The sequence below is a fragment of the Chlorocebus sabaeus genome, chromosome 24 (assembly GCF_047675955.1).
Source record: "Chlorocebus sabaeus isolate Y175 chromosome 24, mChlSab1.0.hap1, whole genome shotgun sequence".
Classification (NCBI taxonomy): Eukaryota; Metazoa; Chordata; class Mammalia; order Primates; family Cercopithecidae; genus Chlorocebus; species Chlorocebus sabaeus.
In genome coordinates this window covers 60,510,456-60,582,544 of record NC_132927.1, presented here as the reverse complement: position 1 = coordinate 60,582,544, position 72,089 = coordinate 60,510,456, and positions in this window count along the sequence as shown.

The following is a 72,089-nucleotide window of genomic DNA, read 5'->3' as shown; positions in this document are numbered from 1 at the left end:
TACCTAGTGTTCCCTAGAGTGCCAAAATGGGTAAACACCTTGCTTCAGGTCAATATCTCCAAACATGACTCTGCTGTAGACATGAGAAAGACTTGTCTAGCAAGTTTCATTTTCCTAAATTCCATATGATTATTATGCTCTTCCGTTCATATCTATTTCTACTGTCTTTGTTCGTTTCAACACAGAGTACTATTGATGATACAGCAGTAGGAGAAGTATGAACATAGATTCTGAGTTCAAGCTGAGTTTGAATCCCAGCTCCATTACTGACTGGCTCTACAGTTTGGGGCAAGTTACTTATTCTCACTGTTCCCAATTTCCCGCTCTGTAAAAGGAGTTAACAGCATCCCATGTCATAGTAGCACTGTGAGGATAAATCAGTTCAAATGTCTTAAAGACCTAGCACAGTGCTTTGTATTTTACACTTACCAAGTCCTCATTTTTTGCTAAGTGCATTTGGTAAATGGAACATGTTTGGCGATATTGTCATTGTTTATTTATTTAAAAATGTATATTGCTTTACTTCTCAGAAGTGTTTTTTCAATGACCAATCTCATTTACAAAGCATGGATTCTTGATTTTTATTATTTTTATTTGCTTGCTTAAAGGGTACCATGCTATGCACATTATATACAGCCACATTTATTTTTCATAACATGACTATGGAAAACATGATTCATTACTTACTAGATATTATTTCTCTCTATCTCCTTTCTTCTTTCTACTATAGAGTCTTGATCTGCTCACAGTACCAGTGTGGACAGCCCCAGAAGATGCACTGATGAATAAAGTATTTTCTAAGCCTGTCATAATCTTCCCATATGTTGTTGCTTGGCAATTTCTTCTCCAGACTGCCTTGCAACGAGAGAAGGCCATGAGACTGATTTTAGGCAATGAGATTTTAGGGCAAGTCAACAGAGACTTTTTGAAGTATTTTCTTATGCTGATAAAAGGAGAAGGTAACTTAGAGTAGAAGTTCTACATCTTTGCCTTGACTCTACTTTTTTTTTTTTATTATTTACATGTTGTTGGCAAGCTTGGAACTGGGGCCGTTAACCTGCTATGAAGATGTGACAAATGTAAGATCAAATAGCTCATTGTGCTTAGGTCTCAAACTCTTGCACTCCATCAATCCTCCCGCCTCAGTCTCCCAAAGTGGGAGTACATGTGTGAGCCACCATGCCCAGCTGGAAGATCATTTTTTAAATATAGTTCCCTGTACCCCTAGCTCACAAATTCCAATTCAGCTTTTTTTTGGGTAAATTTTGAAGTAACTTTTTAGCTTTTTGAGCTTCTAATACAAAGTAAGATCAGGACAATTTAAAGCTGTAGTTTACCATTGTACAATTAGTATTTGACGGACATTTTGCTATATATTTTATATAGGTAATATTTCAGAATATTTCATAAGTAGATATTATTACTCTCCACATTTTACAGGTGAGGAAACTGATGTTAGGGAGGAAATCAATATGCATAATTTTAAATGACTAACAAAAGACAGAAGAAAGATTTGAAAGTACACTATTAACCTTTTTGCTACATTACTTTATCAGGCCATCATGCTTTTTCCCAAATTTATATGCCCTTTTGGAGCAGATACATGTGAATTACCTTTTTTCCCTTGGTGGTGAGTAAATGCATAATCATAATCCTAGTAGAAAACTGTTGACACACTAGAATTGAGTAATTTGAGGATACTTTAATAAGTCAATTAAAAGGAAACAGACTAACACCATATGCACGGCTATTTCTATTCACAGGGCTGAAGAAGTTAAGTGGGCCATGGGGTTATTGGAAATTATAAAAGATGTGTGAAAGGGATGGTCTGTCCACCCCTGTAGCCTCTGGCAGAGAAAAGCACCAGAACCAGTGGCCTGCAGAGAGGGTGTGGGAAAACAGGTAAAGTTCTTATTTTTATCTCTTCTTCTAATGAACTGAACCCAACAGGCAACCAGAAGATGAAAGACCCCATAGGTGTAAATCCACAGAGTCAGGACAGAGAGGAGGTTAGAAAAGGGTAGAGACAGAATCAAGAGAAGAAATGGGAGACATGAGAGGAAGGCAATTTTTCATGTTCTGTTTTTCCTTGGAGACAAAGTCCCTACCTGTCACCCAGACTGTAGAACAATGGTGCAATCTCAGCAAACTGCAATCTCCACCCCTCGGGTTCAAGTGATTCTCCTGCCTCAGCCCCCTGAGAAGCTGGGATTACAGGTGCACACCACTACATCTGGTTAATTTTTTTTTTTTTTTTTGTATCTTTAATAGAGATGGGGTTTCACCATGTTGGCCAAGCTGGTCTTGAACTCCTGATCTCATTATCCACCTACCTCGGCCTCCCAAAGTGTTGGGATTACAGGCATGAACCACCACGCCCGGCCAGATGGCAACTTTTCCATAAAAAGCTCGCCAGTAGTTAAGGAGATGGAGAAGAAAACAGTTGGAATCAAAGCATCCAAAAGAAGATAACCATAAACATCAGCCAGTCAGGAAATTTCATTTTTACCCAGTGGAAGGAAGGCTTAGGCTGCGTATCCCAAAAAGAGGCTCACACAAGTGTCAAAAAGCACATAGATTCGGTTAGCTGTGTTCTCATGCCTAGCCAAGCTGATTAGTGTGTCCAGAATTGGTGGGTTCTTGGTCTCACTGACTTCAAGAATGAAGCCGCAGACCCTCACGGTGAGTGTTACACTTCTTAAAGATGATGTGTCCGGAGTTTGCTCCTTCAGAGGTTCAGATGTGTCTGGAGCTTCTTTCTTCTGATGGGTTCGTGGTCTCGCTGTCAGGAGTGAAGCTGCAGACCTTCCTGGCTAGTGTTACAGCTCTTAAAGGCAGCGCCTCTGGAGTTGCTTGTTCTTCCGGGTGGGTTCGTGGTCTCGTTGGCTTCAGTAGTGAAGCTGCAGACCTTCGCCGTGACTATTACAGCTCATAAAGGCAACGTGGACCCAAACAGTGAGCTGCAGCAAGATTTATTGCAAAGAGCAAAACAACCACGCTTCCACACTACAGAAGTGGACCCAAGCGGGTTGCCGCTGGCTGGGGCAGCCTGCTTTTATACCTTATCTGACCCCACCCACATCCTGCTGATTGGTCTATTTTACAGAGAGCTGACCGGTACATTTTACAGAGAACTGATTGGTCCATTTTGACAGAGTGCTGATTGGTGCATTTACAATCCTTGAGCTAGACAGAGTCACAAAATGCTAGTTAGCTAGACACAGAGTTAGCTAGATACAGAGTACATATTGGTGTATTTACAAACCCAGAACTAGACACAGAGTGCTGATTGGTGCATTTACAATCCTTGAGCTAGACACAGAGTCACAGAGTGCTAGTCCTCCAAGTGTCCACTAGGTGAGCTAGATACAGAGTACTCACTGGTGTATTCACAAATCCTGAGCTAGACACAGAGTGCTGATTGGTGTATTTACAAACCCTGAGCTAGACACAGAGTGCTGATAGGTGCACATACAATCCTCTGGCTAGATATAAAAGTTCTCCAAGTCCCCATCCGCCTCAGTAGCCCAGCTGGCTTCACCCAGTGGAACCTACACTGGTGCTTCAAGCAGAGCTGCCACCAGTCCCGAGCTCTGCCTGCACTCCTCAGCCCTTGGTCAGTAAATGGGACCAGGTGCCACGGAGCAGGGGGTGGTGCCCATCGGGGAGGCTCAGGCCACGCTGGAGCCCACCCCAGCAGGGGAGCTCAGACATGGTGGACTGCAGGTCCGGAGCCCTGCCCTGCGGGGAGGCAGCTAAACCAGGTGAGAATTTGAGTGCAGCGCTGGTGGGCAGGTACTGGCTGGGGAACCCGGGGCAACCTCTGCAGCTGCTGGCCCAGGTGCTAAGCCCCTCCACTGCCCTGGGCCGGGAACGCCAGTCGGCCGCTCCCTATGCAGGGCCCTCTGAGCCTGCGTAGGTGCCCGAGGGATCTCACACTGGCCCACCAGCGAGCGCAGCCGCGGTTCCGCCAGCGCCTCTCACTTGACCCCTCCCGGCAAGCAGAAGGAGGAGGCTCCAGCCTCAGCCAGCCCAGAGAGGGGCTCCCATGGTGCAGTGGCAGGCTGAAGGGCTCCTCAAGCCCACCAGAGTGGACTCCGAGGCTGAGGAGGCGCTGAGAGTGAGGACTGCTAGCACATTGTCATCTCTCAATATCAACCTTAACTAAGATTTTTGTGCATGGCTTCTACAAGATGGAAACAAAATGTCCAGTTTCCTAATCCTGATTTATTCTTCTAGAAGTACAGCTGAAAAGATTTGACTATGAGTAATGATCTGAACTGTCATTAATTATGAAGCAACCTCCAGTTCTCAGCAGGTTCTTTGAAGTAAATATAGATTGATAAGTAAATTCCAATCCAACTTGAGTTATTAACTGATTCATTCTATGTTCATGTTCTACTTAAAGAATAATAGAAGGCAAATAAAATGCTTTCTTCAAATATATATTTATTTCACCTGGAGGTTAACAAAGTAACTGTGTATGCTACAGTAGACAAAGTGAATGCCTCCTAAATGAAATTTTCTAATTAAAGCATTATAATGATAGTTACATATTTCAATAGCACCTTTGGTTACAATATTTTTTGTTCACAATACTGCTATTTCACCATTCGTTTAAGACATGGTAGCTGAATATTTGTCAGGTGCTAGGGAAATACAATTTATATTCTATGAAGGAAGACAGATAAGATTGAGATAAGAAGAAACTTCACATATTCAAGAAGTAGCAGGGCAGCATGTGTCAACATTAAAGTTAGGAAGGGTAAAACTGGTAGTGGAAATGGTTGAGAGAAAGGCAAAAACCAGACCAGAGCAGGATCAAAGGACAGTAGTAACGATTTTAGTCATAGAGTGATGGGGAGACATTGGAGGCCACTGAGCAGGTGAATGGTATGATCTGATTTCCATTTTTCAAGGATCACTCAAGCTGCCGTATGGAGAACAGTTTATACAGGAACAAAAGAGGAATCACAAAAACTAAAGAAATGTTTCTCCAATTAATTAGAACCAAAGGTAGGATTAGAACCTAACTATACTTTCTCAGAAAAGATGCCTCTCATCGTTACTCTAAATCCCTTCCCATACTCAGGGCTCGAGCCATCTTTCTATTACCTGAATAAACCAAATATTTGCCTGCCATCAGGCCAAGTGTAAACATAAACCTCTTTATTAGAAGGACTTGTGCTGTAAACACTTTTGGAAAAAAAATCATGATTTTCTTTACTTCTTAACAGGACAAATATAGCTCTCCACACCTTCACAAAGTTAGAGACAGAGACAGCTATTTAAAATTCCTGAGAGTTCTTAGAGAGGCTAGGATTACAAAGGTAGTTTTGTCTATAAATTACCAAGTGGCTGCACACATGACATAAAATCATTTTTGTCTTCCTGTCCTGTAGGAAGGTGAAATGATTGCACATGTGTACCTAAGTATACATGATGAGCACAGAACATTGCATAGGGATACAATAGACAAAGTGAATGGCTCCTAAATAAAGGACATATGCGTTTTATTGTTGATTGTTGTGGTAGACTGAATGTTTGTTTCCCTGCAAATTTATATGTTCAGATTCTAACTCCTAGTGTGACTGTATTTGGAGATGGCACCTCTAATGATGTAATTAATGTTAAATGGGATCATAAGGGCAGGACCTTGATCTGATAGAATTAGTGTCCTTGTAAGGACAGATACCAGAGAGCTTACTTGCTTGCTCTCTTTTACAGCACAAAGAAGGGGTCAAGTAAGCATAGAGCAAGAAGGCAGCCATCTGCAACCCAGTGGAGGAGCCCTCCCCAGATAGTAACCATGCTGGCACCTTGATCTTGAACTTCTAGTCTCTGGTACTGTGAGAAAATGCATTTTGGTTGTCTCAGCCACTCAGTATGAAGAATTTTGTTATGTCAGCTCGAGCAGATTGATGCAGCTATTGAGATACAGAAGTTTCTATTCTATTTGTGTTTCCTTGTTTTGTTTCTGTTGTTGTTGTTTTGTCCCAGGCATGTAGACCAAAGCCAACAGGCAACGTCACTTCATTACTAGGAACCAAGTCTAATCATTGCACCAGAAAATGCAAATTTTTATGCATCTAGCTTTTTAGAAAATTGTATTTCAACTCATTACCGGATTTTCATAGTTTATCACAATATTTATGTTGAGAGAAAAGAGCCCTAAAGTTTCAAGAGAATTGAATTCTGGAAAATGAGAAAAGTAGTCACTTTTTATAAATTAGTAGGTAGCATCTATTTTTCTCTTTTTGGTACTAAAATGATTACATTTTTATTTTTACCTTATTTTGTACCAAAATGGGTCTAAATGTCTCGGTGACTCATTTCAAACCTTGCATTTTCATTTGTGATTAATCCCACCTACAATGAAAAGTTTTTGCTTGATTTTTCTACTGAGATGTGTGTTCCAAGCCTCAGTATCCTATGGATGTACAGTTGTACAATGTAAGTTGTCAACTGTTATATTTGGGAGTGAAAGTAGAAACTACAGGGATGAAAAATGAGTTGGCAAGTTTTCTTTTCCTGAAGGATGAATCACTGGAGAAGTGCCAGTGAATTGAAAAAAAAAAAAAAGTCTCACCGAGGAAATAATAACCAACAAGCCATGTTCTACTGTCTTAAAACAAAGAAATGCAGTTTATCTCAGGGCACATACTGATGCTGAAAATGATTCAACTTCACTATATCATAAGGGGAACCATCAGAAGCATATGCCTGGAAACCAAAGCCCCTTGGGAGAAAGTTCAAGGTCCGAGTTTTTCAATTTTAGACATCGACCATATGTTTTAATGGAAGACTTGGTCAAATATCACCCACCTCTCTCTCACTTTCTTTACATATACTAAATAACTAAAATAATACAAAAAAGGGATTTCTAAAACTTCCGTATTGAAAATATAACACACATTTGCATCTTTAAAATGGACTATGATCAGACTATGATCAGATTGGTAGCATCCGTTTGAAAGTGAAAAATATAACAATATGGCAGATCATTTCTCCCAAGAGAGTTTTAAACATTGCTGAGAGTTCTTATTGTTTATAACATGTTAGATATAAATAATGAGAAAAGATCACTGGAAGAGAGATTCAGACTATGCAAAAGTCAATATGCCTCAGATCCTTCATTTGGAAAATATACAGAATAAAATATATGTCATAGAGGAGCAATGAGGTTTGAATGAGGCAATGGATACAGGGTAATTGTCATGCTATAGTTGCTAAATAAATGGTAGCTATTCAGGTGCATTTTCCTAACTATTATCAAAATCTTTGTCTTCCACAAGATGAATTATTATTAAAACAATGTTTTCTAGAGAAGAAGGAAGAGGCCACAATGATCGTGCACTATGTGGAATAGGAGATAAGCATTGTAGAGTTTATTAAAAGTAAATTTCAGGCCGGGCGCGGTGGCTCAAGCCTGTAATCCCAGCCCTTTGGGAGGCCGAGACGGGCGGATCACGAGGTCAGGAGATCAAGACCATCCTGGCTAACCCGGTGAAACCCCGTCTCTACTAAAAAATACAAAAATCTAGCCGGGCGAGGTGGCGGGCGCCTGTAGTCCCAGCTACTCGGGAGTCTCGAGGCAGGAGAATGGCGTGAACCCGGGAGGCGGAGCTTGCAGTGAGCTGAGATCCGGCCACTGCACTCCAGCTTGGGCGACAGAGCGAAACTCCGCCTCAAAAAAAAAAAAAAAAAAAAGTAAATTTCAGACTTAAGAAAGTTCTAGAGATTGAATTATGCCCCCTGAAATTTTTATGTTGAATCCCTAACCCCAGGTGTGATTGTGTTTGGAGAAAGGGAGGAAGTGATAAGGGTTAAATGACGCCATAAAGGTTAGGTCCTAACTTGATGAAGCTGGTGCCCTTGTAAGAATCGGAAAAGACACCAGACCTCTCCCTCTCTGACATGTGAGGACACAAGAAGGCAGCCATCTGCAAGCCAGTAGGAGAACCCTGGCCAGAAACAAAATCAGCTGGTACTTTAATCATAGACTTTCCAGCTCTCAGAAGTGTGAAAAAGTAAATTTCTGTTGTTTAAGCCACCGACCCTAATGGAGTTTTGTTATGCCAGCCCAACACAGTAAGACAAGAGGCATTAAAGGGTAATTATTTTTGTTTTTTGTTTGTTTTGGTTTGTTTCAATTTAGGCAAAGATAGAAGTGAATACATAAATAAATTGCATTACCTGAAAATAAGTTAAATCATTGTAGCCTTTAAATTATTGAACCAGAGATGGGCACCATTGACATATATATTAAAAGCTACATTTCAATGCCCTCAATATTCTCACCTCAGAAATCATAAAATGTTTTGCAATTTAATGAGTTTAATACTTCTATAATTAAGACATATGTCTTAGAAGTTTATTCTGATCAAGACTATTTTACATGCATGAAAAATGCCACTGAAGAAGCACAAGAGTGATAGCAGTAACACCCTATTATTTGTACAAAGTAACATAGTGAGAACAAATGGCTATATTTGAAAGCAGTTGGCTGTCAGAGCCATATAAAGAAAACACAAACAGAAGTAATTTATTCAATAATATTATGCTTCATTAGGCTTTGGATTTAGTCTTTAATGTTGCCAGGAGGCAGAATGTTTTACTGAAGGGTTTTTTTTGGAAATTATTGCAAAATATTATTAGATCCCAAAAAGCACTTTTATTCTTAATACTCATTACTGCTTGGAAATTCTTTCCTGCATCCATACATATTTATACATATAGCTATACATATGTATTTGTATTATTTTGTGTGTGTGAATTTATTTATATTTTGGCAAAGTCAAATATAACTATGGTAGAAAATATCTCTTTAATTTGGTAGAGAAGCAATATTATTAACTCATTTTACTGAATGTGGTTTTAATACTAGAAATCTAGAATGACACTTGTCTGGTTAAAAATGTCAGAAAACAAAGAATACAGCAAAAATTCAGAGTCTCTTTTTTCAAGCTAATCTAATTTTATGCAGAAAATATGGATAAAATATGAGTTTAAAAGTTTACAGTGGCATTTCTCTTAATCTAATTTAACTTGCATTGAGTTTTGATGGTTTGAATGTGTCTCTCAAAATTCATGCATAGAAAAGTTAATCCCCAATGCAGTAGTGTCAATGGGTGGGACCTAAAAAGAGGTGATTAGGTCATCAGGATTCTACCCCCATGATTAAATTAATGTAATGATTGTGGAAATCAGTTAGTTATCTTCAAGATGGGCTTGTTACAAAAGTGAGTTTAGCCTCTTCTTTAACGTTTGCTCTCCCTCCTGCCCTTCTACCTTCTGTGGTGGGATGACACAGCAAGAAGGTCCTCACCAGATGCCAGTACCTTGATAACTGAACTTACCAGCCTCCCAAACTATAAAAAATATTTTTTTTCTTCTGTAAATTGCCAAGTTGGTGCCATTCTGTTATAGAAACACCAAGTGGACTAAATCATGAGCTAAGAAGAGATTTCCTTGCCCTAACAATATGTAGCGTGCCTGGACTTATTATGCTAATTCGGTCAAGGGAATACTTTCTCCCTCTCACTACTTCAGGGGCCACAAATAAAAATTTCAGCCTTGATTAATCATGCAAATTTATATTATTTTCCCAAGGGTAGCATATCTGGGTTGTTGTTGTAATACATTTGAAATTAACCCACTTATCTTTAAAGTCAATTATATATCTGAAATAGACTCTTTATATGTAGGAAACAAATATCATGGTCTCATAACAACTTTGAACATGTGTCAACTGTACAATCCTATTAGTTCAAATTATAATTTTTCATGTAGGTGCTTGTCTTTCAAACAAAACTGTGGGACCCTCTATTGTTTGTTACCTGATCATTTTTTTTTTAATTCTCAGAGTATAGCACAACACACAAAAGATAATTTGACAAAATACAAGAAATTGAGTTAAAAGAATTAGCTACTTAGAAAAAAAATTTTGTAGTTTTTGAGAGTTTGCATTGAAAAATGTCTACAAAGTAACTGTAGTACAGATAATCCTACAATGACAGTTAAAATGATAGAGTGACCATCTGAAACACCCATGAATAAGCTATACCAACAACGTTTCTCAACAGGGTGTCCATGTGTGCTGTCTGAGAAAAAAATTATTTTAATGTCTCCTGACTGATTTAATTATATGAACATATAATATTACAGGTTATTTAATGTTTCAGTGACTGAGTGAATGGGAAGCTCTGTTGTATATGGCTTCAAATCTTCTTGGCCTTATATCTTATTTCAGCCATTGCTGTTATGAATAATTCCATGGAGGCTTTGTGCAGCTTGGCACAAGTGTGATCTGACAGTGTCTTGACAATGCACAGCAGGTCCTCTGACTTGCTGCCCAGAGCTCCTCTGACACAGGGTGTTCCTCATGAAGAATTTGGCAATCAAGCGTGTGCAGCACTTCTGTGTTGGAGACTGAAACAACAGATAAATGATTTTCCTTTTTACTTCTGTGGTGGGTGGTTCTGAGATATACCAGAAGGCTTCTTAGAAACTTTCTTGGGCTAACCAAATTATCTTCTCTTGAGGTGGCCAATCAGTAACACATTTTTGAATGAACTTCCTGTCTTGTCCTGTTCACTCCAACACCCTTTAATCTGGTTCCCTGAAATCATATTTCTGAATAAGCCATTAGCATATTAGCCTTTATCAGTCTGCTTTGGGGAAAACTGAAACTAACACATTGACTCTCATTATTAAAGATATTGTTGGTACCAAATGGTTCCATCAAATTATAGAAGCAAATAAATTAATCAATTTAAAAGCAGACTTGGCCGAGGCGGGTGGATCACAAGGTCAGGAGATCGAGACCATGGTGAAACCCCGTCCTACTAAAAATACAAAAAAAAAAAAATTAGCCGGGCATGGTGGCGGGTGCCTGTAGTCCCAGCTACTTGGGAGGCTGAGGCAGGAGAATGGCAGGAACCCGGGAGGCGGAGGTTGCAGTGAGTCAAGATCATGCCACTGCACTCCAGCCAGGGGGACAGAGCGAGACTCCGTCTCAAAAAAAAAAAAAAAAAAAGCAGACTTATATTCATGATATATCCTGAGAAGTGATAGAATATATGACTTCATATCATATTTGAATTGAAGTTTCCCAGAAATTTAAATTTTTTTTAAAGTGATGGAAAATCTGTGTTATGCTCACACAGTCTGACTGGTAAACACAAAACAAATTCAAAATGCCCTCTAACTACAATATTATCATAGTCACACATGGGTAGCAATTTAAATTCTCTAAAACTATAACATCCCTTGAATTACATTAATGTTATTAATTTGAAAAGTGTTGATTTTGTAGGTTGGCTTGGAGTTAATATTTATATTTTTCTTTGTCTTTTGGTATAAGAATGATAAGCATAAGACATTTAAAACTAGATCCATGTCTACACTTGTTTATATAACAGTACATTAAAATGATTTAAGTCAACATTAGGGGTGTATGAGTAGATCTCCTCAAACCGTATCCATATATTATTTCAAAAACAGTATTCAAAGGTGAGGACCTGGACAAAGTTTCATTGGAGTCATTTGTAACTATTAATAGAAATTCAGGAACCAGGTTTATCAGTGAATGCAATCAAGGCTGTCATTAAATATTGCATTATGATATTTATTTGTATTAAAAATGGAATAAATTATTTCCTACAGCTTTCTTCATGCTTTTTCAAAGGTGACAATGAATGTGCAATCTAATGTCCATCCACCTGAGAGAGCTGCCTGTAGTCACTCAAGATCAATGTAACCCAGCAGCTGTTTCTGCTTTAAAGGTCATTGAGAATTTATAAACAGTGTTTTTCTTTCCTTTTTTTCTTAGGCTTAAAAAGTTCTATAATGAAAATTAGGCATATTTTAATATGTCTTATGAGCAAATCCAAAGATGATAAATATCTCCAGAATACTGCCCTTTACAGAAGTCTCTTTTGTAAGAACTGGATAGACCTGTGACTGGTTTTGTAGTCCTATAGAACTGTGTTCAAATTCTCACTCTGCTATTTGGTCTCTATATGACATAGATGGACTTAGACAAACACAATCTGTATCTGAGTATCAGTTTATTGATCTGGAGAGTAAGGTACATTAATATTAATTTAAGTAAGGCAGACAATATCTTTAGTTTTTGCCATGTTTGAATGTACAGAACACAGAAAGTATTGAAATAAATAAATATAAATACATATATATATGTTGATTATACCTTATGTATTTTCTGTACCTTTAACTACTTCTCTAGTTTATGCTTTATACTTAGCCTTTTATTAAGAGAATGATAAGAATAAAATAAGAAATAAAAATAAAATAAGAAAACATGTTAAAACAATGTTATACATCAATTTAGGTTTGGAGCAGACCAAAGGAAATTATATATGTATTTCAAATATATATATGTATATAAAATACACATATATTATATACTTTTGTATTAAAATATTTCATATTAAAATATACAAATATATATTAAAATATTTCATACTAAATATATATTTTATATTAAAATTTAATATATAAGTATATAAACAATATAAATAACATATATAAATAAATGACTAACTGTAACTCTTGGCAAAGAGCAACTATTCTTGTACTTTTCATTGTTTTTTTTTTAAATGAGGAAAAATTAGAAGATTTTTGCCTGTAACGCAAAAACAAGAATAAAGTAAAAAATGTTTTTAAAAACAAATTACTGGCCAAATAAAAGGAAATATCAAGTTGCAACACCTTAATGAGAGATAGGACTTACTGTTCTCAAGAGACATAAATAGACTCTGATGACCTGATCAATGTGTGGGAAGAATAATGGTTAACTTGCAAAATTAAGTGAAACAGGCATGGAAATTACAGAAGCCAGGGCTAGAAAGGGCTAGGACATTAGCTAGTGAAGACTGGTGAGTACACTATTTCAGCAGAATCCATTGGTGATCTTGTTTGGGTCATGCAGTTGGCTAGGGAAGGGAAGAGAGGGAAAGAGAGGATGGATTTTTAAAAATATGCACTTTTAAGCATGTTTTTAATTTTTATTTTTAATTGACACATAATGATACATATTTATGAGGTAGAATGTGATGTTCAACATGTATACACTGTGTAATGATCAAATCAGGTCAATATGCATATCCATCACCTCAAACATTTATCTTTTTTTGTTTGTGATGGTTACTTTGAAAATTCTCTCTTCTAGCTATTTTGAGAGATACCATACCTTATTGTTAACTACAGTCACCCTACTGTGCAATAAACACCAGAACTTATTCTTCCTTTCTAACTGTAACTTTGTACCCATTGACTGACTTGTCATGGCTCTCCCCTTGTTTCCCCAGCCTCCGGTAACCACCTTTCTATTTGCTACTTCTGTGAGGTTGATTTTTTAAGATTACACATATGCAGTGAGATCACGTGATGTTTGCCTTTCTATGCATGGCTTATTTCACTTCACATAATGTCCTGCAGGTTCATCCATGTTGTTGGCGGTGACAGGATTTCATTCTTTTTATGATTAAGTAGTGTTCTATTGTGTATATATAGCACATTTTCTTTATCTGTAGTTGGGCTCTTAGGTTGATTCCATATCTTGACTACTGCAAATATGGAATCAACCTACATGTCCAACCACAGGTGAATGAATGCTTTTAAACTGCAAATTCCATCAGGTCAGCACACAATAAGGATGTAAGAAAATTAGAAAAATCTCCGAAATGAAAGCTGGCTTCCTCTGATCAGAGAAAAAGGGAATGCCTAGCAAGGCCAAAAATAGCAATGTTTATTAAGACTTTAAAGCCTGATAATGTGTCACTGTCATGTATTTAAAGCCAGAAAGTAAGTCAAAGACGTATCTGAAGAAATGTAATGGGTCAATGAGTGATATCCTTCAGGCCTGATGACTAATTCCTGGATATAAAGAATAAGCTGACTGCCTGACTTGTGTGTCTATCCACTTCAGCATTTTTCTGACAGAACACAGCATCGGGGCCCTCTCACCCTCGAATAAACGATAGGACTGTTCTCCATTCATAGACAAGCCTCAGTAACCTGTGATACAGGAATAAAAGTCATTTCTAGGTTCATATTAACCGTTGATGAAATTCAATACTTCTAAGCTTTTATTTCCTACTGCTGAAAGCTTTCTAAGGTAATAGTAATGTAATTATTAAGTATATTTTTCAAGTGTTTTTATATCTTCCTTCCTTCCTTCCTTCCTCCCTTCCTCCCTCCCTCCCTCCCTCCTTTTCTCCTTTCCTCCCTTCCTCCCTTCCCTCCTCTCCTATATGACAGAAACTGAAAAGAGCCATGCAGTTCAATTATTCTGATTCTTTAGGTTCCATCTATATGAAACAGGCCATGCATCAGAGACACAGACACATCAGAATTCCCATCTGCACTGCATTAAACACTACTTAGGATAATCAGTCTCAGCAGAACCAAACCTCTCAGTCCCACTTGCTGTCATGTGTGCCGAGCCAAGCTGCATAGAGAAGAAGAAAACCTCACTGATAGGGTACAGGGTGCATGTGAAATTTCTAACACTGCTATCTATAATCACTAAGATAAGATGCCTGGGTTGTCAGAGTTAACTCTCCCACTGAACTATGCCTAAAGCCATGTGCTCAGGTGGCTAAATGGAGGCAGACATTACAAAGATTTTAAATTTTTGTTTGTTTTGTTTTGCTGATGACAGGTGTTTGAACACCCACACAAAATGATGGCTTTAGAACTCAGTTTCATTGGATCAAAATGTAAGTATTTGTGTGATGTTTGGTTTTGTAGACAGTAAAGTCTTAGGCAATTAGAAAAGCTTTTTCAATAAAGTGTATTATTAAACATCTTTTAAAACTTTTATAAATATGGTTTGTATGTCTTTATTCTCTTTCTGAGAGTGGGGAACTTTATAGTTTGAATTTTCTCAAAGCAGAGGGATTCTGAGTTTATTTGGGAGGTAATCCAAGAAAATCACCAGTAGGGGTTTGGAGAAATGAGGCAGAGAATGAGATGAAGCCAATCAAGAAGGCTTTCTCAAGGACATTACCACTGCAGATAGTTGGAGTTTCAACTCCATGGGAAATTTAGGCATTCTGAACCAACCATGCTGCAGTTATCCCATTTGAGGGATCAAGGAGCTAGGCTATTATCCATCAACTTCCGATGTTACTAGTTATTGATTTATCCTGGGAGTTTCAGTTCCCAGCACTTCCCAGTCAGTACTGTCCTAAGCCAAGTGGTGGTCAAAGGAAGCCCTCAGATATAAAACCTGTCTTTTTTTTTTTTTTTTTAAGTGCTGAGATACATGTGCAGAACGTGCAGTTTTGTTACACAGGTATCCATGTGCCATGGTGGTTTGCTGCACCTATCAACCTGTCACCTGGGTTTTAAGCCCTGTATGCATTAGGCATTTGTCCTAATGCTCTCCCTCCCCTTGCCCTCCATCCCCCAACAGGCCCCAGTGTGTGATGTTCCCCTCTCTGTGTCCATGTGTTCTCATTGTTCATTTTGGTAGCTGAAAGTCAGGTTATATGCCAAGGGGGATAGGCAGGACACAGGAAGTATCTGCTAAAGAGGTCTATTAACCTTTCCATTTTTTACATGGAGAAATCAGGACAAACCTTTTTTGCATTTTTTATATCGAAATATAAAAAGGCCCACTGCACTAATTGGCATATAAAACATACTAGCATCTATTAAAATAGAAACAACAAATTAGCCTGTTTATTTTGGTTTGTGTCTTTAATTCTCAAGTCTATATCAAGATAATAAAAGATACTGAACTTGATTTCTTCTCTCTAGTTCTCAGAGTGACTAGCTATACAGTGACTAGTGATTAGTACTGACAATGCTATGAGAATCTTTCAGAAAGTAATAAAAGAGTAGCATTTCATAGTTTCAACCTGGTATTTGGAAGTCAGAAGAAATCATATTTACATCATGCTTCTGATGATACCTTTACTATCGATAATCATAGGTTAATTCACCTGAATTCAGATCAGATATGCAATTTAATTCCATTTTGAGTGTGTATTCTATTGCATTATATTCTATTTAGCATGTATTGAGTGTTAACAATCTGAAATATGCATGTGACTTTAGCTACTTAAAAAAATTAATTTGAAGTTCGGGTGTGGTGGCTCATGCCTGTAATCCCAGCACTTTTGGACACTGAGGTGGTGGATCACTTGAGATCAGGAGAGAGAAACCAGCCTGGTCAACATGGTGAAACCCCATCTCTACTAAAAATACAAAACAAAATTAGCCAGGTGTGGTGGTGGGCACCTGTAATTCCAGCTACTTGGGAGGCTAAGGCAGGAGAATTGCTTGAACCTTGGAGGTGGAGGTTGCAGTGAGCCAAGATCAAGCTACTGCACTCCAGCCTGGGCAACAGAGAAAGACTCCATCTCAAAAGAAAGAAAAAGAAAAAATAATTTGAGAGCGAGATGCTGCTCTCTGTAACACAAATGAGTTACCTATACAGAAATTTATTCGTTAAACAATTGTTATCAAGTATTGTTAATTAACCCAGTTTTAACACATTTTTCTACAATGCACTATTTTTAAATATATTTTGATATAATCCCATATTTATTTTCTAGATGTTTTATTATACAATTTTTAAACATACAGCTAAATTAGAATTATGCAGTGATTACCCATCTGTCCATAACATTTATTCTGTAATTAACATTTGACTATATTTATCAGTTAAATCTGCATTTGTTTTCTATCACCACTATAACAAATCACCACAGCTTAACACAGCACAAATTTATTACAGGTCAAAAGTTCAGAATGGATTTCAGTGGGCTAAAATCAAGATGTTGGCAGGTGGGCCTTTCTTTGGCAGGCCATTTTGTAGGCCCTGAGAGAGAATTCATTTCCTTGTCTTTTCCAGCCTCTAGAGGTCACTCACTTTCCTTGGCTTGTGGTGTCTTCCTCTATCTTGAAATTTAGCAGTGTAGCATCTTCAAATCTTTCCTGACTCAGAACCTTGCTTCTCTTGCCAGATTTCCTTCTCTCACTCTTCTGCCTTATTCTTTCATCTTTTAAGGCCCTTCATGATAAAATTGAACCCAGAATAACCCAGGATAGTCTCCTTAGTTTAAAATCCTTAAATTATTGACATCTGCAAAGTCTCCTTCGCCACATAATGTAATGTATTCAAAGCTTCCAGGAATAGGGATGTGGACATCATTGAGGTCCATTATTATGCCTCCCATTGATCTCCTTTCATCCATCAATCCATCTAATTTTAGAGGTGAATTTTTAAGTAAATTGAAAGATGCTTATTCTCAAAGGCTACTCCCAATTGAGTTATCAATAAAGAAAAGTTACTCTATATCTTTAAATTTCCTTTAAAGAAGAATATATTTTATAAGTTTCTCATACTTTTCCGGAATTTGTCTGTGTGAATGCTTCCACAGTTTTGCTACTCTATGCATGTGTCCTCACTAATTTGGTTAGTATGTTAACACAAAATGCTGATTTACAGATAATATTAATGTGTGTTCTGACATTTGTAGTCTTTCTATTGTTTGATATAAATATTTTGCCCTCAAGAATTTCCATATTAAACCCTCCTTACAAAATCAGTTGATGATTAGAGAAATGAAATCCATTTTCCAGTAGATATTTTATCCTTATGGGTCAAATTTAGCCCCAGTGCGACTCATTAGCTATCTCTATCCAACTAAACAAAAATAATCCTTTAGAAAATCAAGGGGATCCCCCTTCTGCGAGGTGGTCGTGTTGCAAGAGAAATATAAAATAATGAAGAATTCAGTTATTATGTAGATTTGTCTGTACAACATTATATATCAACTTTGAATTTACAAATTTATAGTATCATATCTAATGAACTAGAAATCACCATGTTTCAATTCAAAAAATTGATGAAGTCACAATTGTAATAATATTAACCAGCATATATTCAGTATTGATTATCTTCCAGATAGTGTAAATTATTTAAATATTATCAACCCTATTCAATAGATAAGAAAAAATAGGTGTGTACAGGCTAAGTAAAACATCAATGTTCGTACTGCTAATGTGTGCAGAAACCAAGATCTAAACAATCCTTCTGAGCACTGTGCCTGGTGCACAGGTAGAGAGAGGAACCAAGAAAGTCATCCCTTTTAGTCTGTATGGAATAAAGAGAAGATTTCTGTCAAAGTCAGTTTGGGGTGCTAAAAGAAAATACCACAGATTGGTGGCTTTTCCTTCTGTCTTTGCTTCTAAAGGCACTGATCCCATTCATGAAGGCCCCACCCTCATGATCTAATTACCTTCCAAATGCGCCACCTTCTAAAATCATCACAGTAACGGTGAAGGTTTCAACATAGGAATTTGGGAACATAGATATTCAATCCATAACATCCCACCCCAGCCTCCCAAAGTCATGTTTTTCTCTGATGAAGGGAAAACATTTCTTTCATCCAAAAGCCTTCAAAGTTTTAACTTATTTCAGCATCAACCCTAAGGAACACACACTCGTCTTCAAGACAAGGAAAGAAGGGTCCTGCAGGGGATGCAGATATTATTAGGGCTGCCAAATTCTCATGTAAGTATTGTCTAAGTTAGATATGGGTGAGACTCCAAGTATGACTCATTCTGGGGTAAAATTTATCTTCAGTTGTGAATTTGTGAAACCAAACAAGTTACATGCTTCCAAAACACAATAATGGAACAGGCATAGAATACACTCCCCTATTCCAAAAGGGAGAAATGAAAAGGAAAGGGTGAGAGAGCACAAGTCCCAAGAATGCCAAAAACCTAGAAAGGCTACGAAATTATAAATCTTGAGAATATTTTCTTTTGACTCAATGCTTTTCCTTTCAGACTCAATGGGACATCAGTTCAGCCTCCTCCAAGACCCACTATGGCAGCAGTTCTTCATCTGTGGCTCTGCAGGCAAGGATCACAGGTTGTGATTCTGCCAGGTAGAAGTTGTGCTTCTGTGGATCTGTCAGGTGGCCTTGCCCCCAAGGCTTTGCTGGGTGTTGGTCCTACCCTTTGAAACTGAGGTGGAGACAGTCTTGCACCCCCCACCCTCAGGCACTCTAGATGTGCAGTGGAAGTGGCAGTTCTAAGATATCAGCCTTATGTGCAGGGTCCTTTTTCCCTTATCTTGAAGAAAGTTGTATGTTTGCAGGTGAAGAGCCCTTATGATCCATTCCCGTCGAGTCTTCCAACAGTCTTTCTCCATTTTGTCCTGTTTTCTTTGTTCCTAAGTCCCAGCTAGAAATGTTTCTTCTGCTGTAATGCCATCTCTATGCCTGTCTTCTGTTGAGTTGGCTGATTAGGTTATGGTTCACATCCACACTAATCTTATTAAATGGTCACTCTGCCACAGCCTTAGTATTCTTTTTCAAATGCACCTTCTCATTTTTATATTTTGTAATGTGGATAGGCTGATAAATTTCCACATCCTAAAGTTCTGGTTCATTTTGCCTAACAGCTCTATCTTCTGTTCAGTTCTCTCCTGTACATTTCACTGTAAGAAGTTAAGAGAAAGCAAAACACCCTACGAGTACTTGGTTTACAAATCTCAGATAAATATACAATGTCATTACACACAAATTCTACCATCCACACAACACTAGGAACGCAAACACAATTCAGCCAGGCTTTTCTTTTGTAGCACTCACCAGAATCAGAATCAGAATGTATAAACCTCTTCATGGCAAAATCAGCATTTGCTAACATGTGCATCAAATCTCTTCCAGCTTCTACCCCATTATCCAGTTCCAACGCCTCTTCCATATATTCTTAGCCATTTTTTAATATCATTAACATACCTCTCGGTACCCATTTATGTCTTAGTCTGTTCGGAGTGCTAAACAGAATACCATGGACTGGATTGCTTAAACAACAGAAATTTATTTTTCACAGCTCTGGAGGCTGGAAAATACACTATCAAAGTGCCAGCAGATCCAGTGTCTAATGAAATCTTGCTTCCTGGTTTGCAGATGGCTGTCTTCTAGTTGTATTTTCATATGGTGGAGAGCAGAGAGACACAAAGGAAGCAAGCTCTATGTCTCTTCTTCTAAGGGTTCCAATCCCGTTCATGAGGGTTCCACCCTCTTAGCCTAATTGATATGGACAGGAGACCATTGATATGGTGGTTCCCCAGCAAAGGCCCCACTCTCAAGTCTGGATACCCATGGCCCTAAATGAGAACAAGCATTCTTGTTTTCATGCCCATAATGTTGCCTTTTGGCTTGCCATGCATCCTGAAGACCACCTTCCCATTCCATCCCCTCTTTTCGTTCCCCATCCATCTCACTGCGAGCCACCTCCACCAATCAACAAAACTTTGCGCTCATCCTTTGAGCCTGCATGTGATTTAATTCTTTTGTGACACTGGGCAAAAGCTTGGGATACAGAAGTCTGTCACACTGGCCCTCTATCCTTGCAATAAGGCCCAGGGTCCATTTAGCTGATTAGTACACAAGTCATCTGCAGACATCAAAGCTGAAAGAGCTTGGTAACACTAGGGTTGCAGGCACCCACCCCTAGACACTACTACAGGGCCAAGAGCCCAAAGCACTTGCTCCAGCCTCTGCACTTGCCCATCTACGTGCTTCTCGTAAAGGTTTGAGCTGTGGTGGGGGATGACCAAACAGGTGAACCACATTCCTGTCTCATGTCCTGCAAGGGGAATCAGGGAATGCTACTGTTTCATAATTACCTCTCAAAGGCACCACCTCCTAATACCATCACATTGGGGTTAGGATTTCAACATATGAATTTGAGGAGGGGTGCACAAATATTCAGTCCACGACACTTTGCAACAGTGGCAACTTCCAAAGAATATGTCAGAGTCAGTCAACAGTAGAAACTAGAGTAAGGTTTTTCAGACGAAGAAAACAGAGTTTTAAAAAATACGTAGAGCATCGTTTCTCAAGGGAGGATGACGCCCAACCCCTGGGGGCATTTGGTGATGTCTGGAGGCATTTTTACCTGTCATAACTATATGAGGTTGCTACTAGCATCTAGCGGGTAGTGGTCAGGGATGCTGCTATACGTCCTCCAATACACAGGATAGACTTTGAAACAAGAAATTACCATAAAAAATGTCAGTAGTGCTCATATTGAGAAACTCTAATCTAGAGCACATACAAATGCCTGAACCAGCGTGTACAGGGGACAGGTAGTTTCAGGTTGCTAGATGTGGGATTGAGTTGGAGGAAGGAGAATGGTAGGGCTGTTGTATGTCACTCATACATAGCTTTATAGTTAGGCTAAGGAGTCTAGATTTTATTCTCCAAGTAATGGGGAGCCAAGGAAAATTTTAATAGTGGGGTTACATGAAAAATCTGTATATCTTGAAAAGGGGGTAGTTTATGAAAATCAGATAAGATCCTGTATATGAAAGCAGTTTATAAAATTTTGTATAAATTTTAGGCATTGTTATTTCACATACATCAGACCTCTTCATTAAAATAGCTTGACATCAAGTGAGATTTATTAGGGCAATTAAAAAAATCACATCATAATTTGACAAGATCATATACCAGTATTCTCATGATCTGATGTATTGTTGCTGTACTCCTGAATAGTTCACTCGTAGTCTGTTTGATTGCTATTAAAGTGCCACTTCTTGTTCTCTTCATAGCCATTTATATTTCTAACTCTCAATGTAAACATTCACATTATAAATCTTGAGCTTTCTAAGCCAGCTCTGCCCTGGCATCCCCTCTCAGGGGTTTATACTATTTTGACATCCACATAGTAACTACTATGTTGCTCATTCAAATAGACACAATCAGGTTATGAAAACTGAAGTACATAGAAATTAATTTTTTTGAGATAGGGTCTCATTCTGTCACCTCGACTGGAGTTCAATGGCATGGTCTTGGCTCACTGCAACCTCCGCCTCCCAGATTCAAGTGATTCTCCCACCTCAGCCTCCCAAGCAGCTGGGACTACAGGCAGGTGTCACTACACCTAGCTAATTTTTGTATTTTTAGTAGAGACGGGGTTTCACTACGTTGGCCAGGCTGGTCTCAAACTCCTGACCTGGTGATCCGCGTGCCTCGGCCTCCCAAAGTGCTGAGATTAGAGGTGTGAGCCACTGTGCCTGGCCAGAAATTGATATTTTCTCATTAACTTATTTCCTTCATATTTCTTTTTTTCTTTCTATTCTTTCTCCCTGTCTTCTATTTCTTCCCTATTTTTCTCTTTTTTTCCACAAACTGGCTAATTGCAATAGGGAAAAATAAAAACAGGAAGAAAGAAACTTACCAATGTCTCACCAAGACATCAGATTATGTTACTTGTGAGGAATAATCATGAATGAATTTAAAGATGACCTCTGGCAGTCCTGTTAGATTGTGTTCAGTGACCTTGCCTCCTGGTATGAACAGCCTTGTATAATTCCCTGTCCTCAAATAATCTGTTACTAATCAAGAGAATGTGGCAAAATTGAGGGACTGTCAGTTCTGTAGTTAGGTCACAAGAGATGGTGACTTCTGTCTTTCCAGTAGACATTCTCTTGCTGACTTTGATAAAGCAAGTAGCCATATGGGAGAGGCCCATGTGCCAAGGGCCTGAGGAAGAGGTTCCAGCCAATAGCTAGCAAGGAATGGAGGGCCCTTAGTCTCACAAAACTTGAGGAGCTTGAGGAGCTTCCCGTAGTCACTTGAGTTAGCTTGGAAGTGGATCCTTCTGTAGGTGAACCTTTGGAACTGACCCCAGACATAGCAGACACCTTGATTGCTAATTTCTGAGAGATAGTGAAGTAGAGGGACCAGCTAAGCCTTGTCTAGAAATTCTGAGACAATGAACCTGTTTTTTGGTTTTTTTTAGGAGGTAAATGTTGGGATAATCTGTTATGCAATGCACTGATGGAAAAGTAATACATGACCCTTAGTCTAGGTTTCTTCTAAAATTAAACATCTTTGTCATCAATGGTAGGCACTAAAGACACAAAGATATAAAGCTCATGGACATAAATACTGGAACAATGGACACTCAGCCTACTTGAAGGTGGAGGATGGGAATGATGATGGGGATCAAGCAACTACCTATGGAGTACTATGCACACTAGCTGGGTGACAAAATAATTTGTACACCAAACCCCAGTGACACACAATTTATCCATCTAACAAACACGCACATGTACCTCCTGAATCTAAAACAAAGGTTTGAAGGAAACGTAAAAATAAAAATAATAAGTTGTGTGGGATTTAAGTTGTAAAATCCAAAGATAGTTTTGTTTCATTGTGAAATGAGTGACTTTAATGAAGCCAAAGCGCCTTGCCCAAATGTTTACTGTTGACATTCCGAAATACAAATGAGAAGTGAATTAATTTTGTCTTCCAAACTATGGACTTTCGGTCTTTATGGCATAGAATAACAAAATAATAGCATTTATAGACCTAAGAGTTGATACAATCTGCATTAGTTAACAGTAGCTGCTGTAAGAGATTAAAATAACAACATAGCACAATAGCCACTTATCTCATTTATATAAAATTCAAAATGAGTGTTTATGATCTGCATGAATCTCTCTTAACATCTTTAAATTAGAAATCCTGAATTGTCCAATCTTGATATTTCACCATTTTCAATTCCTCTCCAAGACAGCCACAGAAAGGAAACAATTATTGAGTATTGTTCATGAGAAGAGTTTATGAGCAGAGTCTGAAATTGGCTTCTGTAACTTATGCCAACGTTTCTTGGGTCATAAACTAGTTCTGTAGTCACACCTAACTGCAAAGGAGGCAGTGGAATATCATCTAGCTGTGCCCAGTAGATGGATTTAGCAGTCAGCAAACCAGCCAGGCTCTGTCACATACTCTGACTTTTCTACTTTGCAAATATAAAAATGGAGGTTTACGGAGAGTTCAATGCACTTGATGATGCTCATACCTCCAAAAATAATGAGAGACTAAAGGCTAGAATCCAGTTTTTCTAACTTCTTGTTTGCTACTTTTCTGCCATTAATTCTATATAGAAAATATAGAAAATAAATGAGTATTTGTATAGAGTTTTCTAAAGTTATTAAACATTTTGGCAGCCTATCATTAAAGGCCATTTGCAAAGATTCAAATATGTGATTAATCAGCATGTAATTACTTAGCATGCCAATTTAAAAGAAGTAGACCATGGGTCTCCATTTGTGCTGAAAGGGCAAATAAAATATAGCCTTTCTCTAATCTTACATTAATGAAAATTAATTAATGAAAGTGCAGTTCAATTGCAAGAAAACATTTGGGGGCATATGTGGGTTTCTTAGGTGCATCACTTTAATTAAAAATATGTAATTTTATTATCTTTTATTTTAACTAAATTTAAATTTCATGTTATTAGTTCCAAAAAGTGCTTGAAAGAAAAAAATATAGCATTGTGTCCCAAAGGAGGTGTGCTCATTCTGACATTCATTAACCTTTACTAAGATGATCCATTTCAGAGAGGTCTAAGTGACCACGGAGCTGGGCAATTTAGTTGGCCTGAATTTGCCAGACGGAATCATGCTTCCTCTAATCCTAGACACTCAATTTTGCTTTCACATTAGTCTGGTCAGTACTCAACATCGCAGTTAACCTAGTTCACAAAACTAAGTATTTGTTTCTGTTTTTTTTTTTCTTTTTTCTTTTTTGTTCTTTTTTTTGGGGGGGTGGGGTTGTTTGGTTTTGCTTTATACTCATATTAAAAAATTGATGTTTTTTAATCAGGTTTTTTTTTTTCTTTTAACTATGCCATTAAAAAATAATTATCTTGTTTACTGGCTTCCCATTCCTGTTAACTAGAATGAGATTTCCATCATTGTTAAGTAGAAAGGTTCACTATGATTAATTTTGGAATTAGAATGCACCTGGAAATCTTTTATATATGATTTTTGAACAAATGTTCTTTACCATAGAAATGAAAATACACCATACTTACTACTGGTTATTTTTTAGAACACAAATATGGCAGCACCATTTGATAAGTTGAAGACGCTACATTCAGATGGCAGATATCTTGTCCCATTCTACTAATACTTTCTAACTCTATGACCTTAAAAAAGATTTGGTGGCTTAGGTGGGTCTGGTTATGCATCCTAGTTTTGTAAAATTGGTAATGTATAGACTCACATTTTAAAGGTTGTTGTGTAGAAAGACAAAATACTGCAGGCATTTGTAGGTAAGGCAGTTACATTGAAGTATATTGGTAGAATGTTTTAGTTTTGAAGATCAAGGAGGGTGCTGAGATTCTGAGACAGTGAGAATTATGAAAGCATAATGGAGCTTATTATGGGTTAAGAAATGGATGGGATAAATCAGAGATAGGGTATAAATTATTGTTCTTTTAAACTGATGGTCTATAGGCATAATAATGCATTTATTTATTTTAAAGTGGATCCCCTAAACATCAGAACTGTTACCTGGAGGCCAAAAATTTGGTATATAAATCATGGCATACACACACACACACACACACACACACACACAATCACAAAAGTACTAAATGTGCAATTTTTTTTTTTAACTTCTCTAAGGTGCTTCATTTTCAGTGATTATATGTAAAGCCCTGGGATGAACTAACTCATATGTATAAAAACTTTGACCTCCTTGAGTAAGAGGCACTATTTCAGACCAAATTATTATTATTAATGGGAGTGAGCCCTGAGCTAATGGAAGACATTTTTTTTCTTTTCTTTTCTTATTTTTTATTTATTTATTTATTTATTTTTGAGACAAAGTCTCACTCTGTCTCCAGGTTAGAGTGCAGTGGCCTGATGTCCACTCACTGCAACCTCTGCCTCCCGGGTTCAAGCAATTATCCTGTCTCAGCCTCCCAAGTAGCGGGGACTACAGGTGCCTGCCACCATGTCCAGTTAATTTTTTTCTATTTTTAGTAGAGACGGGGTTTCACCGTGTTGGCCAGGATAGTCTGGACCTCCTGACCTCATTATCCACCTGCCTCAGCCTCCTAAAGTGGTGGGATTACAAGCGTGAGCCACCGCGCCCAGCCTGGAAGACAGTTTTTAAATTACTTGATGAGGGAAGCACTTCAGAACTCTTTCTGCAGAGTGAAATGCATTTATTTTTTGTTTGCTTATTTTTCCAATGGCAACAGCAAAGATAGTTCAACAAATGTAGGAGGGAGGTCAAAAGCACTGGGAGGTCAATGTTTCTTAATCACATTCTCATCTAAGTGTTTGACCTTTTGACTCAAATATCTGTGTCTTGTATCTTGATATACTTGCCATGGTCACCTTAGGTTTTCTTACTTTATTCTTCAGAAGTTTCCTTCTGGCAACTCTCCATCTCCTGTGGCCCTCCGGCTTTTTGTAACATTTTGAAATCCTTGTATCACATGATTAATACCATCAAAGACATTGTGAGTGACTCACAATTCGAGTCAGTTTAGGGAGAGGAGGAAATTCCAGAACTTTCATGATATTGAACCAATTTATGAATGTTTAAAGTTCTTTATGTGTCCTTGGATTTTTTTTTTCTCTCTCTCTCTGGTTTTCTGTTTGTTTGTTTGTTTGTTTGTTTGTTTGTTTTGACTATCATAAGGTTTAGTATGGCATCGGAGTTTATTTTCTCTTATAAAGTTACAATTGTCTACAATAATTACCCTCTCAGGTGATCTGGTAAAATTAGGTTATCCTTTGAATTTCTGTATAATCATAAACAGGATGAAAGAGAAGGCAGAGTGCATGTGACAGTGAGGTTTAAGGAAATTTTAATAAGTGAAGAGCTTATTGAAAGCAAAAAACTGAGGAATGCAAAAGGACAAAAGAGAAAAGCAGGACACACTAAAATGGTAGCTGTTAAAGGAAATAATGGCAATGGTGGGGAGAGGATCCTAAAGCCCCGTATCACGTTACAAATAGTCAAGCCTGAGGTAAGATATGTGAGATCAAGTGACAATAATAACGAAGTTCTCTGAAGCCAACGTTTCTAAACCTCCATTGTTTATATGGCTTAGTAGTTTGAATGAGTCCTTGTCAGGATTCAAGAGCAGAAGAAAACATACTTAAAATAGAGACTAGTAAAGCAAAAAAAGGTTTTGGAAAGCTATAAAACCTCTGCAGAGTGAGTAACCCAGCACTCGGAGCTTGGAATGTGAGAGGTATGTCGTGTTTACCTCAGGTTCACCACCAAATCCAGGGAGCCTCCACTAGACACGGTGTATTGGTGAGGTCCCAGCTAACTCACTGTGTTCCAACTGTGTTCATGTTAAAATGCTATGCAGGAGAAAATAAAATGAAAGACTAGCCTGAGGCTCGATACTATAGACTAAACTGTGTTCCTCTCAATACATTTATATATTGAAACCTTAACCTGCCATGTAACTGTATGAAAAAATGGGGCCTTTACAGTGGTAATTAAGGTTTATAGTGGTAAGAGGTCATCAGGGTGGGACCCCAGGACTGGTGTCCTTATAAGAAAGGGAAAAGACAACAGAAGTCTCTCTTCATGCACACAAAACAAAGCTTATTGTGAGTACACAGCAAGAATGTGGTCATCTATGAGCCAAGAGGAGGGAACTCACTAAAAGCCAACCTTCGCAACACCTTAATCTTGGACTTCTAGCCTCTAGAACTGTGAGAAATAAATTTCTATTGTTTAAGCCACCCAGTCTGGCAGCTACATAAGACTAATACACCCAGTTAGGATAAGAAATCTGACTTCTGCCTCTGTTCACTTTATTCTTAATTACATAAAAGACAGGCTTCTGAGATATGCAGCCCCTGCTTTTGAGGAGACAACTGCAATTGGAGTGGAAGATGGAGATAAGAAATACCTCTGACGTCTCCAGACAATTTAGATGGTCTACCTCAAGCCTAATAATAGCAATGTTAGAACCATTTACCTGGCTGGCTGATTTAAAGAGTAGTTATATTCTTGAAGATTGCTAATAAAAAATATTGATAAAAGAGTAAGAGAGTGATCATGCTAAAATAACTTGCACCATTTCCCCAGGTGGTACCATTAGGGTACAGAGTGTGTCAGCTATTAACGCTATGCTGGCACAATGAAAATGTTCAAAAGTATTTTAGAAAGGAGGAAGAAAGGAAGAAGGAAGAGAGAAAAGGGGGAAGGGAGGAAGGGAGGATGAGAGAAAGGGAGAAAGGGAGCAAGGGAGAGAGAGGGAATGAAAGAAGAAAGAAGAGAAGGAAGGAAGGAAGGAAGGAAGGAAGGAAGGAAGGAAGGAAGGAAGGAAGGAAGGAAGGAAGGAATGAAGGAAGGAAGGAAGGAAGGAAGTTTGGGAAAGTAGTATCACACCTTCAGATAAAATCAGTCCTTCCGGCTTTCCTCTTGCCTGTGTACAATGGAATATGACATGTACGTTTAATAAAAATAAAATAAATAGATAAATTTAGGGACTAAATACTATTTTAGTCACGTTAACTTTAGCATTTGACTAGGTCTAGATGATCTAAATGACTAGGAAAAATCAATTAGGAATTCACACTCAATCAGCACAACCTCAATGATGAGAATGACACTCTAAAGGGGAGAATTTAAATTAACTTCAAGGGACCAACACCTTTGAACAAAAAGCCACATTATGAACTAAAAGGAAACCCAAAAGTAAAACTTTTGATAATAGAATGTGATGCTGGGACATGAGGCAGACAATAGGAATTTACATTGTCATTTATCGGTTGTCATTTACATGTTGGTTGAGTTTCTAGTATTTTAATCAAATGTTGTTTCAAGTCATCAGCACATTAGTCAATCAGGTTTTAGAGTCCTTCTTTCCCAGACTCTGCAACACTCTGATCAGTCTCTTCCCATTCCCGGGTCAGGCAAACTCCTTGTTGATTTCACTGGAGTGGAACCTAAAATCCAATCAGACCATAAATGATTTGGACTGCTGCTACTTCTCTCACCTTGCTTCTTATTTCATTCCTCTTTATGTTCTCTGTCTCACCCTTATTTTGTTGTTCCTAAACTTGTCAAAACTATTTCCCCTTTAGGATCTTTACATTGACTAATTCCACTTCCTAGAATACTCTGTCCCCCAGATATAAACATGGTTTATTATTTTACTTCATTCGAACCTTCCTCAAATGTTACCTTCTCCATAAAACCCACAATGCTAGTTATTTTCTATCACTTTCAGCTCTCAGATATGTCCTTTGCCCTTAACTGCTTGTTTTATGGCTTGGGGATCAGGAGAGAGATATCGGGGCATTTCTTCCTGTCTCTCCCTTGCTCTTCTAGCTGTAGTTTTGATAGTGTATTCCTCTAACTACAATTCCTACAGCTTGCCTTTTTTTACATGGCTCCAGCCCTTCCAAGGCTCTAGTTAACAATATTTTGACCTTTTACCTTCAGGCCTTAGGATGGTGCGGTTTTCCGCTGTTGCTAGACACCAAGTGCTCTAAAATTCCTTAACCTAGTTTACATTTCTGCAAGTAGCTCCTTCATCTTACTCCGTCTAGAAGCCTTCATGAGTGTATCTGTTCTGAGCAGATCTAAATGAAAACCTATCCAAGTGACTTTTTAAAAGATTGCAAATCAATGCCCTCTCTCCCAACATCCTCAATCCCTTTCATCTTGCCCCACATTTTCTCCCAAAGCACCTATTATCTTTAATATTATTGTTTACTCATCAATTCATTCTTGAAAATCTGCCTCCCTTAGGTAGAGGCAGGCCCATGAAAGCAAGGATCTTTTGTTCACTGAAGTATTCCAAGTATTTTGAATAGAGTCTGGCAAATGATAGACATTGGAAAATTATTTATTGAATGAATGAATAAAGAACAAATAAAGACATCAAACTACTAGTCACGTATAGTAAGTTTACCAGAAACATTATTGAGTATTGATATTGGTAAACATTTCTAGCTATTAACCCTCAAAATTGTATTTATGCCCTTTATTTTGACCTTAATAGCTTTTACGAAATAATACTAGATTGAAAATGAATATTACATTAGATTCCACATAATATCTGTGGAATCTAACAAAATTAAGTTAATATATTTGCAAACCTGGTTAGTTAGGTATTTTTTGCATGTACTAATAATTGGCCTATCGGTCAGGATGGTTTATGGGGTGCTGCAGTAACAAAGCCAACATTTCAGAGGCTTAAAGTGAAAAAGGTATAATAATTATCAATTTTGTTGCAAATTGATCTGAGATTGGCAGGGGATCTGATCCATGCCTTCTTTACCCAATTACGAGCTAACAAAGCGTCTGCCATCTTAAATGTCATTGATTGTTATGATCGGGGAAAGAACACATGGAGAATCACATGCTTGTTCAATCTTTTCTGTCCATAAATACCATGTGCTATTTTTGCTTTCATATGATTGCCCAAAGCAAGGACCAAGTTTAACCTGAAGCGAGTGAAAAAAATCTCATTCTATCCTGTACCTAGAAGAAAAGAAAAAACAAGTATTAGTGATGAATGTGAATAATTAACAATTGGATCTGATGGCTTGAGTTGCTTAGCATGTGGAGATGATGGTGAGAAATGTATTACGAATATTCTTAAACATTTTCATGAGATTTATGTGAAATATATAATACATATAATTATATATAGTTATATACTATATATAATATCTAATTATATATGCATAATATAATTACTGAGCAGATAAGGCAGAGGGATATAGCACACTGTAAAAAGAAAATTTACTCTTCTTTGTCCTCAAGGTCCTTGCGGTTTACTGAAAGAGGGTATTTCAAAACACAAGAAAATAATTTGTTTCTGATAGATAAAACACTTTAATATTTCTTACCCTGATCCTCAATATCAGAATATTTCTTGAAAAACATTTAAAATAAATTTGTTTTTAAATTAAATTGAACAAAACTTGAAAATAAAACCCAAATGTATCAATATTAATTTTGTAAATGCTTTTATTTAGCTACTATAGGGAATTCTCAGGCCCTCTTTGAGGTGTGTAAAATAATGCTAAATTGTCACATTGTTTTTCTTTGGAAAGAACATATGGATCCAGGGATAAAAGCACAGAGCTATCTTATGTGATTTATGAGGTTCTCTGCTTACCCAAGGCTCATTCTTGTTCTCTCGTTCCCCTTTAGTAATATACCTGGGTCATTTCCTAAGTATTTTAAGATGGTGTTCACTTTATGCCTGTCCTAATATATTTACAAACACTGCTCATGTTTTCTTCCAAAGATTCTGTTCCAATCACAGATTTATTGCTCCCTACATGGCTAAATTTCAAACAGAGCTATGTCAGTAATGATAATTGTAGTAGGCAAGGAATGGGATAAAGAAAATGAAGCAGGAAATAAAATAATTCCTCTGCTCTGCCTTTGAGGTTTTCCTAAAACATTTTTATGGCCACAGTCAAGGTAAATAAATTCACTATTCAATAGTAAAATGCTATAGGTAAACTTGTAACAGTTGAAACATGACTTGTTTTCCCAGTTTTGATAGTTTTGGCTTCTCTAATCAAATAAGTAAATAAAATTTCTCAATTCACCAAGCAATCACCAGCCAATATGAGGGCTATATCCTGTCTGGCCACCTACATCTAAGGGTGATATACTTTTTTCAGAAATTTAAAAGTTCAAGTTACTGAAAATACAATGTGAGTTGGTTAAACCAAAACTTACGCTTTTAAAGGATAGTTTCTATAAAATTTTAGTTAAGTGTATGCATGTGTGTATGCATTTTTTAAATTTTCTCATGATGAATAAGCCAATTAATTAAATGTATAACTAATTTGTTAAATGTTATATACATATACATTTATATATACATATACATTTGATTAAATGTATAACTAATTTGTTGAGACAATTGTTTCAATATCATCAACTCTATTTCTGCTGAATCACACTGTGAAAAATAACCATTTATAGTGATGGAAACTACCATTTCAAATTTTACTTTCTATTAAATATATATATCGTTATATTAAATAATAAAAGTTTTTTACAAAATTGTGAAAATCAGGTCTTTTATTTTTTCTGATAAATAATGCAAAACCTAGGCAGAGTGCAGTAGCTCACGCCTATTAACCCAGCACTTTGGTAGACTGAGGCAGGCAGATCACCCGAGGTCAGAAGTTTGAGACCAGCCTGGTCAACATGGAGAAACCCAGTCTCTACTCAAAACACAAAAATTATCTGGGCATGGTGGCGGATGCCTATAATCCCAGTTACTAGGCAGGCTGAGCCAGGAGAATCACTTGAACTCGGGAGGTGGAGGTTGCAGGGAGCCGAGATCTTATCACTGCACTCCAGCCTGGGCAACAGAGCAAGACTCTGTCTCAAAAAATAAAAAAAAACTTTTTTTTTTTTTTTTTTTAAAAAACCCAAAACCTTAAACAAATAGCCCCAATGCCTTTATAACTATTATATTGTCTGGAGACCAAATCCCAAGGTGGCTACTAGCAGTTGTTCAACTATTAGTCTTAAGACTAATCCCACAGGACATGATAATTAGCATAAAATGTCAGAAATAATTTGATATAGTTGAAATAAATGATGTTCAAGTTATGTTAACTGGCCAAAAATATTATACATGCTTCCCTGACCTCCTTGCTTGAAGTATTTAGGAACTTGATGAATGGAGCAGCATAGTGGAATTCTAACTGTAAGATTCCATTCATTCAACATTCCTAGTTCTATAAAGATTTCCATTTCTTGCTCCACTGAAAAGTTTCATCTCAACCTGACACTGAGCTTCTCATACAAAGTACCTCGAGTGCTCAGGATAGAGAGCTATTTCCCAGTCCAGAAGAACAGACTTGTAAGTGCAAAGTTAGTAAGGAGTAAGTGTAAACTTACTGTTGGTTCATTTGTTTGTATTCCTCTGAATGAATAGCTGGACCATTCGTCATGTCCTTACCTTCTGAGACCTTTCCTGATTCCCTCATTAGGATTTAGACATCTTGCCATTTTGATCCCATTGTTCACATTAAGGATGCTAGAAGCGATAGGAATTACCTCATGGCATTTAAATCAGATGTTACATTTAATATGCTTGTTTCTTTACTACACTCCCCATCCCACCATTAAACTCATTTGTTGTGTAAATTAATACATAGATAATCATACTTTACATGGCCTGGAATTTTGTCTAGAGAAAATCAGAAGTAACTACCCATATGCATCATAATCTTCTATAGGAAGACAAAAAATGCTCAACAACATCATGACATTTTAAAACTCCTTATTTTTCCTCTTTACTCTTTCTCATGCCTCAGGCTGTCTTGCTGGTTCAGTCCAAATTAACTGGAACTTGTTAATCAAATCCACCATTCATATCAAAGTATAAAAGAATAAGAGCAGCTGGAGATCATACTACTCTCTGGAGGTGTGTTAGAGTGAGTCAAAGCCTTTCAAAATGAATTAATTTATTATAGTTAGATCGTCAGAATCTAACTAAGAGACATCATTTGAAGAATATCTGGGTCTTCTCACCATTCCTGGAATCCTTCCTTCTAGGTGCATATCTATACTTCCTAATATGTAAGGGTAGCCTTAGGAAAGGTTTAGTTCTGGTATAGACTAATCACAATATGCAATCATAATTTGCATTTTTAATGATTTTTTTAAAAAGAGCTGGGCTTTCTCATCATTCTTGGACTTCTTCCTTCTAGGTGTATATCTATACTTCCTAATATATAAGGGTAGCCATAGGGAAGGTTTAGGTCTGGTATAGACTAACCACAGTATGCAATCATAATTTGCAGTTTTAACAATGTTTTTTACATATTATAGAAATTATGTGAGGTCTCCAATTGGTTACATGAGCCATGCTACTAGGGTCTTGTTTTCCATTCTGTCTAAATTTTTCTCCCTGTGAAGGTCAGGACTTTAAGGTGGCCATATTATCCCAGCTCCTGGTATGTCTGCACCCACTTTCTACTTCCTCTTGAGTGTGGGTGGGCCTGGTCACCTGTTTCCCACCAATTGAACATGTCACAGGCTATAGGATGGCACTCCAGGGATTTCATTCCATTTCACATGACTTGCCCTCTTTCTTTCTCTTCTTAAAAAAAAAAAAAAACTGCCATGAATTCCACATACACAAAGAAATGGATTCTGCAAAGAATCTAAGGGCAATCTATAACCTTGGTGACTTGAGATGCTGATGAGGACCCAGTCCTGGCTGCCATCTGGATTGCCCTATGCTGTCCTAAACAGAGGACCCATCCAACCTGTATCTGGACTCCTGACCCACAGAAGCTGTGAGAAAATAAATTCATGGTTTTTTTTTTTTTTTTTTTTTAAGCTTACAAGTCCGTGGTAATTAGTTATGCAACACAGACAGCTAATACACTACTTTATTCTCTGATTCTAGACCACTGTCAAGATATAAAACATCCTACAAATTGCTTGGAACTACTAAACCACGGATAGTGACTGTGACTTTTATACTCAGAGCAGCTGGTTTTAGGAAATACCGGTAACTACCAGGTAACACATTTTACCCCTATATACACAAAAAACATATGTGAGATATTACAATAATGTTTCTTTTCTTACCGATGTTTAATATCCATATCTGCTTAATAGCCAGCGGCGGTAAATGGACCCATCTTGTAAAAAGGCTTCAAGGGGAAATAAATTAAAAGTGCAGTATAAGCATTAGGCACAAATTTCCTTTATATGGTGTTGCACTATTGCCATATCTGTCCGTGTGTCTGTCATGGGTTAAATCAAAACATTCATATAAACATTTTCTGCAAAATCCTGAATAACTAAGAAGCAAGGGAACAGTTACATAAAATGCTAAACGGGCTCATAGTGACAGGCATGACTTTACTCCTTTACCAATTTTATCTAAGCTTTATTTATGTATTCATTTATTTACTTATTTTGTGCTATTTTCAAGTCTGTTTTCTCCCTTCCACCATCACCCTTTTAGAGATAAGTAGTTGAACAGCACCCAAAGGCAGTTGTGATATGGTGGCCTCACCATGAAATTGTTGTTTTCCAAGTTTCCCTACAATGCTTTGCACTCAGCAACTTAAATCTAGCTCCTTCTTTTTAGAATCATTTTTCTTCATGCCATGTACCCTCCTCAAATGGATTACTTATATTCCGCTGAAGAGTTTTCCAGGCTACTATATTTAGAGTCATTGATATTTTATTTTCTCACTCAGAAATACAGTTCCGTTTCATTGAGGACACACTTTACATCTGTAAAAACATCTTGACCACATGTAATCTAACAATGTTGTTAGCTCCTTTTATCTTGCATTGTTTCAAGACGAGTTTTGAAAAGAATAGCTTTCTAATATGGCTATGTGGTAAGCAGAATAATGCCCCTTCCCAAAGATATCTACCTCTTAATTCCTAGAACCTGTAAATATGTACTTTACACACAGTAAAAGGGACGTTGCAGATGTGATTGAGTATCTTGAGATGGGGAGATTATCCTAGATTATCTTATTATGCCTAATGTATTCACAAGGGCCCTTATAATAAAGAAACTCCTAGATAGAAGATGGAAGCAGATTGAGCCTGAGAGATCAAGGCTACGGTGAGCCGCGATCGCACCACTGCACTAGAGCCTGGCCAACAGCACGAAAAGCTGTCTCAAAACAAAAACAGAACAGAGAATAAAAGAAAATTGAAGCAGAGACTAGAAAGAGGGAAAAATTCTATGCTGCTGACTGGGAACATAGAGAAGAGGGAGGTAGGAGCTAAGAAATGTAGGCATCCTCTAGAAGCCAAAATGGAAAAGAGAAGGGTTCCCTCCCAGAGTCTCAAAAAGAAATACAACCCTTTGGACCCATTTTAGATTTTTCACCTCCAGAACTGTAAAAGAATAAATGCATGTTGTTTTGAGCTAAATTTGTGATAATCACCACAATAGGGAACTAATACAATTTTTAACAAAATGCTAAAATTAGTTTAGAGGGTTCAGAAATTGAAGGATCTTATGGACTTCCACAATCTGAAAGATTCAAGGTGACTAAGTATCTCTCTTTGACGTGTGGAAAGGTTTATAACTTTTGTCTTTCTATAGTTGATAACATGCTTTGTTCTTAGAGTAAAAGCATCTCGTTTATGGGTTGGCATAGCCCATACTAGGGATGTGTGCTATTGCCTCACAAAATTTAAGGCCTACAGCTCTCCACCAAGGACATGTTTTTGAAAATAGTTTAAGCAATAATGAAATCAAGAGATTATCTGTATCTGGATAAGATGAACATTGAAGATTTTGCCAGAAGCCTGTACCAAACTTGTGGGGACTGTTATTTTGTATTTGTGTGGAGACTTCTCTGCTCTACGAATTTCCTTCCACAGGGAAGAATGTCTAGACCCAGGGCACATCTAGTCAAAACTCTGTTACCAGATTGAGCACATGGAAGAACATGAATCCTTCTTGACTTATGGCAACAGCAAATGCAACAACAAAATAAAATTAGAGCTCTAACCAAAGAAGGCCATTTAATAGAAAGTTTACAGATCTTGTATAAGTAGATACACATCTTATTTAGGTAAGGATTTGATGATGTTGTGCTTCGCTTAATAGACAATTGGAGACAATAGTGTCTAAATCCCATCTGGTTCTCATGATAAAGAAAATTAAACTGTAGGTGGGAGTCAAGGAAGAGGGCCTCGGAATTTTTCTTTAGCAACTTGATTTTCCTCTACAATTTGAGAAAATATGTGAATTAACTCTTCCTTGGATAGACATCTTGAAAGTTCCCTATCAGAGCTGAAACCTTCCTTCCTGTGACTCAAAACCTAAGCTTACCATATTAAGGACACATGCCTTTGCAGAATTACCATAATAATTCACAAATACAAGAATCCTTGTGTTTATAGTATAAGCACATAGGTTCCCTTAATGCCTATCTCACTCCAGTTTTGAATTGATACTTTTCTTCTGTGTACCATAATAAAATTGGAGCTCAAATAAAGCCCAGTTATACGTTGGCTTTTCCATTGTTTGTGGGGGGAATCTCAGAATAAAATAAACAGATTAAGTGATAGACTCCTATTTCAATTATAAATAAATTTTATGAACACATGACTTCATGTCTAGGATCATTAAAAAATTGCTTATGTTTCTCCAAATCACCGTAAAAAATTGCTTCACTGGAAGTAATTATTTTCCACTAAACTGTGTTTTGAAAAATTCATATGTAAAGTTTGATTAAGGCCATGTTTTGCCTTTCAAGAGAAAGAAAAATCATAATCTATAAATATTAAGAAAAATAGGTTTGTTGTACATATGCTTATAAACAAAATAGCAAGTTTGGTGTCTCAAGGCAACAACCTCTGAGATATTTTAGCTGTTGACTCAGATGTGGAAGGAGTAGGTAGCATTCTTCTCTGATCCTAGTTCTGTTACTACAGTCATTGAGTGAACTTAGTCAAATACAACAATGTAGGCAGCCCCCTCATTCCACTTCGTTAATGAAATAGAATTGGAAGAGGCTGCCTCTGAATGTATTTCAACATCAGAGACTTCTTATTCTGTTCTAAGAGGAAGGCGATCTCTGTCTCAATCCTGACATTGTTTTTATCTTTGTTTTTTTTCTGCATCTGGAACACACACGAATTTAGCTGGCATTTCTCATCTGTGTAGTTTTAGTATTTTGTAACTCTTCCTGACTTTTGCCATACCCTGCACCTCACTTCCTCTGCAAGACAAACAAAAACAAAAAATAAAACCTGGAATTTAGTAAAGTCAGGAAAAACAACTTCTAGTCTCATTTTGAGAACTTTATCACTTTTAGTTATAGGAAAAGATTCAATGTATACTAATACTTTGGGTGTCATTAAGTAAATAAAATTGAATGTTGAACTTACCAAGATTGTTATCAATGGCCAACAGGCCTCTCTTCTGAGCTGTATTCAATCTATTTTATGCATCCTAACTTTTGTGCTCCTAGGTCTGTTCACCCCAAGGAGGGTATGTTTATTTTCTGAATTGCATGACTGCCCTTTAGGCAGAGATCTTTCATTACCAGTTCTGGTGAGCACACTTATCTGATACAGTATCAGTTTAGCTTGGTGGAACACCAAAATGTCGTTTTGATTTTAATATCTTCCTCTTTAAAAAAAATTACATATATATACACATATATATGTGTGTATATATACATATATGTGTATGTGTGTGTGTGTGTATATATATATATATTTTTTTTTTGAGATGGAGTCTTGCTCTAGCCCAGACTAGAGTGCAGTGGTGCGATCTCTGCTCACTGCAACCTCCACCTCCCAGGTCCTAGTTCAAGTAATTCTCCTGCCTCAGCCTCCGGAGCAGCTGGAATTACAGGCACGTGCCACCATGCCAAGCTGATTTTTGTATTTTTAGTAGAGATGGGGTTTCACCATGTTGGCCAGGCTGGTCTTGAACTCCTGACCTTGTGATCCTCCCGCCTCTGCCTCCCAAAGTGCTGGGATTACAGGCGTGAACCACCGTGCCCGGCCATTAAAAATACATAAAAATATGTATTTTTATATACTGTTTTAAACTATAAATTACGTATAATTTATATATAAATCATACTGTTTAAAAAATATATTATTAAAGGAAAACATGCTAGACAAATCTCTATATATGGCTAGTCTGCTTACTAGCTAGTATGTTTGCTTCCAAAAATAACTTACATACAATAAACTACTGTGGACAATTATCAGAAAAGCTAATTGATACAGCATTTGAGGCTGAAAGAATCTAAAATCTCACTAATGTTTATTTTGTTTCTGAAATAACAAAGTATTCTTGATGTTTAGGTTTTTGTGTTTTGATAGTAAGCAAAGATGGTGAATAAATACATAAGTATTTATTTATTTATTGTGAAAATGGCAGTTTATTAATGAAATACCAAAATTAAATTTATACTTAGTCATAATCTTCAGTTCATAACACACTTCCATAACTGGTCCATAAATGGTTCATTTTTTGTCTCTCTGTCTCTCCTTTTTTTTCCCTCTCTCTCTCTCTCTCTCTCACACACACACACACACACATACATACATCCATACCCACAACCATACCCACACACACCTGTGAGCCTACTGTCGAAAATGAGAGCTAGAATAGTCACAATAGATTATATCAACCTGTCTCTCTTCTCATATCTCTGCTTTTGCCAAGTGATGTATCTTTTTATTGTTTTCATAATTCCTGTGATGTTACTTAATATAGCTTTGGCATAAACATTTTGCCAATATGTACACATATATTATTTAGTTTTAGGTGTTTTTAACTTTATCATTAAAGGTAAGATGCTGTAAATAATCTTTGGGACCATATTACTGTCACTTTATATTAAACTGTTACAATTCAACCATATTATAAGATATAGTTGTATCCATTAATTTCTTTTCTAGATATTTCATTGTTTTAACACAGAGTTTCTCAACCTTAATAAAACAATTGAGGTTTGGGGCTGATAATTCTTTGCTGAGTGTCCTTGTTCATTATAGGATATTTAGCAGCACTTCTGGCCTCTACCCACAAGATGCCAGCAGCATCCCTCCAGTTGTAACAACCAAAAAACATTTCCAAATGCCCTCTTGGGAGCAAAAGTCACCAGAGGTTGGGTACTACTGATTTGAAATACCACAGTTTGTTTATTCATTGCATTGCCAATGTGTTCCTGTGGGGTACTTTTTTTCCCAAATTTTGTATCATTCTGGTGAACTTTCTGAAATATTCTCCTGATATGCATCTTGCAAAAGTTTTTCTGAGGAGTGGAATTGCTTGCTTGTAAGGCATATAATCATAGATCTTCACTTAAAAAACGTCAAATACTTTTCCAAAATGCCTGTACTGAATTGCCCTTCTACCTGCTTTGTGAAGAGGGCCTTTGATTCACAATTTCTTCAACTCTCATCTTGTCAAATTTAATATTTGCCTAGGCTAGTTGAACAATTATAAAACAGTATCATACTGTGGTCCTAATTTACATTTCCATGATTACTAAAATTAAACATTTCCTCATAAAGACTGAACATCTTACAGTCTTATAGTCCTATTTTCCACTTGTGTTTTGTATTCTGTTAAATAGTGCCTTTGCCTGTTTTTTTTTTTTTTTTCTCTCTTTCTCTATCTAATTTTTTCTTTTAACACTTGGTTAGTTATATATGTTACAAATATTTTCTCTCAGTTTATGACTGTACTAGTCCATTTTCATACTGCTATAAAGAACCTCCTGAGACTAGGTAATTTACAAAGGAAAAGGGTTTAATTGACTCACAGTTCCACCTGGCTGGGGAAGCTTCAGGAAACTTACAATCATGGCAGAAAGGGAAGCACACATGTCCTTCTTCATATGGCAGCAGAAGAGAGAAGAAGGAGAGCAGATGAAAAGGGGAAGCCCCTTATATAACCATCAGATTTCCTGAGAACTTATTCTCTATCAGGAGAATAGCCTGGGGAATACTACACCCATGGTTCAATTATCTGCACCTGGTCCTGCCCTTGACACATGGAGATTATTACAATTCAAGGTGAGATTTGGGTGGGGACACAGAGCCATGTAATCTCAACCCTGGCCCCTCCAAAATCTCATGTTCCTACATTTCAAAATACAATTATGACCTTCCAAGAGTCCCCCAAAGTTTTAACTTATTCCAGCATTAACCCAAAAGTCCAAGTCCAAAGTCTCATCTGAAGCAACACAAGTCCCTTCCACCTATGAGCCTGTAAAAATCAAAAGCAAGTTAGTTACTTCCTAGATACAATGGGAGTACAGGCATTGGGTAAATACACCCATTCTAAATGGGAGAACCTGGCCAAAATGAAGGGGCTACAGGGCCCATACAAGTCCAGAATCCAGCAGGGCAGTCAAATCTTAAAGCTTCAGAATATTCTCCTTTGACTCCATGTCTCACATCCAGGTCACACTGATGCAAGAGGTGGGTTCTCACAGCTTTGGGCTGCTCTGCCCCTATGGCTTGGCAGGGTATAATTCCCCCATCTCTAGGCTGCTTTCATGGCTGATGTTTAGTGTCTGTGGTTTTTTTCCAGGCACATGGTGCAAGCTGTTGATGTATCTACCATTCTGGAGTCTGGGGGACAAAGGCCCTCTTCTCTTAGCTCCACGAGGCAGTGCCCCAGTGGGGACTCTGGGTGGGTGCTCTAACCTCACATTTCCCTTTGTCACTGCTCTAGCAGAGGGTCTCTATGAGGGCTTCACCTCTGCACCACACTTCTGCTTGGACATCCAGGCATTTTCATACATCTTCTGAAATTTAGGCAGAGGTTCTTAAACCTCAATTCTTGACTTCTGTGCACCACCAGGCCAAACCCACATTAAGCCACCAAGGTCTGGGGCTTGCACCCTCTGAAGCAATGGCCTGAGCTATACTTCAGCCCCTTTCTAGCCACAGCTGGAACTGAAGCCACTGGAATACAGGGCACCATGTCTTGAGGCTGCATGGACCAGGGGGTCCTGGTCCTGGCCCAGAAAACCATTTTTCCCCCCTATGCTTCAGGGCCTGTGATGAGAGGGGATTCCTTGAAGATCTCTGACATGTCCTGGAGACATTTAGGCTCCTCGTTACTTATAGAAATTTTTGCAAGGGGCTTGAATTTCTCTCCAGAAAATGAGGTTTTCTTTTTTATTGCATCATCAAGCTGCAAATGGTCCAAACTTTCATGCTCTGCTTCCCTTTTAAACATAAGTTCCAATTTCAGATCATTTCTCTCAAGTTCAAAATTCCACAGATCTCTAGGGCAGGGGAAAAATGCCACCAGTCTCTTTGTCAGAGCATAGCAAGAGTGACCTTTGCTCTAGTTCCCAAGAAATTACCCATCTCCATCTGAGATCACCTCAGCCTGGACTTCATTGTCCATATCATTATCAGCATTTTGGTCAAAGTCATTCAACAATTCTCTAGGAAGTTCCAAACTTTTCCATATCTTCCTGTCTTCTCAGCCCTCCAAACTGTTCCAAACCTTCCTGTTACCCAGTTCTAAAGTAGTTTCCACATTTTCAGGTATCTTTATAGCAGCACCCCACTCTACTGGTACCAATTTGCTGCATTAGTCCATTTTCGTACTGTTATAAAGAATTTCCGAGACTGGGTAATTTATAAAGGAAAGAGATTTAATTGACTTACAGTTCCACATGGCTGGGGAGGCCTCAGGAACTTACAATCATTGTAGAAGGGGAAGAAAACACAACCTTCTTCAAATGGCAGCAGGAGACAGAAGAAGGAGAGCTAAGCTAAGGGGAAAGCCCTTTATGAAACCATCAGATCTTGTGAGAACTTACACACTATCACGAGAATAGCATGGAGGAAACCATCTCCATGATTCAATTATCTCTACTTTGTAGAGATAATTGTCCCACCCTTGATACATGGGATTTTTACAATTCAAGTTGAGATTTGGATGAGGACATAGCCAAACCATATCTATGACCTACATTTTTAGTTATTTGAGGTGCCTTTTTATGAACACAAGTATTATGCTTGAATATAGATAAATTTATCTTTTCTTTAGCATTTATTAATTTTTTGTTGAAATAGCTTTTCCTAACCAGAAGTTAAAAAGGTATTTGTATTTACCCGTATTTTCCTAAGTACTGACAAATTTTGCTTTTTACAATTATATTGTAGTATAATTGGAATTGATGTATTTTGTAAGACAAAAATCATATTTTTTTTTGTTTGTATTCTCATGTGAGTAGCTATTTTGTTCTGCTTTAATTTTAGAATAGATTTTCCATTCTCCACTGATACAACATGGCTCTTCCTTGATAAAACAATATTCTATATATATATATGTTTGTTTCTGGGTTTGTAATTCTATGCCATTCATCAATTCATATATCTATGTGCCAGTCATCACTTAATAATAAATATTGACATATACAGGACAAATATCCCACCTTAATCTTTTTAAGGAAAATTTCCTCCAGATGTGCCTGGGTTATACTTGGTCATTGGGTAATTCATGTAACTTGTAAATTCACCTCAGAATAGTTCTATAATTTTAAGATTTTTATCAAAATTACACTAAAGTTTAAGATAAATTTGAAAAAATTTGATATATTTATTAAATGTAATCTTTACTAAATTAATTCTATGAACTCTTCCCATATATAAACATTGTACATCTCTTCCTTTGTCTTCTTTAATTTCTCTCAATAAAGATTTATATTTTATCCCTTGTAAATCTTGGATATTCTGGTTATGTTTACAAGTAAGTATTTTACCATGTGATAATTTTGGTTGATAACATGTATTATATTTTTAAAATGATTTTCTCTTGATATTTGTTGCCATTTTATATAATTGAAATAAAGTGTCAAATATTAATCTCATATCCAGTCACTTATTATTTATAATAATTTGTGATTTTTTTTGTTAGTGAGTAGACAGTAATATGATTTACAGAAAGTTAAAGTTTTATATTTCTTCTTCTTTTTCCTAGGCTCTACAATGGTCTCACAAAAAAATATCCACATTCTAATCTCTGCAGTCTGTGAATAATATCTCATACTGCAAAAGAAGACTTTGTAAATGTGGTTAAGGATCTTGAAATAGGGGTATTATCCTGGATTATCAAAGTCGGTCTTAAATGCAATCACAATTGTGCTTATAAGATAGAGAGGCAGAAGGGGATTTTACACAGATACAAGAGGAAAAGATGATGTGATCATGGAGGCAAAGATTAAAGCAAGGTGTTAAGATCAATAATTCAAGTAATTTAAGTAACAAGCCAAGGAATGCTGACAGCTACCAGAGGAGGCCAATAATGAATCTTCCCTGCAATCGTTAGAGGGAATGTGGCTTACTGACATCCTGATTTTGACCAACTGCGAACCATTTCATAATTCTGGCTTCCAGAACTGAAAGAGAACAAATGTGTGTTGTTTTAAGCCACCACATTTGTGGTAATTTTTACAGCAGCCATAGAAAAATTGTTCTCTAATGTTATGCCATTTATTTCTCATTATTTTATTTGGCTTGCTAAGAAATCCCAGATCGTGATTAATAAAAGTAGAGATAACAAGTGTGTTGATTTTGGAAGAATATTCCAACATGTATATATTTTTCCACTTAAGCTGTTGTTTGTTGTGTATTTGTAGGTATATTCTTTAGTTAAAAGAAGTTTTATCTATTTCTAATTTACTAGAATTTGTTAAATCAAGAGTTTTTTTCTATTTAAAGTAGGACACGGTATCTGCAGACTTATCATACTAAATTATATTTGTATTTTCAGAAGAAAGCCACTGATTATTAAGTATAATCTTTAAATACATTGTTGGATGTTTATTAATACTTCTTTGGGATTTTTGCATCTATTTTTATCAGTGTAAGGGACCTATGATTTTTCTTTTTCTGAAATTTTCTGATTTGGGTGTCAATGTTATATTTGTTTCACAGGATGAAATAAATAGTGAATCTTCCTTTTGTATAATCTGGATGAGTTTTTATAAGATATGAATTAGTTTTTGAACATTGCCAAAACTCAACTGTAAAACCTCTGGACTATGAGTTCTCTTTGAGGGAAGATGTTACAGCTTTACTTTCTTAAGCATAGTACTACCAATAGATCCTGTCCCTTTTTCTGTCACTTTTGGTAAGTTACATTTTTCTAAGATTTTATTTTTATCATATGTAAATTTTTTTAAATTGGGGGATAAAATTGCATATAGAGTACCTATTATATTTTAACCTTTGCTATCTGTAATTATGGCCCGGTTACATTTTTTGCCTCATCTGTAATTACATTCTTGAGAATGTTTTTTATTATATCCTTATATTGGATAACAATTTAACTGAATACAAACGTCTAGGGTCAATCTGTAGTCACGTCTCAATTTTTCTTTGCAATAATTTTTATTTGCATTTTCTGTAGTTTTATTTCTATGACTCTTTTTGGAGGTTGCCTATTTTGTTACTTTTCTTTTTTTTTTTTTTTTTTTTTTTGAGGCAGAGTCTCGCTCTGTCGCCCAGGCTGGAGTGCAGTGGCCGAATCTCAGCTCACTGCAAGCTCCGCCTCCCGGGTTCACGCCAGTCTCCTGCCTCAGCCTCCGGAGTAGCTGGGACTACAGGCACCCGCCACCTCACCCGGCTAGTTTTTTGTATTTCTTAGTAGAGATGGGGTTTCACAGTGTTAGCCAGGATGGTCTCGATCTCCTGACCTCGTGATCCGCCCGTCTCGGCCTCCCAAAGTGCTGGGATTACAGGCTTGAGCCACCGCGCCCGGCATTTTGTTACTTTTCAAATAGCCGTACTTCAAATTTATTTTTTGCTGCTAAGTTCTAACTTAATTCTATTGAAATCAGAATTATAAAGTAGTTGATGGGAATTATAAATAGTTCTTTGAGAACAATTGTAATTTTTAAAACATAATACACATTTAATTTAAATATTTAGTGTATACTTGAAAACATGTAATTTCTAATTACTGAATGCACTGCTTTTTACATAACACATACTCTTGCTCTCTTTTTCCTCATCATCTCTCAAGTTAAGTTGAATAAATCTATTGTTCACAACTTTCATATTCAACCTATAATAATTGAGGAGGCATAGTAAAATCTCCTACTCTGACACTGGGTTTGTGTATGTCTCTGTCATTATGTCAAATTTTGCTTTATATAGTTGAAGACTGTTATATGAGGTGCATGCATGCTATTAATTTTATGTATTCTTACAAAATTAAGCCTAATGGAATAGTATAATAAAATATTAATATTTACTGATGATTTTTGTTTTTAAAATAATTTTGCCTGCTGTAATACAATATCATGAACTATCTTGCTTCCTACTATACTGAATTTTTTTTTTTTTTTTTTTTTTTTTGTCTTTCATTTTGCTTTGTATAACTTTATCCTCTATGTTTAGGTATATCTTCTTGACATCTTATAATTGGATTTTCTCATTTTCTACTTTAAAAAATCTAATCCAAATCTAGTTTTTAGCAACCTCATTTTGTCCTTTTATGTTTATTGTAATGTTAATACAGTTGAGCAGCATTTTTTCTTCCATTTTACTTTTTAATTTCGGTTTGCCAAATTTTCCTTCCCTTATAATCCAATCTCACTTTCAAAAATTTAGTTTTGGCCGGGTGCGGTGGCTCAAGCCTGTAATCCCAGCACTTTGGGAGGCCGAGGCGGGCGGATCAAGAGGTCAGGAGATCGAGACCATCCTGGCTAACACGGTGAAACCCTGTTTCTACTAGAAAAAAACCCCAAAAAAACTAACCGGGCGTAGTGGTGGGCGCCTGTAGTCCCAGCTACTCTGGAGGCTGAGGCAGGAGAATGGCGTAAACCCGGGAGGCGGAGCTTGCAGTGAGCTGAGATCCGGCCACCGCACTCCAGCCTGGGCGATACAGCGAGACTCCGTCTCAAAAAAAAAAAAAAAGAAAGAAAAAAGAAAAAAAAAAATTAGTTTTATAGTTTCACTTCTGTCCAGTCAACATGTTTTGTTCTTCTCACAATAATTTCCATCATATGCACAGGGTCCAGTTAGAATTTCAATTCTTGGTAACTATAGGTAGAATTTATATATTTCCTTTATTTGGTCTTAGCAATTGTTTAGAATATAATTACCTTGAGGATGCTATGAGATTATCTTAAGTTCTTATTTGTCTTGCAGCTTCTTTTCTTGCATTGTCTTGCAGAATTTTTTAACTTTGACTACAAACTTATTTTTATAGCATACATTTAGAAGAAGACATTCTAAGGAGTTATGTGCCTGAGACAGTTTTTCAGAAATTATACCCATAGATTTGAATAAATGTTTGCTAAATATGTTCTAAGCTCCGAGTCATATTTTCTTTTTTACTTAAAAAATATTATTCTAGCACCTTCTTTAATCCATGGTTGCTATTGAAGAGCAAGCTAGTTATTTTTTTCCCTTTTAGACTGCCTGTTATTATTCTTTAAAAGCTTTTGAAAGTTGTTTTGAATTTGTCTAAGTTTCATTTATTATTTTTATTGCTATTATCTGTTTGGTTTAGCATTTTTTACTCCATTTCAACTCAATGTTTTTGTCTTTAATTCTGAGAAATGTATCTTCATTATATCTCCAAATATTTTATTGCCTCTATTTTTATTTGTCTGTCCTTTAGGGTTCTCTGTTATCTAGATATTGACCGTTCCTATTCTATCTTTTACAATTTAGCTTTCATTTTATAAGTTTCTATATTCTCTTCCACTTCATTCAGGGAGAGTTCCTAAATGTGATTTTCCAATCAATTATGTATTCTCCAGCTTTTTTCTATATATCATTTATCTCATCTTTTGTGTTATTTATTTCAGTTTTTTTGTTTTCATACTTAATTATTTAATTATTTGCTATACATTTTTATTTTATGTTACCAATATATTTCTGTATTTTTACTGTGTTTTTAATCTATATCTTAAAATTGTTAATACTTTTGCTCCTGATGATATTCAGTTTTTTAAATCTGTAGTTAAAGTCCTCCTGAGCTCATATTTCCCTGGGAACTCTCAGTGTTTTTGTTCGATAATGCATCTAATAAAAGCTGTATCGAGTCTTTGTCAACCCAGGTGGTCTCAAAGAATGAGAAGGGGTGTCCCCATGTTGTAGATCCTCAGGCAAATAAACACTTCGTTTTTACCTCTTTTTGTTCTTTTTTAACATCTTGCCTGTAGGGAAAGTGTTATAAGGCTTTGCAGTACGCCAGCATCAAGAGATTCATAATGGAAGAATGAGTGATTTCAGTCTAGAGGCTAGTCATAGACAGGTGTTTCTTCATCTCTTCATAAGTTCAGGCCTTTGTCTTGGGCACAAATTATCCCTGCAGAAAGTTAAACCAGTGGTTGAGACAGTGGTCTTGGTTTTTTGCAGTGAGGAGACAGGTATTTATTTTCCTAAACTAAGTAGAGCAGGTAAAGGAAACGGAAAAACTCAGACAACTCCAAAATGGCCCCCATGCCACTCTTCCAATTACAGCAACCACAGAAAACATTTCTAAACAGTCTTTCTTTTCCCCAGTTATTTGTTTATTTTTTTCCCAAATCTTATTTTCCCTCACTAGTTTCCCAGATGTTGATCTTTTAGGAGGGAAACAGTCTGGGCTACATTAAAACACACGGTTTAATAGGTCTGCAAAATACATATTAATTGATACCTATTTTATTGCATTACTTTATTAATAAGGACATTAAGATTCAGAGAAGTTAAATAATTTACTTTACATCACAGAACTGCTAATGGAAGCTCTACCCTTAAAACTAGCAAGTTTCTTGAGTTGTAAGAGCCTGTTTTTCTTTCTTAGTAGTACACAATGGAAGGAATCTTGGATACAATAAAATATAGTTATTATAAGTGTACTTTTTAATGAATACCTAGCCTATATAAATTTTATTATAATTAAACGTAAAAGAACGGACATATAAAAGGAGGAAATTTGGTGAGCTTTTTGCTTCCAAACATTCTACTTTGTTTATCAGAAAGTTACATTGCATGATCTATAATTTACAAACCTATTCAAATATTAAAAAATTGGTAAAGTAATAATTCCAGTAATTTTTTCCAATACACTATTTCCTCTTTTTTCTTCACACTTGTCAATTAATTATCTTTATATTATTTTGAAGCATTTTAGAATTGTCACAATAAGGCAGAATATAGATTATGTAGTTCTTACAGATTTTTATTCATATACTGAAAACGAATACAATTTTTATTTGCACAAATATGCATGTTTTTAAAAGTACCCAGAAGTATCATTTTGATAGGCAAATTTATTAAGTACAGCACATGCTATATTTTAAATGAGATAAAATGTGTCTTTTAAATATCCTTTTCCCTTATTGTGCTAATTGACTTAACTTATATCTCCTCTGTTGGAGTATTAACTCTTGCATCTGAATAGTCACATTTTAATTTTCTTTTTAACCCTCAACCTCAGCATAGTTACTGCCACTTGGTTGGTGTTCTGTAATTGTCTTATGATTGAACTAATCAATATAAAAATATAATTTTTAAAATTATAGTTTATATGAATGCTCTATTCAAAATTTAAAATCTTTCAGAGAAGCAAACATACAGTATTCAATTCTAAGAGCCCAGTACAGTGCCTTTTACATACCAAAAAATATGGAATATAGCAATGATACATTTAAAAGGAAATATTTGATTATAATGTGAATACTGTAGACAATTCAGTGACTTTTCTTCTTCATGAACTTATAATTTTAAGTGTATATTATATATATGTAATTTTAAGTATGTTATAGTTAATTTTTGTATATACATAATTTCATTTATATTAGTATATACATATAATATGTACATGCCTAATTTTAAGTGTATATTACACATATTTTTAGTATACATACAATTTTATATATTTTAGTATATACATTGTATATACATAATAGTGTGTACATAAAAGTATATACATATTATACATAATTTAGTTTATACATAGTTTTATGTATATATGATATATTTTATATACACACATAATTTCATCCATATCTCTATATACTTATATATATAATTTTAAATGCATGCATATATATATATGTAGATGAAAACTTGTATGTTGTAGTAGAAAATGTTACCTTTATCAAGTAGCATGATTCACACTGAGGTGGCAGTTTCCAATTTGGATGGCCTCATATCTTCATCTATAGGTCAGTGTACATATGTTGTACCCTACTTGTATGTAAAACCTCATGCTTAAACCTCAGGCATAACTCAATATGCTGTGGTTCTGCTTCCGGACTCTTTTAAATATCAAGCTGGACTGAAACCAAATCTCAAGCTCAAGTCCTTCCCTTGGACACAGTAATAATGCTTCAAGACTTTCTTTCCATCCTGTACTTACCAACACTCAAATAAACAAATGTAAATATGCCCCAGGTCCTCTTAACTTACTGTTAGCTTGTGAAGTAATATGAGCTTATCTATTCATAGTGAAGTATCAATTCTTATCAAAAATTTAGTGTGCCAGTACATCACTGTAATTTGGATTGTAATTTTGATCTAGAGGCCAGGGAGAAAGAGGGAGCGTTTCTATGCTGTGGCTGTTTAATAGAAATTTTGGCACTCTGAAATGTTACTGGAAGATCTTTTGAGATGAAGTGGGCACTCTTATGTCTTTCAAATTATGACATCAGTGTCAATGTCTTTCAAAAATATTTGTTCACTTATTCTTCACATTAATTTTGATCAATTATATACCTCTTTACAGGTTAAAATATTTTTAAAGTGTTTTATTAAACTATAAAGTAATAAAAAATATTATCATTAATAGTGCTACTAAAAAGCAGTTAGATAACCTATTTTTTAAAAAATAACCTCAATAATATTAATATTTTAAAATGCATACATATGTATCTTATAAATTACTCCAGGAAAAAAGTGTTATGCTAAATAGAACTAGTGTTCTCATACAGAAAACAAGATATAGAACCCTTGAATAGAAATAGAAAAGGTTACTAAATGAAAAATGTACTTTTAGCCAGTAAAAATTGATCTATTTCTCCAAATTTTAGATTAATGTAATTAGTTTCTTTGGTAAAAGAATATGAGAACTGTCAAATTAAAATAGATTGTTCTCATATTTTAAGTCACTTTAGTTTGTAAGTTGATGTGGTTAGTTGTTTGTGTCAACTTGACTGGACCATGGAATGCCCCGATATTTGGCTAAACATTTCTCTGTGTGTCTGTGCAGGTGTTTCTTAATGAGATTAATATTTGAATCAGTAGACTGAGTAAAGTAGACTGTCCTCCCCAGTGTGGGGGAGCATCATCCAGTCAGTCAAGACCCTGAATGGAATACAAAGGCAGAGGGAGAATTTGCTCTACCTGCCTGACTCGTTGAGCTGGGACATCGGTCTTCTTCTGCCTTTGGACAGGGTCATATACCATAGGACCCCCAGTTCTCAAGTCTTTGGACTTGGATGGAAATCACGCCAAGAATTCTCCTAGTTCTCAGAGCTTTGGACTCAGACTGGAACTACACCATGGGATTCCTGTGTCTTTAGCATGCAGATGGCAGATCATGGGACGTTATAGCCTTGATGACAATGTCAGCAAATTACCCTTAATCTCTCTCTCTCTCTCTCTCTATATATATATATATGTATATATATAGCAGCTTTATTCATAATTGCCAAATTGCCGTGTATATATGTGTGTGTGTGTATTCCCTATTATTATATATAATATATTAATAATATATATTAATATGTAATACATTATATTAATATAATATATTGTACATTATATATAATTACATATATTTAATTATATATAATGTATATATTTAATTATATGTATAATTACATATATTTAATTATATATAATGTACAATATTATAAAATTATAATTATATAAATTACAAATACATATCACATTGTAATTATATAAATATATTTAATTATATATAGTATATATTATTATATATATTCCCAATGTGATATTTCTATATCAATATATCTATATCTATATCTATATATCACATTGATATATATGTGGTATGGTTTGTTTGTGTCCCCATCCAAATCTCATCTTGAATTTCCACATGTTCAAGGGAGCCGGTGGGAAGTAATTGAATCACAGAGGCGGGTCTTTCCTATGCTGTTCTTGTGATAATGAATAAGGCTCATGAAATCTGATGGTTTTATAAGGGGGAGTTACCCTGCACAAACTCTCCTTTTGCCTGCTGGCATCCGTGTAAGACATGACTTGCTCCTCCTTGCCCTCCACTGTGATTGTGAGGCTCCCGCAGTTATGTGGAACTGTAAGTTCAGTTAAACCTCTTTCTTTTTTGAATTACCTAGTCTCAGGTATTTCTTTTATCAGCAGCATGAAAACGAACTAATAAAAAATGATACATACATACCTACATATATATACACACACATATATGTATATATGTATATTCCCTATTGTTTCTCTTTTTCTAGAGAACCCTGACTAATAAAGCGGATTTCTACAAGGTCCCATTTAAAGTTAATTAAATTACTGAATTAAAATAGTAAAACAGGCTGGGTCAGTGGCTCACACCTGTAATCCCAGTACTTTGGGAGGCTGAGACGGGTGGATCACGAGGTCAGGAGATCAAGACGATCCTGGCTAACACGGAGAAACCCTGTCTCTACTAAAAATACAAAAAATTAGCCAGGCATGGTGGTGGGTGCCTGTAGTCCCAGCTACTCCAGAGGCTGAGGCAGGAGAATGGTGTGAACCCGAGAGGTGGAGCTTGTAGTGAGCCGAGATTGTGCCACGGCACTCTAGTTTTGGTGACAGAGTGAGACTCTGCCTCAAAAAAAAAAAAAAAAAGAAAAAAAGAAAAAAGTAAAATGGACATAATTTGAATTTCTGATCTATTAAAAATAGTGACATTTTTGTTACGACAGTTTTTAAAATATAACCAAATGAATTTGAGTGATCTCACAATTTCAAAACTAATGCCACTCATTTTTTTGTCAGAATTGTAAAATTGTATTTTCCACATATCAACATTCTTATTAACACAGCTTGATTGAAAGAATTCTGACTATAAGCACGTTGATTATTTCTCTTTGGAACTGGTGAAGTCAGAAAAATAAAATACTTACTTTGCATACATAGGATCAACAATATTCACTTAATGTGGCCTTATCTGTTTATATTAAAAGGTTTTCTTCTGGCGGTCACTCATTTTTATTAAGTAAATATCTAATAAATAAATAATCTTCAAAATATACAAAGAATCCTTCAAACTCAATGATTAAAAAAAAAAACTACTCAAGCATGGGCAAAATAGTTGACAAATACCTCACACAAAAAGATATACAGATGGCAAAAAAGTGTTCAAAAGTATGTTCAACATCATTTTTTTCACTAGAGAAATGAAAATTAAAATAACAATGAACACCACTATAGGGGAAAATAAATTCCACCTCCATCCTCTTGGAGCCCTGGCTGGGCCTAAGAATTAAATTCTCTTTAGACAAATTAACAGGAGAAAATCATACAAATTTATTTAATAAAAGCTTTTGTTTTTGTTTTTTGACACGGGCACTTTCACAAAGGTATAAAAGTCCAAAGAAGCAGTTAGAGTCCATCACTTCACTTATGTATTAAATTACACAAAGTATAAAAAACTGTGAAAAAGCAACTAAATTATGTGAGGAGGCTTAAAATATAAGTTATTTTAACAAGATCTGTACAAAATTCTGTGGGTCACAATTTTGCACCCTTATGCTAAAAATGGTGCATATTTCACATGGGAATTTTATATCTAGGTTTAAAGAAAGAGCAAGAAGGAAGATCGCAGTGAACTTAGTGCACCTGCTATCCATACCAATTCAAATGGCTAAAATTAGAAAACAAACAAATACACAAACTGACAGTAGCAATGCTAGTGAATATTCAGAGCAACAGGAACTCCCATTTATTGCCGTTGGGAATGCAAAAAGGGAGAGTAGCATTGGAAGTCAGTTGGGCAATTTCCTACAAAACTAAACATAGTCCTGCCACGCAATGCAGCAAATTGCACTCTGATTGATTTGAAAGCCTATGTCTACACAAAAACTTACGCATAAATGTTTATAGCAGCTTTATTCATAATTGTCAAAAACTAGAAATAACCAGGGTGTCCTTAACTAGATAAGCTGTGGTACATCCATACAATGTAATATTATTCAGCAATTTTTAAAATACACAAATTCATATCTTAAAAAGACATGAATAAATATTCAAGAGCTATCTCTAAGTGAAAAAAAGTAATCTGAAATGACTACAGATTGTATGATTCAAATAATATGACATTCTGGAAAGAGCAAACAAAGAGATCTTAAAAAGAGCAGTGGTTGCTAGGGGTCCTAGGAAAAGGGGGAAAGGTTAAATAGATGAGACATATGGAAATTTTCAGAATGAAGGAGTATTATGTCTGATATGGTAATGGCAAATACAGGAGTTTATGCATTTGTCAAAACCTGCAGAATTTTACAGCACAAAGAAACATAATGTGAGAAAAAACTATTCAGGATGATGTAGGTTCTCAGGATTGAATGCACACTGTGACAAAATGTTCTAACTGCATTACAAATAATTAAAACAACTTCACTGAAGGGGTCCAGGGAAAAGATGCTGACCTAAATGACTTTGGAAATTAGTGGAGTCGATATGAATAAAGGCAAAAGGAACTGTACATAATCACTCTGTTCAAGTTGCTATATTTGCTTCCATTTGGGATGGGTTTACAATTGTAATACTGCAATACAGGTGTACTAAAAGTGAGCAATTAAGCACATACGTGGTACATGGAGCCATGTTTCTCACTGTTGGAGAGAGAAAGTTTACAGATACAGCTGGAGAAGGTAGGGAGAAGTCTAGAATGATCAGTGTGGTAATGAATTACAGATGAAGACATCAGTATGAACTAATATTTGGTTCAATGTAGCTACAGAGGGGAACACCCCCAAAATACTGGAAAATATATATGTACACAGGGTTATTATGCACACATATATTTTCATGCTCTATCAGCTACGTTTGTATAAAAGCAATGAAATCAGTATCAAGGAACACACCTAACACCCAGATCTTGATTATTAATACCATTCTACAATAAAAGGAAGAAAACTGGCTGACAAGCAGGATAAAGGTAGAAAATATACAACAGAAGCCTGGTAAAGTAGTACTCAAAATACACACACACTCTTACATTGGTGGGGATACGTCAAAGGGAGAAGCCTACTGAAAGAGCTCCCATTGGTCAAAGTTAGAAAAATTTGAGCTATAACATAAATAAAGAGATATTTGATTATAACCCAACACAGAAAATAAATATCCACTGAAGTCTACTTTGACTTAAACGTGGTTGAATACATAAATAAATAGAAGAGAAGTGACAAATTTCCGATGTAGAAATCCATATAATTTATGTAAAGAACTCTGCTCTTAAGGAGGTGAAACAAAACTCTTCATTCCTTAAGTGTGAGATGGATACAGTGACTGTCTCTAAAGACACAACATGGAAATGGGAATAAGACAATAACTACACAATAGAGAAACCTGACAAAACACTTCAGCCAAAGAACAAGATCAGCATCAACAGCCATAAATCATGTTTGTGACATGTACCTGCAATGGTTTGAATGTGTCTTCTCCAAAATCCAGGTGTTGCCAATGTGATAATATTAAGAGGTGGGGCCTTTAAGAGGTGATTGGATCATGAGGGATCTCCCCTATTCACGAGATTAAGGACTTTAACAAAGGAGGCTTCACTCGGTGTTGGGCTAGCTTGCCCTTCGGCCTTCTGCCATGTGAGGACACAGCAAGAAGACCCTCACCAGACAAAATGCTGACACCTGAGTCTTGGACATTCCAGCCTCCAGTACTGTGAGAGGTAAATTTCTGTTCTTTATAAATTCCCAGCCTGTGATAGTCTCTTAATGCAGCACAGACTATGAAAGTGCCCTTGGCGTGATATGATGAAAATGGCACTTCTTTAATATGCTTTATTTGCGAGAAACCCCTAACCCCATTCTAACCATGGAAAGCACAAAGTAAACGACAAAAAAGTAAAAAGCATCAGAATAATTCCAAGAGAGACATTCTACAAAATACTCAACCAGTACCCCTCAAAGCTGTTGAGTTTATCAGATGCAATGAAGAAACTGTCACAGCCAAGAAGAGCATAAGGAGACATGACAAATAAATGTATTACAGTAACCTGGATAGAATCCTGGAAGAAAAAAAGAGCATTAAGTGAAATTTTAAAAGCAGGTTTAAACTGTAAGCTTTAGTTAATGGTAATATATCCATACTTTTTTTTTAACTGTAATAAATGAGCCATACTAATATAACATGTTAAGAACAGTGCAAACTCAGTGTGGGGCACATTGGATTCTGTGTACAATCTTCTTAAATTTTCTCTATATCCAAAAAATGTTCTAAAAAGTAAAGCTCAGTTTTTAAAAAGCGAGCAAAATAGTCCTGCCTATGTACAAGATAAATTTTGCACTTAGTATCCTCATTATACCTGTGAACAAGAAAAAAACACAAATTCTTTAAAGCAGTGAGAACATTTAAAACATCTTTTATTGGCTTAAATTATATATTTACTTATAATTTTGTCTTGTTATTACACAAATTAATGATCAAAAGCCTTTTGTAATCAACATATCATATTTTACTATAAAAAATTGCAAATTAATTTTTAAAATATTTTGTGAAATAATGATGCTACATTTAAAAGGACTTTAAGTAAAATATTACTAGTCAACAATTGATTTAAAAACATACAATACAAATATGAACTAATTATGATTAAATCTAAAAATGAGACTTTTTCAAATGCATTTCAATGAGGTTGGGCTGTTCTGTGTATATGTGTGTGTGTTCTTGACTTCATTTATCAATGTGTTCACTGGTTGTGAAACATATTTTTGATAAGATTATTTTTCATTTTTCTAGATGTAAGAAAACACTGATGTAATTTAAATAAATTTTATTATAACAATGACAATCATGTTTTTTTAATTTTTCTGTTAAAAGCTAAAATAATGATATATCATTAAAAATTCTTTGTAATGATCTATCGACAAGTAATGAGTTTCTCCTTAAAGAGTGTTGAAAGAAAAAAATGTTAACCATATTATTTTCAAAATTATTTGTTATCAAGTCTTTAGTAGCATTTATTTCCTCAGAGTCTGGAAATCTTACCAAAAACAAGATCTTATCAAATGGCTGATTATGTATGTGACACTTTTATTTTGAAGCATCTCATTCAATCTAATACACTCAGCATTTAAAATCTAAATATTAATTTTAATAAATTTTTATTATCATTATATATTTTAACAAAATACTTTTATCACAGATGTTGAATTCACTTTGCCAATACTTTTAAGTTTGAGGTTTAGATCATTCCAAATATGGGAATAATTATTACATTACCTACATGTTTAAGCAAATCTTTATGGTCAAGCTGATCAGACAAATCAGGCTTACTTTTTGTCTTAAAGAACAATTGATTCCATATTTCAATTGAAATACATACATGAATAAGCATTTTTTATAAATATACACAACACATTTTATAATACAGATTACTAACAATACCAACTTAAGTTAGAGAGAGAATTAGCTTTATATTTCATAATAAATTACTGAACATATATTTATTTTTATTTGATTTATAATAAGTCAATGACAGTGTAGCTATAATTGTGTTATTAAAGAGGTGAAAAGTATGATGCAAAGCTTTTTTTTTTGGTGAATGTGTATTATGGATGTGCTGGGCATTTGGGGATTAATTACCACACATGTGTACATTTACACATATTTATGCACATACAAATGCGTATGCATGCATATGTGTGTAGTGTGTATGCATATGAATTTATGCAGACACATGAATGTATTTTTACCTATCTACATATGCATGCATGTGCATATGTGTACCTGTATGTATATGGGTATATAGACATATATGTGCCATTTTTATTATGAAGTCTCATAATCAAATTTTCATTCTACTTGATGAAAGAGAAAATCATATACTGCTAAAAATTATTGGCCTGGAAGAGAGTTGATGTAGCCTATAATAGTAATTTTATTTTGTAAAGAGATGGACAAAGGTGTAAAACATTTTATAAATTGAAAGAGGTGAAGGCCATAACTGGAATAAATATTTAATAACCTCTTTAGAAAAAAATAGGATTTAACAAACTTATTTATTCTCACAAATATATGTATAAGAGATAAAATAATTTTTTGCTCATGGGTCTTAAATAATAAATCTTAAAATACTTCGGGGTCCAAAAAGTAAAGTATGTTTTGATAACTTCCTGATCACATTCTGTGTCTTCTGGAAGCACTGTTCTTCTCATGATAGACTACTATGGTCTGTTTGTGTCCCTCCAATGTTCATATGTTGGAATCCTAAACCTCGATTTGACAGTATGATATCAGACTCTTTGGAGCTACCAAAGAGCTACTTAGGTCATGAGAGTGGCATCATCCTACACGGAAGTAGTGCCATCATGAAAACACACAAGAGAGCTTGCTGCTTCTCTCTCTGCTGTCTGCCATGTGGGGACAAAACAAGAAGACAGTCATCTGCAAACCACGAAGAATTAACTCACTGAACACTAAAACCACCAGCACATTGATTTTTGAATTTCTCAGCCCCTGAAACATGTGAAATACATTTGTATAGCTTAAACTACTCAGCCCAGAGTATTCTGTTAATAGCAGCCTGCACTAAGAAATCAACCTGGTGATATCTTGGAAAGCATTTTGAATATATTTGGGAAAAAGGTCTGTATTTGTTCTTGGTAGGTTAATTTGATATTTCTGTATTTAAGCTGGGTGAATGATTAGTTTATGTTTCTATAAGGTGCTAACATCTGTACCTTACTATTTCTGTCAAACTAGAAAAGTTCTTATTATGAAGTGGGCTAAAATTTTAACAATCTACTATATATAACATATTGTATTTAAGATTAACATATATTGATTGGGTCAAGGTTTTTAGATTAAATCTGGGTGCTTGTGCTCTTCTAATGTCCATGTAAGTTGATTGTTTCAACACAGACAAAACTAGGCTGCCGAGAATAAGACTAAGCAAAGTGAGTGGTTTATATACAAGGGTTTCGTTTTTCCTGAATATCCTAATATAAATGAATTAACTTTGCATCATTCTGGGGCAGTGAGTAAAATCCATAGGCATACTGTATGTTTCTTTCATTTCCAGTTCATATTGGCAATAATAACTTTCACGCAGCACTTTTCAAGGAAATTAATGACTGGTTGGAGTTAATGGACTAAGGAGCAACCCCTCCCAGGCAGTCATTAATCTCTAGAAATCCCTTGTACTGCAATTGCAATTGCTTAAATAAAAGCTTGCAAGAATATTTGAAGAGAAATGCTAGACCTGTACATGTCACTACAAAACAAATGGCAGTTTCTATCCCAAATAAATCTCTAAATGAACAAATAATTTGTGTTTCAATTGTTCTGTTTCCTAAAATGCTGTGCAGCATTTATCACTTTTCAAAGTGCCAATGCAGATTGTATTTCTTCAAGATTCAATGCAGGATAGAATTATCCTAAGGTGGATTTTCACCTTAAGTAGTAGAATGTAAATAGCACTTTAAAGAACTAATTTGCAATATTAGTTTTTTTATATTTATAAATAACTTTAGAAGGCTCTTGGGGCCAAAGAGTTGTAACTTAAGCAAAACCGGCAGTAATCGAGTATGCGTAAAATGTCTTTAGATATATATATATTCTCTTTCCCAAAACACTATTATCCACTGGTATCATTGTGTGTAGATATCCTCTTCTCTCCAAATGCCCCTTCTTATTCTTTGCTATCGTATGGATATTTGTGTCCTCGGAGAATTCATAGCTTGAATATTAACCCCCAATGTGATGGTATTAGGAGATGAAGCTTCTGAGAGGTAACTAGGCTATGAGGGTAGAATCCTCACCAGAGCTTGACAACGCTGGTGCCCTGGTGGCACATTTCCAGCCTCCAGAACTTGTTTTATGCCACCAAATCTTTGGTAATTTGTTATGCATCAATAAAACAGATATACTATACCACTTTCTTAAGAGTTCAAAATAAAATCCTGTGAGTACATATGTATCTGTTCATGAGAAATAAAATTCTATTGTTTATAAACCACCTAAGTTATTTGTTACAGCATCCCTAACTGACAGTACCTTTTCTGACTTGGTTTCTTTATCTTATCTAAAGCTAATGTTACTCTGGGAACATCCTCAACCATTTCTTATTTTAGGGTTATAAGCCTTCAGTTACTTTCTATAGGTTAAAGTCTTACTCCAATCTGAACTAACCTACTTTTCACGCAGTCTGCTTCTCTTTCAGTGATTTCAATCTCAGCAAACAAGCATCATCAACATCCATACCAGAGAAGTCATTTTCAAAATTCTCTTTTCTTCATTAAGCCCTGTCAATTGTATTTTCAGAACAGCATCTCAAATGTATCCATTGCTTGTCAGTTATATAACCACTTCCTAATCTGATGTGGCATTGCCTTTCACATGGATTTATGGGAAGCATAATTGACTTTTTTATTGCCATTCTTGTTCCCCTTAAATTGCCATTTCCAAAGAGTAATCAATGATCTTCCTAAAATGCATGACTACATTACCTTACCAGTAAGATCTTCAATGATGTGACATTGTCTTTTTAATACTGGTCAAGCTATCTCATATGATTTACAAGATTATCAATAATCTGGCCTTCATGAATCAATAAAACAGAAAAATATTGTGAATATTTTGTCATTGTTCAGAAGTCCTCCCTTTGCTCATTGTGATGGTCAGACCCTAGCCTCCTAGCATTCTTGTGAAATCTTTTCCCCTTGAGTGCAGGTAGAATCTGTGATGTGCTTCTTATCAATAGATATGGCAAAGGTGAATGGATATATATGATTAGATAAAAGTGATTATGTTACACAAAGATTGTAACACCTGTCATCATACTTGGAGGCTCTCTTTTTTGCTGATTTTAAAGCAGAAAGTTGCCATGTGGGGGGTTGCCCTACTAATAAGGCCACATGGCAAGCAGCTGAGAGTGGCTTCTGGCCTGTAACTAGTAAAATACCGAGGCTCTCAGTCCACACATCTGCAAGGAACAGAATTTTGCCAACAACCACATGAATGAACTTGGAAACAGATTATTCCCACATGACCTAGGAAAGCCTCAGATGAGAATCCAGTCTTGGCAGATACCTTAATTGCAGCATTGCAGGGGATCTAGCTAAGTTATGCCTAGATTTCTGACCCACTGAGACTGAGAAAATAAGTGTGTGTTGTTTTAAGCTACCAAATCTTTGTTAATTTGTTATACATCAAAGAAAATGAATTTACTCTACCACTGCCTTAGGAGTGCAAAGATCTTTTGAGTACATATGTATAGCTAGGTGTCAACAATATAAAGCAGAAGGTTATTTTTTATACTCAAACACAGACATAAAACAGTACATTTACAGAGAGCAAGAATATAAATTTTCTTTCTCTTTTTTTTTTTTTTTTTTTTTTTTTTTTTTTGAGATGGCATCTTGCTCTGTCACCCAGGCTGGAGTACAACGGCACAATATTGGCTCACTGCAACCTCCGCCTCCCAGGTTCAAGAGATTCTCCTGCCTCAGCCTCCTGAGTCGTTGGGATTACAGGAATGCACCACCACATCCAGCTAATTTTTGTAGTAGAGATGGGGTTTCACCATGTTTGTCAGGCTGGTCTCATACTCCTGACCTTGTGATCCTCCCGTCTTGGCCTCCCAAAGTGCTGGAATTACTGGTGTGAGCCACCGTGCCAAGTCTATAACTTTTCTCTTTAAACCTGCTTTAGATAATAACAGGAAAGTGTTACCTCAAATAGTTAAGCATAGATGAGCTAAGATAGTACTCTGGGGGGAAAAATGGTAATTAGAATCAAAAGAAAAAGAAAAAAAAAATGTGACAAGTATACAATGTGGAGAGAAGATAAATGGGGAGCCCCAAGAGACATTTGAAGAAAAAGGAGTACTCACCCCTAGAAAGGGTGAAATAACTGAGACTGATACTTCAAAGCCCCGGCTATTTACTTATACGTCAAACTAGTCACAGTTGAGGGCATAGAAAATCTTCCCTCTTGCAGCCTGGGAATTTAAAGCTGAAAATCAAATATTGAACTGTGTTACTTAAATTTTACAGATTAAAAAAAACAAAAACAAAAACAAAACAAAACTAAGTCCCAAAGAGCCTAAGTTAACTTTCTCAAAATCATACAGCTTACAGTTGGCAGGGCCCAAAATAAAAATGAAGATTTCACTTCCTTCAAATGATATATCTCTTTCACCCTAATTTATTTTGAATCACAGCATAACAGATTATATGGTTTGACTGATAAATCAAAACAAGTACTCATTACAGGCAAGATGCTTCTGTGTTAGTAAAACAGTTTCTGCTTTGAAAAGAGACTGCAAATATTTGTATTTTAATGACTTTTGTTCAGTATTTTGAATTTTTCTGCCCTTTCAAAGTAAATATCTAAATGTTCACAAACTATTAAACCTCAAAGTGATAGAACATTAATTTTCAGGTCCTCTATATGTTTATTAAGGCTCTGTCTAGAAGTTAGGAGCTTTTTACCTTAGACATCAAGTTAACATATAACTTGGGGTAGAAGATAATTATGTTGGCATCTGATGAGACCCCTGAAGGGTTGTTAGATCCTCTTTCATGTAAGAATAAAGGGTGAACAGTTGCTGGAGCTGTAATGATGAAGAATAAGATGAAGTGGAAGGCGAAAAATCCGGTAAGGGTGGCTTTGTTAACTGAGAATCCACCTCAGATTCACTGAACAAGGTCAGTTCCAATATATGGGATGGCTGATAGTAGATTTGTAATCACTGTAGCACCTCAGAATGATATCTGGCCTCATGGGAGCATGTAGCCTATGAATGCTGTTGCTATAGTTGTGAGTAGGCAGATAATGCCAATATTTCAGGTTTCTGGAAATGTAAATGATTCATAGTATAAACCTCGGCCAACATGTAAGAAAAGGCAGATGAAAAATATTGAAGTGCCTTTTGCATGAAAAAAGCGAACCATTCAGCTGTAGTTTACATCTCGGCTGATATGAGTGACTGAAGAGAGGGCAGTTGAGGTGTCTGATGTGTAGTGTGTGGCCAAAAACAATTCTGTAATGATCTGGAGGATTAGGCAGGCACCGAGAAGTAAGCCGCAGTTTCATCATATAGAAATATTTGATGGTGTGGGAAGATCAATGAAGGAGTAACGAATAATTTTTATTAGCAAAGGTGTTTTGCAGGTATTGGCCATTAGTGTTCTCTTATGGTTGAAATACAATGATGGTTTTTCATGTCATTAGTCATGGTTACAGTCCAGGTGAGAATAATGGCATATGCACTATTTTGTGTTCTTTTGGTTATAGGGTTTGTAGGTTTCTCTTTGAAACCTTCTTCTATTTTGGGGTGTCCAGGGTTAGTTATTAGTGATGCTGTTGGTTGTGGTATTGTGTTGAATTTCAATAGGGCTTTCATGGGGTTAAAAGTCTTTTTTATTTATTTGGGAGGAATAGTGATTGTTTTTGTTTATACTGTGGCGATGGCTATTGAGAAATATCCTGAAACATGAAGGTCAGGTATTGACATCTGAGGGGCTTTATTATTAGGATTATTAATAGAGTTGGTGCTGGTTTGGTGAATAGTTAAGAATGATGGGTTAGTGGTCGCGATTGATTTTAATAGCATAGAGAGTTGGATGATTTTTGAGGGTGAGAGGGCTGGATTATTGCGTGAGGATTCTTATGGGTGTTGATTAGTGGTAGTTACTGGTTGACCATTATTTGTTAGTATTTATATTGTGATTGAAATTACTCAGATTAATAGATTAGATAATTAAGAGTAGGGTTAGAAGGGATGGAATAAAAATAGAAAGAAATTAGAGTTTAATTAGACCTTTCTGAGTAGATACAGTGATAGAGGCTGGAATCTGGGTTTGTGAAATGGTCTTTGGTATAGACTTTTCTAGTCAAATTAGCTCTAGTAGAAGTGAGGCATTTTGGCTTGCGAATAGGCTGGAGTGGAAGGTTTTATGGTGAATTGTGGTTGAATAAAATCCTAGTATACTGGAGAAGTTGAATGCCTGTAATGGATATTTCAGTTTAAGGTTATTAGTTATGAGATCAATTTCTATTGCTGGCAAGAAGCCTAAGGTGGTCACACTTAGGGCTGTGAGCTTCAGGTGGAGTGGTACTGTTATTTGGGGGGATAAAACAGGAATAATACTGTTGTTGATAAGGAATCCAGGGAAGATGCTGCCGGATTGTTAGGCCCTTAATTGAGTTAATTAGGAAGGGGTTATTTTTGTTAATAATAATCAGAATCACGAAGCGAGATTGTCTCATCAAAGTGAAGAAGATAATATGGTAGTGTAGACAGCTGTCAAGGAGGTGGCGATAAGAGTAATAGAAAGGGCTCAGGTGTTGGTGTACGATATGTCTGTGGTTTCAATAAGATGTTTAGAGTACAAGCCTGTGAGGAAAGACAAACCTGTAAGTGCAAGGCTGCCAATAATAAGGGAGCAGGAAGTGAGGGGTAAAGTCTTGAATAGCCCTCCTATTTTTCAGATGTGTTGTTCATCATTGAGACTATGGATAATGAACTCTGAACATGTAAATAATATAGCTTTATAAAAGGCATGAGTAAAAGTGTTCCTATTTCTCCACATCCTCTCCAGCACCTGTTGTTTCCTGACTTTTGAATGATCGCCATTCTAACTGGTGTGAGATGGTATCTCATTGTGGTTTTGATTTGCATTTCTCTGATGGCCAGTGATGATGAGCATTTTTTCATGTGTCTGTTGGCTGTATGAATGTCTTCTTTTGAGAAATGTCTGTTCATATCCTTTGCCCACTTTTGGATGGGGTTGTTTGTTTTTTTCTTGTAAATTTGTTTGAGTTCTTTGTAGGTTCTGGATATTAGCCCTTTGTCAGATGAGTAGATTGCAAAAATTTTCTCCCATTCTGTAGGTTGCCTGCTCACTCTGATGGTAGTTTCTTTTGCTGTGCAGAAGCTCTTTAGTTTGATGAGATCCCATTTGTCAATTTTGGCTTTTGTTGCCGTTGCTTTTGGTGTTTTAGACATGAAGTCTTTGCCCATGCCTATGTCCTGAATGGTACTACCTAGGTTTTCCTCTAGGATTTTTATGGTATTAGGTCTAACATTTAAGTCTCTAATCCATCTTGAATTAATTTTCGTATAAGGAGTAAGGAAAGGATCCAGTTTCAGCTTTCTACTTATGGCTAGCCAGTTTTCCCAGCACCATTTATTAAATAGGGAATCCTTTCCCCATTTCTTGTTTCTCTCAGGTTTGTCAAAGATCAGATGGCTGTAGATGTGTGGTATTATTTCTGAGGACTCTGTTCTGTTCCATTGGTCTATATCTCTGTTTTGGTACCAGTACCATGCTGTTTTGGTTACTGTAGCCTTGTAGTATAGTTTGAAGTCAGGTAGCGTGATGCCTCCAGCTTTGTTCTTTTGACTTAGGATTCTCTTGGAGATGCGGGCTCTTTTTTGGTTCCATATGAACTTTAAAGCAGTTTTTTCCAATTCTGTGAAGAAGCTCATTGGTAGCTTGATGGGGATGGCATTGAATCTATAAATTACCTTGGGCAGTATGGCCATTTTCACGATATTGATTCTTCCTATCCATGAGCATGGTATGTTCTTCCATTTGTTTGTGTCCTCTTTGATTTCACTGAGCAGTGGTTTGTAGTTCTCCTTGAAGAGGTCCTTTACATCCCTTGTAAGTTGGATTCCTAGGTATTTTATTCTCTTTGAAGCAATTGTGAATGGAAGTTCATTCCTGATTTGGCTCTCTGTTTGACTGTCACTAGTGTATAAGAATGCTTGTGATTTTTGCACATTAATTTTGTATCCTGAGACTTTGCTGAAGTTGCTGATCAGCTTAAGGAGATTTTGGGCTGAGACAATGGGGTTTTCTAAATATACAATCATGTCGTCTGCAAACAGGGACAATTTGACTTCTTCTTTTCCTAACTGAATCCCCTTGATTTCTTTCTCTTGCCTGATTGCCCTAGCCAGAACTTCCAACACTATGTTGAATAGGAGTGGTGAGAGAGGGCATCCCTGTCTTGTGCCAGTTTTCAAAGGGAATTTTTCCAGTTTTTGCCCATTCAGTATGATATTGGCTGTGGGTTTGTCATAAATAGCTCTTATTATTTTGAGGTACGTTCCATCAATACCGAATTTATTGAGCGTTTTTAGCATGAAGGGCTGTTGAATTTTGTCAAAAGCCTTTTCTGCATCTATTGAGATAATGATGTGGTTCTTGTCTTTGGTTCTGTTTATATGCTGGATTATGTTTATTGATTTGCGAATGTTGAACCAGCCTTGCATCCCAGGGATGAAGCCCACTTGATCATGGTGGATAAGCTTTTTGATGTGCTGCTGAATCCGGTTTGCCAGTATTTTATTAAGGATTTTTGCATCGATGTTCATCAGGGATATTGGTCTAAAATTCTCTTTTTTTGTTGTGTCTCTGCCAGGCTTTGGTATCAGGATGATGTTGGCCTCATAAAATGAGTTAGGGAGGATTCCCTCTTTTTCTATTGATTGGAATAGTTTCAGAAGGAATGGTACCAGCTCCTCCTTGTACCTCTGGTAGAATTCAGCTGTGAATCCATCTGGTCCTGGACTTTTTTTGGTTGGTAGGCTATTAATTATTGCCTCAATTTCAGAGCCTACTATTGGTCTATTCAGGGATTCAACTTCTTCCTGGTTTAGTCTTGGAAGAGTGTAAGTGTCCAGGAAATTATCCATTTCTTCTAGATTTTCCAGTTTATTTGCGTAGAGGTGTTTATAGTATTCTCTGATGGTAGTTTGTATTTCTGTGGGGTCGGTGGTGATATCCCCTTTATCATTTTTAATTGCGTCGATTTGATTCTTCTCTCTTTTCTTCTTTATTAGTCTTGCTAGTGGTCTGTCAATTTTGTTGATCTTTTCAAAAAACCAACTCCTGGATTCATTGATTTTTTGGAGGGTTTTTTGTGTCTCTATCTCCTTCAGTTCTGCTCTGATCTTAGTTATTTCTTGCCTTCTGCTAGCTTTCGAATGTGTTTGCTCTTGCTTCTCTAGTTCTTTTAATTGTGATGTTAGAGTGTCAATTTTAGATCTTTCCTGCTTTCTCTTGTGGGCATTTAGTGCTATAAATTTCCCTCTACACACTGCTTTAAATGTGTCCCAGAGATTCTGGTATGTTGTATCTTTGTTCTCATTGGTTTCAAAGAACATCTTTATTTCTGCCTTCATTTCGTTATGTACCCAGTAGTCATTCAGGAGCAGGTTGTTCAGTTTCCATGTAGTTGAGCGGTTTTGATTGAGTTTCTTAGTCCTGAGTTCTAATTTGATTGCATTGTGGTCTGAGAGACAGTTTGTTATAATTTCTGTTCTTGTACATTTGCTGAGGAGTGCTTTACTTCCAATTACGTGGTCAATTTTGGAGTAAGTACGATGTGGTGCTGAGAAGAATGTATATTCTGTTGATTTGGGGTGGAGAGTTCTATAGATGTCTATTAGGTCTGCTTGCTGCAGAGATGAGTTCAATTCCACACTGTTGGTGGGATTGTAAACTAGTTCAACCATTATGGAAAACAGTATGGCGATTCCTCAAGGATCTAGAACTAGATGTACCATATGACCCAGCCATCCCATTACTGGGTATATACCCAAAGGATTATAAATTATGCTGCTATAAGGACACATGCACATGTATGTTTATTGCAGCACTATTCACAATAGCAAAGACTTGGAATCAACCCAAATGTCCATCAGTGACAGATTGGATTAAGAAAATGTGGCACATATACACCATGGAATACTATGCAGCCATAAAAAAGGATGAGTTTGTGTCCTTTGTAGGGACATGGATGCAGCTGGAAACCATCATTTTTAGCAAACTATCACAAGAACAGAAAATCAAACACCGCATGTTCTCACTTGTAGGTGGGAACTGAACAATGAGATCACTTGGACTCGGGAAGGGGAACATCACACACCGGGGCCTATCATGGGGAGGGGGGAGGGGGGAGGGGGGAGGGATTGCATTGGGAGTTATACCTGATGTAAATGACGAGTTGATGGGTGCAGCACACCAACATGGCACAAGTATACATATGTAGCAAACCTGCACGTTGTGCACATGTACCCTACAACTTGAAGTTTAATAATAATAAATAAATTAAAAAAATAAAATAAAAAAAAAAATAAAAGGCATGAGTACAGACGTGAAGGAATGCTAGGTGTGGCTGATTAATGCCAATTGTGACTATTATAGGGTCCAGCTGGCTTGAGATGGAGAATGCTACAATTTTTTTGAGATCATTTTGTGTTAGAGCACAGATTGCTGTGAGTAAAGTAGTATAGCTCCCAGACATAATGTAAAGGTTTGCATTGATAGGTTATTTTCTATTAAAGGGTGGAAGCGGATGAGCAGGAATACTCCTGCCACAACTATAGTTCTGGAGTGGAGTAGGACTGAGACTGGGGTTGGACCTTCTATGACGGATGGAAGTCAGGGATGGAGGTCGAATTGAGCTGACTTTCCCACTGCTGCTAAGAGAAGCCTAATTAATGGAAGGGAGTTGGGAGTAGAGTCTAGAATAAATATTTGTTGAAATCCTCATGTATTAGAGGACAGGAGGAATCATGCAATAGCTAAAATAAAGCCAGTATCACTGATGGAGTTGTACAGAACTGTTGGCAGGCTACTATATTAGCATCTGCTTGGTGGTACCCTCAGCTAATTAGTAAGCAAGACATGATTCCTATGCCTTCTCATCCGATAAAGTGTTAAAAGAGGTTGTTGGCAGTAACCATAATTAATATTGTGATGAGGAAAATAAGCAAGTATTTGAAAAATTGGTTAACATTGGGATCTGAATTTATATACCATACTGAGAATTCTACAATAGATCAGGTAACAAATAGTGCCACTGGGATAAATATTGTGGGGAAGTAGTCTAGTTTGAAGCTTAGTGAGAGTTTGAGAGTTTGGGTTGTTACCCAAAGTCAGTTTGAGATGATGACTTCTTGGTCTGTGCATATAAACATGGTTGTAGGAATGAGGCTAATGATGAATGTGCATGCAATAGATGGTTTTACGTAATTTGGGTATGAACATTTTTGCAGGGGTTGACTAAGAAAATAGTAATCAGTAAGATTAAGGGGATTAGGGCTGTTATAGCAGTGGAAGAATACATGTTTGTTACTTTTATTTAAAGCACCAATGTTTTGTTCCTAAGACCAATGGATAACTCTAATCCTTTAAAAGTTGAGAAAGCCATGCTGTTAGGCACGGGGGCATGAGTTAGCAGTTCTTGCATACTTTCTCGGTAGATAAGAAGTTGCAGGCTTCTATTATTAGATAAAAAATCTAATGTTTTGGTTAAACTATAGCTACAGCATGCAGACCTTATAATAATTTCGTGGTTTGTGGATAATAGGAAGATAGGCACAAGATGTATAAATATTAATGCATTTTCTCATGTAAAGGAAGATGTAATACCGTCAATGTAATATGCAAGTGTCCCTTGTTGTGTCGTGATTAGCATATACAGGGAGTAAAGGGCTATAATCAGTGTGCTAAGTCCTGTAAGCATAATAGTACTATTTGACCAGAAGAATGAGGCCATAACCAGAAAGTTCTTCTACTAGATTAATGGTAGTGGGTAAGGATAGGTTAGTGAGATTTGCTAGAAGTCATCAGGAAGTTGTTAGCAGAAGCAGTGTTTGAAGGCCTCAGGTAAGTAATATGGTTCAGCTATGGACTTGCTCGTAGTTTGAATTTTCTAGGCAGAATAGTAAGGATGAAGTGAGTCTATGAGCAATTATAAGGGTTACTGCATCTGTAAAGCTTCAATGGGGTCCGAATAATGTTAGCCATAGTCACAAGTGCTATGTGGCTTACAGAGGAGTAGGTAATAAGTGATTTTAGACGGGTTTGTGGTAGACAAATAGAGCTTGTCATAACTATTCCTGATAGAGGTGATAGGAGGAAAGGGTAGGCTATATGTTCTGTTAGGGGGTTGAGGGTAAGAGTAACCCATATTATACCATTGCCATCTAGCTTTAGGAGTACTGCTGCAAGTACTATTGAACTGGCAATAGGGGCTTCTACATAGACTTTGGGGAGTCATAAGTGAAATCCGTATAGAGGTATTTTTACAAGGGAGGGGAGTTCATAAGAGGAGAGTGATAGAAAGGGCTAGGATTGGAGCAATAATTTAAAGGGTAATAGTAAACATTGAGGGCCATAAAGGTTCTTTGGTGAAAAGTTTTATTGCATCAACGAATGGTTGAAGCAGCCCGTAGGGACCTACAATGTTAGGTCCTCTGTGTAGTTGTATATAGCCTAAGATTTTTCATTCGATGTTTGTAAAGAATGCTATAGCAATAAGAGTGGAGATAATGAGTAGGAGAAGGTTAATTATGGACATATTGTTAAGAACAGAAGTTGAACCTCTGATTATAAAGTTTTATGTTTTATGCAATTGCCGGGCTCTGTCATCTTAAACCCTGCTATTGGGTAGGGTATGTGATGATTTTTTAGATTGAGATAGCATCGTCTATGCAGTGAGGGTGTTATATGAAGTGGGCCCTGTTTCTCTTGTCCTTTCATACTAGGCGAACGTTAACTAGATAGAAACCAACCTGGATTACTCCTGTCTGAACTCAGATCACGTAGGACTTTGATCACTGAACAAACGAACCCTTATTAGTGGATACACCATTAGGATGTCCTGATCCAACATCGAGGTTGTAAACTTTATGGTCAGTATGGACTCTAGAATAGGATTGTGTTGTTATCCCTAGTGTTACTTATTCCATTGATCAAATTATTGGGTCAATGTGTATTAACTTGCTTAGACTAGTGTGGTCTTAGTTTAGATTGTTCGGAGGTTGAATTATGCTCCAAGGTCACCCTAACCAAAATTTTTAAGGCAGAGATAATAGGCTAGGACCTGTTGGCTTGTTTGAGTTTTTATTTGCATTAATGCATTAAAGCTCCATAGGGTCTTCTCATCTTATTTGTTTATATCCGCCTCTTCACAGTTAGGTAAATTTCACTGATTAAAAGTAAGAGACAGCTCAACCCTTGTGTGGCTATTCATACAAGTCCCTATTTAGGGGACAAATGGTTATGCCACCTTGCATGGTCAGGCTACCACCACAGTTGAACATATGTCACTGGGCAGGCAGTGCCTCTAATACTGGTAATGCTAGAGGTGATGTTTTGGTAAGCAAGCAGGGTAAGATTTGCCGATTTCCTTTTAGTTTTTTGTCATCTTTCTTTAGAGCATACCTGTGTTGGGTTAACATTGTAAATAACAGGGTGCTTATTATGTCATTTATTAATATTAGGCTGTTAACTGTCAGTGGGTTATTCAGGTCTGATGTAAGCTTATGCAATGGAGAACATGTTCATGTTACTTATATTAACATTATTGCTTCTATTAAGTAATAGATTAGTCTAATGTGATGTTAGGAGTTCAGTAGACTGATTAGAATTTAAGATAATTAGATGTTGAGCTTAAATGCTTTCTTAATTGGTGGCTGTTTGGGGGCCAACTATGGTGGTAATATTTTTTACTCTCTGTTGGAAGATTGTTTCCTAGGGTCTAAAGAGCTGTCCCTCTTTAGACTAACAGTTAAACTTACAGGAAGATTAGGTAATTCTGTGGGTAAGTTTAAAGTTGAATTAGGATTCCATCTTGGATAACCAACTATCACCAGGCTCTCGGTAGGCTTGTCATGGCTACTCATGAATCTTCTATTTTGCCACACAGGTGAGTGTACTCTTCTAGCTATTCTCGGGCAGCTTGTCTGGTTTTGGGGGACTTGGTTATAGTTCTCTGTGTAAAGTTATTTCTATTTAATATATTATGCAGAAGGTAGAAGGGTTTGTCTTTGTTTTTGAATGCTTGATACAACTCTTTAATCTCCTCATTTAAAGAATGAGAAGGTTATCACAAGAATTGATGGAAAGAGTCAACTAAAATAATACATCCTGTGAAAGGCAGCAGTTAGAGAAAATATCACACACTTTCTAGGGACTGAGACAATTCAAAGACCAATTTAGATCGCCATCTAAACTATTTAAGACCTGAGTGTCAGCAGAGAGTTAAGTAGCTCATTACAGACAGTGGCATTGGAAGATCCCAGATATAAACAGCAGCAGAAAAAAAAGTGAAATTGGGAAAATGAAAATGATACATTAGTTTTCTATAGTATCTATTATTATTAATAAACTTAAATGATTAATGTTTTATCACTAAAGTAATATTCCAACTAAGGATACTTAGACTATTCAGATAGGAGTATCATAAGTTAACTGATTTGTTTATGGTTGAATATGTAGTTTATAATTAGAATCCAACTTTGTTTTCATCTACATTACCTTATGGCTACAGGAAAAAAAGGAAGAAGCATATTGAAAAAAATTAGAGGAGAAGAGAAAAATAAAAAGATGTGTACCAGGAAGGCTGATTGTGTTCTGGACACATTCTACTATGGCCTGAGATCTCCTCTGAATTATTTATGTGTAACCCAAACATAACTGGGAGGTAACTATGATACGAGCAACCTATTATCAGACATCAGAGGTGCTGATTACTACTACTAATATGGTTTGGCCGTGTTCCTACCCAAATCTCACCTTGAATTGT